General features: G+C 35.8%; 1 protein-coding gene across 1 annotated transcript; it reads right to left on the bottom strand.

Annotated features, from left to right (window-relative positions):
• Positions 1 to 2131: 2131 nt before the first annotated feature.
• LOC131146063 (T-complex protein 1 subunit alpha) lies at positions 2132 to 38416 on the bottom strand. Its single transcript, XM_058095344.1, has 17 exons — positions 38114 to 38416; positions 26713 to 26777; positions 21508 to 21597; positions 21317 to 21403; positions 20698 to 20757; positions 20447 to 20497; positions 18756 to 18851; positions 17870 to 17935; positions 17444 to 17661; positions 16567 to 16663; positions 15995 to 16081; positions 13053 to 13187; positions 12356 to 12460; positions 4710 to 4838; positions 4471 to 4574; positions 2500 to 2590; positions 2132 to 2416 (listed from the first exon to the last, which is right to left on the bottom strand). The coding sequence occupies exons 1-17, from the start codon at positions 38184 to 38186 to the stop codon at positions 2330 to 2332; spliced, it is 1641 nt and encodes a 546-aa protein (XP_057951327.1). The 5' UTR covers positions 38187 to 38416; the 3' UTR covers positions 2132 to 2329.
• Positions 38417 to 61658: the final 23242 nt, after the last annotated feature.

Raw genomic sequence — 61658 nt, 5'->3', positions numbered from 1 at the left:
AAATTGGGTCGTAAATTACCACCTCTTTCGGAGGTTAAATATACTACCTCTTTGGAAGATAAACGTTTCACCTCTTCAGGAGGTCGATTTAAACATCTCTTCGAGAGGTTAAAAATATATCATCTTCGAGAGGTAAATATTTACCATCTCTTCTGAATATTAGATATATAGCATCTTCAAGGGGTCTTATCTCTTCGGGAGATTAAATATGCAGACGAGAAATTTAAATATATTGCCTCTTCAGGATGACTATCTCTTCGGGAGCTCTGAATATATAGATGGGAAATTTAAATATATAGCATCTCTTCTAGAGATTAAGTATATAGCCTCTTCAAGATGACTATTTTACCATCTCTTCTGGAGATTCGTACTTTAAATATATATATGAAATAAAATCAGTCATTAAGGCAGTATAAATATATACAAATATATCAGTCGATTAGAGTCTCATAAATTAAATAAGAATTTATGAAACATGTCAGTTGGTTAGAACCTCATAAATTAAATAAGAATTAAATAAATATATTAGTTGGTTAGAGTCTCACGTTAATAACGTGTTATAAAAGATGCATAAAATAAATAGAGATGAGCAGAAAAATAAATGAAAACAAGACAGAGATTTTACGTGATTCAAATATACCTACTCTACGGGCAGATTGGATCAAAACTTCACTATTTTGGGAGAAATTATAAGATGATTTGGATATAGCCTTATCCAAAATATTAGTCTTTCTCTGTATCTATCCTTTTCTCTAATCCTTTCTATATGTTCCTCAATTCAAGCATGCAATATGTATATATAAGCATGTTATATGTATATAACAAATAAAAGGGAGAGGGTGCCTTTTTATAGGAAAAGAGTGCAAGATGAATTAGTGCATACATATAGGACAAGTTCACAAGGATATTAATTAGTGTATATATATATGTAGGACAAGTTCATAGGGACATGGGAGGAGATCCACCTATATTTAATAACAAAAACTCAATTAAGGCAATAAAGGTGATGTAAGTCCTAAGCAATGGTGAAAAGGCATAATTCCTTGAAATTAAAATTTATGTACATCTTTCCTACTTGAAGACACTTCAATTTTCTTTACAATTCGAAAAACATTAAGGAAAAGAAAGGAAAATATAAAACAATTCACATTTTTATATTTGATTATCATGAAAAGTACAATAGAAAATAATACACACACACACACACACACATACACATATATCTATATATCAAATTTATGAATAAAAGTTTAATTTAATGCATCATCAATATCTAATTTTTCTTAATTTTACTTTCATTTTTCATAATACTTAATAAAGAAGGAAAATATAAGAAAAAATAATTTCCCTTTATTTTCCTTTCATTTCTTTCCTCCAAGCAAAATCGTTGATCCATCCAATATACCTTTAAAGGCACTCAACATTGAATGCCTTGGAACATCTCAAATATAAAATAGGAGAATTCTTAAGCTGATTAAGCTAGTGTTTGGAAGGACAATTTTAAATTTTAAGGTATAAAGATTTAATAAATAAATATAATTTTATATTATATTTTACATACAGTCACACATCCGAACCTAAAGTTCAAGTCAATACTTCGAAATGCAGGATTACATACATTTTCACCTCAGAGCATTCATAAAAACATGCATTAGAAGAAAACAACCCCACCATGAAATTTTTCCCTTTGCTATTAGCAAGAGAATTGCATTGCGTCATACAACAGGAAAAAATAAAAAAAAATCTCAATGAACTCAGAAATCAGAGGCAGTGTTTGACATAGGAGTGTCGATCTTGCCATATGTTGTCTCTTTCAAATGAAGAAAAGAGTCGCTACCCCTGAAGGAAGCCTGCATTGACATAGGCTACTATGTCAGTTAGGGGGAGTTGAATGTCAGAGTGGATTGTGGGAATAGGAAGTCTATTCTTGCCCATCTGTGTTTAGTACTTCCTCGTGAAGTTGGGACGAAATATCAAATTCAGAAAACAAATCCTTGACCATAAGAATGCCAAGGTACGGTAAAGATGTAACAATGCTACAGCAGAAAAGAATCACCAACAATGCACTGGCGAATCAACAACTAACAATGCAGATGCTAGAAATGCTAATGCAATAATGTGGAGATTTCAATGACCAAAAGAATTAAATATAACACAATGCATGTCAATAATACAACAAGAGCCTCAGGAAAAAAATTCTTCCTCAGTTCCTCCCCATTAGCTCAAAAAGGTTTCTAAGTCATGGTGGAAAATTTGTGAAATTGAAAACCACTCTAGTTCATATAAACAGCACAAAACTGCAGCGTCCGCTCGTGAAAAAGAACTAAACCTAGTCCTCTGCATTTTGACCCTCATCTTTGATAAGCCTGATCATGTCATCAATCCGAAGAATAGTTATGGCTGCTTCTGTTGCAAACTGGCCATGGATAAGCAAGTTAGGAAGGCTCTTAATGGAGCTAAATTAGAACTAATAAATGTGGATTGGCATTTTGATGGTACCTGTATTATCTTCACTTTGCTCATTGCTGGTTCGATAACTCCAGCTTCTAAATTGTTACGGACAGTTCCCTTTGAAAGGTCTAGTCCCATCCTGCAACAAAATTTCAAAAATCAGTAAATTTCAAAAATTATTTTAGTAATCAGATGCTTTTTTTTTTTCAAAAAACAAAAAGAAAATTTGGGCAGTGTTGGGATGGAAAATCAGAAGAGAAATTATAATTTTAAGTTATGCAAACCAAGACCATGAATAAAGGGACAACTGGAAGAATATACACATTCCATGCATGTAAAGAAATATATTTGAGATAATTGATACTTTACATTCAAACACCCCAGTGCACTTCATTGGCCTCTTATCCGAGACGATTGTATAAGAAAATGTTACAAAATGCACTTCCTACTAATCAAAACTCATTTAAAAATCACAAAATATAACAAAAAGATGCTACAAATGTTACAACTGTTTACAATGTCAGGCATCCCCACACATCTGTATCCCATATGTTAGGACTTCTCTACTTTAGTCCTTTCTACCCTCTTTTCTATCCTCATGAATTTGAGGACAAACCATGGCAAGTAAAAACACCCTAAGCAACATAGCTAAAAGCAGCTTGTAATTGACAGTAGTTCTTAGCTTTTCATGCAGCTCTGTTGAAATGGAGATACAATTTTGCAACCATGCAGCAGATTAAACAAAGCATTTTTGGCCGGACATGTTGAAACATCTATGTTCAAACTGTACGTAAGTAAATGTAGTTGCAAATTGAATTCATAATATAATAAACCAAAAGAATGTGCTCCAGCTCTGAGTTTGGAATTGTTAGTACGACTTTGTATCGTGCTTTCTACAAATTCATGCACTTCTAAATCCATATTTCTAACTCCATGCTCCCTGTGAACCCCACCCACAGGACCATTAAAAGAGCAATATTTGTAATTATTTGATTTTATTTATTTTTGAATATTACTTAAGAGAAGGGATTTTGAGAAATATGCATGTTAGGAATCTTTTCCTTCATTAAAAACTGATTTTGAAAATTTAGGCTAAAACTATTAGAATTCCTATCAAAGAAAGTAAAGGGAACCTAGAATTGGTCATCACCTCTTAGCTTATTCATGTTGAAAATGGTAGGCTGGCAGCAACATAATTAACCAATGATGTGGAGTATCATCATTTCTTAACAACTCTGACAGACTCATTTCCAGACCCTTACACAACTTCAGCTAATACTCACCCCATATCCCTTTGTTTTCCTAAGCATGCATCCTATGATCATATTTATAGGCAAATAGGTTTCATAGCATAAGGTTTTGCCTAGATCAAGCAGGCTATTTAGGAGTCGATAATTGCCCAAATATCACCAATCATCCAACATTGCAGCAGCATTACCGCCCCCCCCCCCCCTCCTTCTCAAACCCAAAAGAAAAAGAAAAGAAAAGAATTTTATAAGGTCTCATAAATTCCAAAATTGAGTTTCTCAACGTTTTTGGTCTTGAAATTATGCAAATTGAATGTGATATTTACAGTCAAATGAGGTGTGAGCCAAAATGGGTGTCACACTCCCAAACACAACATAAGGGTACTAGATAAATAAAAACAGATTACAGGTGTCAAAATTGACTCATTTCACACAGCAATCCAGATTTAAAGTGGCATGATTTTAGAGGCCAAGGTTTATGGAAATTGAACTTTAAAATGAATATAAACTACACACATTATCTTTTTAAACTTCAAGCTATCAATTAATTCAATTTAACTTCAACCGCAATCATGTATTAAGCGAAATTAAAAAGAACTCCAAATTTGTGCATTTGCAAACTGACCAATATAAATATCATAACAGCTATTCTAAAGCATAGATAAATACAGCAATAATAAGATTATCCCAACCATTACTTCAAAACTGCAAATTTGTACCAAACATGAAAGGTGGGAGTTGGACAGTCACAAGAAGATACACAGCACAGTACCCGGATAGATGCTGCTTATCTGCCTTGGTTTGTGCAGTGTGATGATAAGCCCGAAGTTTTGCAACCAACTCAGTGGCATCCTTTGCAGCATTTACAGCAAGAATCTGCAGATGATACTAATCAATATGAATTCTAAACATTAACTTTGGGAAAGTAAAGAATATTCATATATCTGAATACAACCTTACGTATCAGAGAGAGAGAGAGAGAGAGAGAGAGAGAGAGAGAGAGAGAGAAACCTTAGGTATAATTAAGAGAGATTCAGCAAATTCTGCAATAGCCAACTGTTCTCGGGACCCCAAAGTAGTTGCAAGATACTCCAAATATACAGATAAAGCAGCTTCAACTGCACCACCACCAGCAACAACCTGCATGGCGAATTTTCAGAACTTGCACCCTTGCCATGAATCTCTTCCATAATAATACTTATGAGGTGCACAATACAAGCCCTAGAATGTTCAAACAATGTAGGGACTTAGACCAATGCAGGACTCAAAATGCAAATGGCATACAGAACATTGTTTTCTCATGAAGGCATATCTGCTAGGGGCAGATTCTGTTCACGTCAATTGGTCAGTGTTAATGGTAATTTGTCTTTTGGTATCATTAAGTGTGTTAGTATGTTAATTGCTCATAGTAAGGGTATTATGGTCATTAGAATGTATTTGATTTGTATTATAAATAGAGTGAGAGACCTATCTTTGAGTTAGGTCATTCATTTTAATCAAAATCTCAACATAATATCAGAGTGCGATCCAACCTAAACCCTATCACACTCAGCCGTCACCAGAAAACACTCTCCTGTTACTGTACTTCTCAGAACCACATCAACCCTTCATTATTTCACAAAACCAACAGTACAGCCAAAAACAGAACCCTCTGAAACATAACCCTACAAAATCCCATCGCTAGAAACTTCCCCACACCCCGCCACGCACCAGCTGACTGCTGGAAGTTCGACCCCACACACTGGTTGTGTGAGAGAGATTCTGGCCACCTTTTCTGATTTTTTCCTCCATCATGTTCTGATTCCTACCCTAGACCATATTATCTGTTGGGCATGTTTTTTTCTCAAAGATCCAACCTTTTTTGAACATGCACTTGTGGTAATCCATTAGTTATTGTTCGGTGCTTGAAAAGGCTTTTTGTGAGTTCCTTGGAGCAGTGGCAGAGTTCACGAGTTGATTTGTGACACTGGTAGTGTTATATCAGTTTGTAGGTGGTTACCTCATCCATGGTTGCTTCAGTCCTCCACCTCGTTTGTGGCCATCCCTATTAGTTTTAAGTGTTCTTCTTGTTTGACATTGGTGTGGCTACTGGTTTGTGAGTCTTGGGATGGAGTCTATGAATCCCAAAAACATGTTTCCTTCATCGCTGCCACAGATGAAAACTCAAAAGTTGAATGGAAAGAATTATGTTCAGTGGTCTAAGGCTCTTCGAGTTTATTTAGTAGGATTAGGAAAATCTAAACACTTGCTCTAATTTGATCCTTCAGATGAGAAGAGAAAAGAAGATGCCTTGATTGTTTCCCTCTTGTGAAATTCGAGGCCCCAGATTGCACAAATGTGCATGCATCTAGATCCATGCAAGGTGATCTGGGATTATGCCAAGCTTCTACACTCTAGTAAGACTACACGTATGAATGATTTATACCAGGAGTACTTTCAGTTACAACAGGGAGACAGGAGCATTGCAGATTATTTTGGAGAGACGAAACATATTCTTGAAGAGCTTAACATAGTACAATCTATAACTGCCGACGTTCGTGAGATCCAGAAGCAGAGGGAGCAGATGAAAGTTCTTCGGGTTCTAGCAGGCTTGAAACTCGAGTTTGAGGTACTCCAGTCCCAAATACTTAGTAATGCAAAGTTGACATCATTTGTCGATGTTTATTCTTGTGTCCTCCGTGCTTCCCTTAGCATACATTTTCCTTGTCTTACATCAGGCTTTGAGAGGACAACCTCTGCCACAAATGGTGATTCTAGTTCTCTTCCAAACAACCGCAGAAGTTATCAAGGTGGTTCAAGCGGTCATAGTGGTAGAGATGGATGAAGTAGAGGCACTCTTCGCAAGTGCACTCATTGTGGACAAGGTATTCATAATATTAAGCAGTGTTGGGATCTCCACAGTAGACCTTCACTTGTTACCAATGCAGCCACCACCAACTCCACACCTTTGGCGGCAGCCAATGCAGTCACAACCGACTCCACACCTTTGGAGCCAAGTGGGGGTCAACGTGCTATATCTATGTTAGAGGAAGAATATTCCAAGTTCCAGCAATATCAAGCTTCTCTTCCCTTTGCATCTCTTGCAAACAAGTAATCCCATAGCATGCCTGTCATCTAGTACTTCTCATCCTAGTCTCTGGGTTATAGACTCCACTGCTACTGATCATATCATAAGTATACCTAATTTATTCACCACTCTTCAGTATCATTAAAATTTACCTTGTATTATCTTGCTAATGGATCCACTAGGATCACCACTACCATTAAAGGAATTAGAATTGTAAACCCCACTTCTTCTATTTCTCTTCCTTCGATTTTGTATATTTCCAAGTTTCCTTTAAATCTTATGTCCATTAGCAAGATTACCAAATTCATGAATTGTTCAGTAACATTCTTTCATAATTCTGTGATTTTGCAGGATTTGAAAACAAGGAAGACGATTGACAAAAGATGTGACGATGTTGGACTTTATCACTTTGAGTCGCTATCTCCTTCTACCGCCGGCATTGCTGCTGCCACAACCTTTCAAATCCATTGTCGCTTGGTCATCCTTCATTAGAAAAATTGAAACCTGTAGTCCCTGATTTGGGTTCTATGTCTGGTCTTGATTCAGTTGAGAAAGCATCATCGTGTCCCTCTTGCTTCCCTAGGCAATAAACAGGCTGCAAGCCTTCCACGTTAGTCCACTCTGATGTTTGGGGTCCAAGTAGAGTTGTGTCCAAGTTGGGTTTCCAAGACTTTGTAACCTTTGCGGGTGATTATTCAAGGATGACTTGGCTATATTTAATAAAATATTGTTCTGAGTTATTTCATATATTTTGTGCTTTGCATTCTGAAATAAAGACTCGATTTGGTTTGCTAGTTTGAATACTTCGAAGTGATAATGCTAAAGAGTATTTTAGTACTCAATTCAATGCTTATATGACTTAGTTTGGTATTGTTCATCAATCATCTTGTGCCCATGACCCCACACTCCTCAACAAAATGAGGTTGCAAAGAAGAAAAATAGATATATCCTTGAAATCAATCACACCTCACTTTATCAAATGTATGTACCTAAAGTGTTTTGGAGTGATGTTGTACTTACTACTTGCTATCTAATCAATAGATGCCATCCTCTATTCTTAGTGGTAAAATTCCCTCCTCCATTTTCTTTCCTAATTCACCTCTATTCTCTCTACCTCCTCGTATATTCGGGTGTGTGTCCTTTATTGAAGATAAGTAGGATCCTCATGCTATAAAATGTGTATTTCTAAGCTACTCATATACTCAAAATGGATATTGTTGTTATAGTCCTACGCTGCACCTCTTCTTGTTTCTGTAGATGTGATCTTCTTTGAGTCTACACATTACTACACTCAGTCCCCGAGTACTTCTAATCTCAATGAGTCTCTTCCCCTGCCTAGTTTTCCAGTTTCTAATTTGCTATCCTTGCCCAATCAACCACTTATATCTCCAAGAAGTTTAAGTCCTCATCGTCTCAAATCATCCTAATTTGCAGGTGTATTAATGATGGCAGCTCCAAGGAATAAAGTCCCCTCTAACTTCTCTTACCAGGCTGATGCAGGGGCAGCATCAAGGTTCTACAGCCATGGCAAAATTAGAAGAGAAGAAGGAACGTGAAGGGAGGAGAGAGGAGATACCAAGGGGTAAAACTCACGTTCACTTCAATTCAAATTCATCAACAACTGCCTATATCATGGCTTTCACACACTATTTCTAAGAAAGCCTCTAAACATATGAAATTACACACATTACCCTAAAACTACATTACATTACATACCTCTAGAAACACAATTACTACAAGCCCCCAACATAAATAATCCTAATACAAGCAACTACATGCATATACTTAAAACAACTGATTAATTAGGCACATTTGGGTTTCAAACCCGATAAACCATTCACCCTACTCTTTGACATAGGCCTCCTAATTGGGTCGAAATGATCCATCCAAATAGCTGCTTCTCGTCCTACATCAATTCCCTCCTTCCAGAAAGAACTCGACTCCGACGAGTTAGGGAAAGTACCAAAGAGTCCATCACCATGAATAAAATCATCTCATTTCATAAGAAAGGAACCAGCAACACGCTTCCACTTGGTGAGTGGAAGAATTCATGATGGCATCAACTTACACTTCTTTTTGTCAATGGAGAGAGAATAAGAATTCTCATATCCATCATGCGTCACCTTCCTACCAAATAACCATGGTCAGCCCAAAAGAATGTGACAAATTTTGAGAGGAAGGATATCACATTGCACTATCTCCATCATAGAACCAATATTGAAGGTAAGTAAGCAGCGATCATGAACCTTCAAGTTGATATTATCACCCAAGCAATTTTGTATGGTTCGAAAGGACGCTCAACTTTCATATTTAACTTCTTCACAGCTTCTTCAGAAGCTACATTTGTGCAACTACCAGGATCAATAACCAAAGTACAAAGTTGTTTTTGGCACATCACTTGAGTTTGAAAGATGTTGGTTTGCCTCCAATATTCTGTCTCTTTAACCTTGTGGGAAGAGAGCATATGTAAAGCACAAAACACGTTCTCAAATCGCCATCATCATCTAAGTCACTAGGAATTTCTGTTTAAGCCAACAACTTGAGTATCATCATCATCATCTTCTTCCTCCTTTTCTGCAACAACCATGAAATGGTTAGGACACTGTGCAGCTCGATGTCCAAAACCTTGACATTTAAAGCATTTGAGTGATGGTTGGCTCTTAGAAGTTGTTCCAGAATGCTCAGGAGTCTTCCAAGAGGTATTAGTCTGATCACCTTTTTACCCAATTGCTCAATTGTCTTCTCTCATACCACTCCACTAGTACTCTTCTCAAACCAAAGGACTAATATAGCTCTAGGAGGATTGCGTTGCATGTCCTCCTCAATCTGAGTGGCAACCTCTGTTGCATCCCCAACTGTGATGAGACGACATGCAACAAGTTTAGAGGCAATAGCTGGCTTCAACCCTTTATTGTACAAAGATATCATAACGTCCTCTTTCCATTCTATATCGACACGAGTAGCCAAATGATAGAATCTACTAGCGTACTCCATCACTATCGTTTCTTCTTGCTTCAAATCAAAGAGCTGGAGATGAACATGCTGCTGATAATTGGGAGGAACAAATTGCTCCTGCATGGCTCATTTCATCTCATCCCACGTTGTAATCTCACCAAATATCCTTCTTTTAAAGATTTCCCTTTGTTTAATCCACCAAATTCGAGCATTTCCCTTCAATTTTGATTCAGCAAGGTATAACTTTCTAGCTTCATTCATGTCATGCCATTTAAAATAGTACTCGAAAGAATACATTCAATCATCAAATTCATTAGGGGAACCACCCACCATTAAAAGCTGAGACTTCTAGTTTAATTCCCTTACTCAAATAATTATTTCGGTCTTCACACAACTCAAAAAGGATGAGAGACAATAGCTATTCCACCATCTTGCTTGGTAGGAAATTCCAGGGGCCTTTTACATGAGGCTGCAACTTCGATTGTTAGCCTATTCAAAGCACCAATAATAGTCTCCAAAGCATTTTCCATATTTTGTACTCAACCGAATAACTCCTCCTCCTTTGCAGACAATTCAACATTGGTCACCATAATGCACTTATATGAAGCAAATCACAAACTTCACCTTCTATTATTTAAGAATAATCTTCAAATCACCTTTAATCTTGAGTATCATGCAAAAATGAAACAAATTCACTAAAAAAGCTCACAAATAGCAGCAATAAAATCTGACTTTTGATGCTGGCAGCGACAATTTCTAGGGTTTCGTGCCAAATTATTGCACTTTCTTACACAATTTCAAGTTAGGAACCAAAATATTATGCTGTAAATCAAAATATCATGAGAAAACACCAATTTCTTGTGGCTGGGAACCAACTTCTCGCAATTCTAGCAGCAGGAGGGAAGTCCGGCAGAATCCCACTCACAGTCACCAGCGTGTGGGCCACCGGCGGCGACTTTCCAGGAGTTGTTTTTTTATGAGTGGTAGATCGAAGGGTAGTGAGTCGAATGGTGGTGGCGGTGTGTCAAAAATACTCTGGCTATGGCGGATTTTGACGGGGTCGGCGGCTGGAGAAGTTTGTCCGGCGTGTGGGGGTTCTCCAGTGGTTGGACGGTGATGAAATTTTGTAGGGAAGGGTTTCGTGGGGTTTTGTTTTTGGTGGTATGGGTGGTGTTTCAGGATGGTGGCTGGAAGGTGGTGTTTGAAGAAGTGGGGACAGCTGGAATTTTCTCAGGAGTTCTGAAACAGCAAAACTGCTTTTCAGTTTTTTTTCTTTTTCACTACTGAAATTTCAAAATAGAAACTAAGAGATGTGAGAATAACAGAGAAGGAGGGATTAATGGAGAAATTGGAAGATGAAGAAGAAGAAGAAGAAGAAGATGGAAGAAACAGAGAGATTAATTGCTGGACAGAGACTGCTGCAAGTAGAGGAGACAGCAACAGAATTTAGAAATCAGAGAGTTGAGAGAATTATGGAAGAGAATTATGAGAAGAAAAAGAAGAGAAAAACAGACAAGAAGAAGAGGGCAGAATGCTGCTGGGCAGCAGGGAATTATGGACAGAACAGGAGATCAGAAACAGAGAAGAAAGAAGAAGAAGAAGGAGAAGGAGAAGAAGAAGGAAGAAGTGGAAGAGAAGAGGAGAAGAGTGAGGGAGAATGGGTGGACTGAAATGGAAGAATGGAGATCGAAGTTGGGCTCTGATACCAAATGATGCAGGGGCAGCATCAAGGTTCTGCAGCCATGGAGAAATTAGAAGAAAAGAAGGAATGGGGAGGAGAGAGGACCAGGGGGAAAACTCACATTCACTTCAATTCAAATTTATCAACTGCTGCCTATATCATGGCTTTCACACACTATTTGTAAGCAAGCCTCTAAACATATGAAATTACACACATACCCCTAAAACTACATTACATTATAAACATAACCCTAGAACACACACAATTACTACAAACAAAACCCCAACATAAATAATCCTAATACAAGCAATTACACACATATACTTAAACAACTAAATAATTAAGCACTTTTGGGTTTCGGACCCAATAAACCATTCACCCTAATCTTTGATGTAGGCCTCCTAATTGGGTCGAAATGATCCATCCAAATTGCTACTTCTCGTCCTACATCACATTCCTTTCGTTTCCTAGTCTAATGATCATATTTTCCACGATGTTGATCCTCCCATTAATGTTCGGAAAGATAAACGCACATGTACACAACATCCCATTTCCAACTATGTTTGCTATGACTTCTTATCACCCTCCTATTATTGCTTTGTTACTGCTGTATCATCTGCTGCCCTTCCTAAATCTGGTTCAGAAGCCTTAGCCTGCTCTGGTGGGAGGAATGCCATAGTTGAAGAGATGAATGCTGTATAGAACAATGATACTTGGGACTTGGTATCTCTCCTCCTAACAAGTCTATGGTTGGTTGTCGCTGGTTATACACTGAAAAAGTTTGACCCTAATGATTCCGTGGCTCGTCTGAAGGCACGTTTTGTTGCTAAAGGGTATACTCAGGTGTGTGGTTTGGATTATTCCAACACAGAAAAGTAGAAAACATAAATATGTCCGCGAGTTCAATCTAAACTGACAAGTATATGAATAAGGCTTAAAAAGTAGAAGGCATACCACATTGGACTCAAGGGTTCTCTTGACAATGCACAAAGCATCATGCAAAGCTCTCTCCATCTCATCAAGCATGATGTAATTGGCACCTCTAAGAATTAAGGAAACCTGCATAAAGAACCCAAGAATAATTACCACGTGATTATAATATTGGAGAATATATTACTAGAAATGTTTTTTCCCATCTTGTTATTCCATATAATAGTAGTAGTATTAGTAATGGTAGTAGTACTAAATGCTTAATGCTAACAATGACAATATGGTGTGTTGTGCATGCGAACAACTAGTTTGTTTTTCTTGAAAACTCAAATTGTTCGAGTACCATATGACAATCACAGTGAAGATGTATTATAACCTAACAAACTTCCAAAGTTCTTAAAGTTTATGATGAAATAATATCTATAAGTGCGCTTATGTTCAAAAGGGCAGACTCACACGCATACACACAAAGAAAAAAGAAAAAGGGCCAGGCCATAAGGCTCCCCGCTTCACAAGGGTAAGAGGAGGGTCATCACAGTGTACACAGCCTTACCCCTACTTTTATGCAGAGAGGTTGTTTCCTTGGACTCAAACGCAAGACGAACTGGTCACAAAGGAACAACCTTACCTTTGATCCAAGGCCCACCCTCATACACACACAAAGAAAATGAACAAAAAAGTTAAAAATACATAAAACACACAATCTAGATATGATACTCACGGCACTTGAATTTTTGGTCCCCTTTATCATAATCACATCATCATTTGAAATGCGCTCCTCCACAACTTCATCTGCATAGCCGAGGAAAGATGAATCAAAAGTTTCCTCTCCTTCCATATCAGCAAAAGTTGAAACCTGCAAGCCATCAATATGTAAGCACAAACTGTTTCCAGAAAAAAAAATAAAAAATTTCTTACTCATTAAATTGCTGGTTGAATTCCATAGGCTCTCCCTCACTTCTTATAATAGCCCAAAATTTATTTGGAAACTCCATCATTATTTTGTTCAAGTAAATTTTTCCTTTTGCATATGCGCACGCAGAGAGATAGAGAGAGAGAGAGAGAGAGAGAGACCTATAAATTGATTTATTTAAGAAAGGGGAGCAAATGGACAATAAAGCAAGGACTATTTCTGTTACAGCATATCTAAATGCCTGGTGAAAAGGTTGCTTATGTTCTGCAAAATTGAGACTCTAAATAAAACATGATGCACAAACACAAACACATCAGGGATAGATTGTTAAATGGTATTTTAAATTAACATGATTAGAAACTACGCATCGAACTCCCACTTTATTTATCAATATTTACAATACAAGTCAAAGACTGAGAATTTAAGGCAAGAAAGAACTAAGAGAAAAAAGAATTAACAAAAAAAGGGCAGCCAGGTGCACAAAGCTCCCGCGTATGCGGGGTCCGGGGAAGGGGCAGACCATAATGTGTCTATAACCATCTATTATGAAAAAAAAAAAACTCTTTGAGCAGAACATAGGTATCTCAAAGGTGTAAAAACAAAGAATCCATTGCATGCTGGTCATGTGTTGCCCAGAATTTAAACCAACTATTACAAATTATGGGCATATCTGGAGGGTGCTTGATGCATGTCCATTGTCTTAGAAACAATTTCTATATTTTCAAAATTTTCATGAATTCTTCAAATATATCAAAATTTGAAATATCAATCAAATTTTATGAAAATTTGAATATTGAATAAAATTTCATCAAATTTAGAAATTCTGAGCCTAAAAATTATACACACATCTCAGGATTCTTTGACAAGTGATGCTAAGAGCTCCTGTCAGCATAAAGACACATCCGTAATGGTGTGGAAGAGCCTAAACCACTTAGACACGCAAAGGATGGTTTTAAGGTATTCAGATGAAATGATCAAGGAGACCTTCCATCAGCATTCCACCAGAATTAGTAGGATTGTGAATTGTGATTAAATCCATCCTTTCATATTGTGAGGTTAGTTAAAATAGGTAATATTGAAGCCACTCACTTGCAGTTTCAAAGAAATGTTGCTTGTTTCACTTCAATGGAAGAAAACTCGAGATTACATGAATATGTTCCAAGAGGTGACTATATTTTAAAAAACAAGAGTGAGTTATGCTAAATGTATCTTGATCATCCTTTGCCGCTGATGATGAAACTGCCTCTTTGAGCCTAGCAACTTCTTGTCAACAATTAACATTAATAGTCGAAAGAAAGGCTATCTTGCTGGTTTGACTATAGTAGTCATGACCGCAGGGCAAAATCATGCTCACATAAGCAACCTTAACTAATAAAGCTTCCTTCCACCTGGCTATTAACTCTCTTTAAGATTCAAGAGCTGTTCACATGACATGGAATATACAAAGTTTCTCTGTTTCAGGTTCAGCTTAATCCTACAGATATCACAATTACAACTATTTATTCGGTCCTCTTAATCATATCATGATTCTCATTTAATATTAATGAACCTATTTATTTATCTAAGTTTTATAAGTTTTGAGAAAACAATTTGAGTTTCATTTGGAAACGATGTGCCGGTGTTGAGTAAAGCTAAGGAAGTTCTAGAATATTTTTTTTAATGGTTTTTAGGCTCTTTTGGTAACCCTTATTTTATTTTTAAAAAAAAGCAAAAATTACATATTTATATATATATATATATATATAAATAAAAGGAACAATCTGGAGATAAACAAATTTTATAGATGAATGTAAAAGATCACTCCATGTGTGTGTGCATGTGTTCTTTCCTCTTCTAAAATTCATCTTCGTCTCCTCTCTTATCTTCCTACCATTTTTTTATTCTTATATTTTAGACAAGAATCTACTAGAACCGAAAGTCACAACACCTAACTATGCAACAAGTTGGACCTTCATACCACCCCAATTCATCAGGCACCAAAGATTTAGTAAAGATACTTTGGCGATGATTTAAGAAAATCCTTTTGCCATCCCAGACATTTAAAATATGTCCAAGCGATTGCATGATAAAAATTTCAAGCAATAAAAAAAAAAAAATTTCAAGCAATGCCTTCGCTTGTTCAATACTGCCCGTTTTAGACCTTCACCCTAGCAAAGCAATCAAATAAAACAGCAAAATACATGCAAAAAAAAAAACAAAGCAAAAAAAAAAAAAAACTAAAACTAAAAACTAAAAATAAAAACAAAAACCTGAAGTTTCTAGAACTAGCACCCATAATCATCAGCCTCCCTTACTCCACAGCCCTCACCTGTGACCCTTTACTTGAATGCAATTCAATAAAAGGCAAGCCCCCACTTTTGCGAGCATGCAGCAAGCAGAGACTGGCTGCAAGAAGTCATGAAATACTGAGGCATCGGTTGCTTCCACTTGTGGAATTTTTCCATTAGAGTAATACAGCTATGAATCAATTCCACAAACTCTTAAACAGATTTTCCATATCTCAACTTAACATCACTCTGTCACAAATGGTTACAACAAATTTTGAAAAACCTACACAAACTAATGTAAATTTTCAACATAAAAAACATGACTGATGAAGAATGTAGACATGACAAGTTAAACATGAACTGTCAATTTGACATTTTTTTCCCGAAGGTCAAACCTTGTGTGCACTTCACAGTGTATCAATTCACACCCAATGCAACAGTTAAACATGCAAATAATTTCAAAAGAAGAGTTCAGACATATACCATAGTCGCACCAGTTGCCTTAGCAACATGACGCAAATCTTCTTTCTTAACACGCCTCACAGCAATCGCCCCAGCCTCAACAAAGTACTGAGTTTGACAATTTTGAGAGAAATCCATCAGTAACTGAGGCATCATCTATAATACATATTAAAAGTGTCAGTGGGTGCTTCATGCGCTGACATGTGGTTTCCGCTATTGCATTTTCTGCCGGTTTTGGGCAAACCAGTACACTGACTGTCAGGTACCCAATGAGGACCAGCCACTTTGATGGAATGCACTTTTCCAGTAGTTATTTATAAAATACAAGTGTTATGGAAACAATAAAATTTGATGCGTCCCAAGCCCAACAGTGCAAAAGTTTTCGACATTATATTAAGCAGCATGGGTCCATAACCAGATTAACAGGCCAAAACCAAGACCAACATTCTCCAGCAAGCAGAATATCCAACCAGGAGACCCCTTATGAACATGGTAGGCAGCATTTGTGCCTGACATAATAATAAATGTTCTAGCTAGCCTGATAATGTAGAGGTACCGCTATGGAAATACAGATAAGTCAACTACAAACTTGCCTTCAGCGCCATATCATCAATCGCTTTTGTTGTTAGTACAACATTAGCTCCAGCTTTCAAAAGCTTTTGAATACGCTCCTTTGTCATATCAGCTTCTCTGTAAATATGAAGGGCCATAAGTGCAATATAGCTGCAACCTCATGAAAAACCACCATGCGCCTCATATGTAATTATTGCTTTGAAGGGACCAAGAGTATGGAGGAAATTGTAGTACAATGAACAATTATTGGTGGTAATATAGTGCAACATAGTGTGAATCAACAGGGTCAGCAGGACATTGTAAACCTTAGCAAATCAATTTACAATAAATGAGACTGAGGTACAAACCTAGGAATTCAGGCCCATATCTCAGTTCGTGAATCAAGAGTTTAAGGATCACATCAACAAGCCAACACTGCTCTAGATGTGATGTGATGATTGCTTAAGTAATCCAATAGCTTATTCCAAAGAGTATAGTTTCATAACCGACAATCTACCTTCTCCAAAAGGAGGAGGGGAGCTAGCAAGAGATAATTCAATAAAGTGCAAATGATGAGTATATCACAACCCTATTCATGCAATAATCAGCAAAGAAAATTTCTAATTCAAGATGAGATGGTGCAATAAACTGCAACCAACAAGATGAATTTCCTATTTTCTTATATCTACATATAAATTTAAGAAAGCAATATTAAAATTCTATTGCTTTCAAACAGATAGGCCTCTTTCAAGAATCCGCTAACTCCTTGCAACTCCTATGAGCTACACTGGTGCCTGAGTGAGCCTCAGTGAACTGAAGAGCAAATAGAAAATCTTGAGTTCAACCTTGCCCATACTAAACTAAAAATTGAGCAATGAAACCATAAAAAAAAGATCTCAAAAAAGATTGAGCAACCACCTCTGGCGAATCTTTTCAAGCTCCCTGGGGTCTGCGACTAAGACTTGGACACCCATTTGCATTTTTGTCTTTTGAAGGTTAAAATCAAGACAAGCAATCTTTGCAGGGGCAACTCTTGTGGGCATTCCTTGGGCAGCACACCCTGTATTTAGAGCATAACCATTCAACAAATAGCTGTCTTTTGCACTCTGGCCATGAGCTTTAAGAATATTGATGCCCTATAAGATCAAGGAAGAAAATTGGCCCCAAAAAAATTAAACATAGAGAGAAAATGTCAAAGTCAAGGCTATAAATAAAGGAAAGCAACGATCCAAGAGAAAGAATATGCCAACGTCACAAAGAAAGGACTTTGTCCAAATATTGCAGTCATGCCCAATATGCAAATCAATAGGAAAATAAATATCAAGAAATTCTATAGTTACAAACCTTAATTGGATATCTAATTTCTCCCCTTGCATTTGTTGTCTTCACTGCCTGAACTGCATCCACAACCTGAAATTTAAATAAAAACATGTGAATGGATTCAATTCAAAGGAAAATAAGAGCATTGAAGGAAGGATCAGCACTTCAAACCGCATAGAAAGCACTGGCCTCTACAGCATGCAACCATATAATGAATGAAACAAAACATATGTGGAAAACAAACAAGGCCAATCATAATTCTTCAGAATAAAAAGTAGGAATAAACAATGTGACTGCAATAGCAGGGCAAATTATATGACAAATACATGAGCAAAAAAGCTCGCCTACATGTTTACACACCTGCCCTGGGGAAAAGTAAGCACCAAGTTGAACACCCACTATGTCCTTCTAAATTTTTCCATTTTTTGGTAAGTCATGATTTATCAAGTAGCAGAAATGCAAAAGGCCCATGTATTATCAGCGACACAACTTCTCATATGAAACTTTGGATCTCTTGTACTGCTAAATTTTTTGGCAAGTCGTGATTTAACAAGTAATAGAAATGCAAAATGCTCATTTATTATCAGCCACACAACTTCTCATATTTCTTATATGAAACCTTGGATCTCTCTTTATTAGCATGTGTGACCCTTCCCCATCCATTCCCAACCCCCACCCCCCACAAAAATAAAAAATTTAAAAAAAAAAGAAAAAAAACTCTGTGTTTAGAGATTTCTAATGCTGTCAAGTGTCTATAGATGCTGTGACGGATAAGGACTAAGGTAGCAAGTTTTTGGGCACGACGCAACAGGGTCATCCCCCAGCCTCAACCAAATGCAATCATCTGTATATCCAAAAGCTCAACCATAGAAGTCATAAAAGAAAGCACTTAGTTAATTACACAGCTTACCAAGTTTGCAAAGAAGTCACTGTCACCATCTATCAACTTGGAGGACATACTTGTCTTGGCACAGTTTACAAGGGAATCTTTTCCAAGCTTCTCAACCTGAACAAGTATATTCTTTAAGAAAACTATTTCTACCTACTTAACAAAAATGTACCAATATAACATGCAATCAAATAAATCAAAGGAATTAACTGTCATTTGGTGTTCATGCAGAATACATTGACTTAAATAAAACAGCATTCAATAGGTCCAGCACTCAAGCCCCTAATATTTTAAGCAAAACTCAGCCCATGGTTTTGGATCATAAAACCAACTAACATCTTCCAATCATTAGTCACTACGTACAATTGAAGACCAAACAAGAGAGAAGGGAAATAGGTGATACAATCCAACAAGGTAGTCAAATTGCTTTTTTACTAGGGCTTAGGGTAAGATCTATAAAAATTTGTGGCATCAAATTGTAACATTTTACAAACTACATTAAATAACTTAAAATAAAGATACATATTTTTAGAAGTCAAAAATATTTTTGTAAAACATTATTAAACATAAAATTCAATTAGTGGAGGATGAAAAAAAAGTAAGATACCAATCCTATTAAATAAATAAATGAATGAATAAAAGATTAATATAGGATACATATACGTACATACACACAGATACACGCACATATATAACAGATAACCAACTTTCAGAAGCAACAGAGTGAGATATCAAACCCTTTTAAATGAACATTGATAATGTGATAAAGAGACTGCGATCAAATTAAAGCACTATTCTTTTTTCATTTTTCAGGACATGTAGGAAATTCTATCCAATTTTACCATACAGTATTCAGATATTACGATCCAACCATGATCCTGCCTCTAAGCTATTATCACACGTCATAAGCTTATAGCTTGTTTAGCCCTTCTTGGATCATAAATTCAGAGTCTGACAATCTAGATCGCAATTTTGACAAGAATGCAATCCAAACAGGCTGACCAGCACACAGCCACACAGCCCATCAAATACAACATTCTTTGAAATCCAAGGGCCATAATAGACCATTATTAGACTACAGGATAGTTTGGCCCCCCGTGGCTGATGCAAAGGAGCTGATTCAATTTGCTGCAAAAATTGTTTGTGCTGTAAAAAAGGAATTAGGTGAAAAGAAAAGATTGATCCTGGGTGTTTAACAAAAATACGTTATAAACTAGCTGAAATGTTTGAAAAGACTAAAATAGATATGTCATTTTAGGGGACATAAGTAATGCAGGGATAATTTTGTAATACTTGCAAAAACCAGGGACAGCCATGGAATAGAATAATATTTCAGAAAACAGCCAACTTTTTTTTTATTTTAAAGCTTCAAATCTATACTCTTTAAAGTTCCTCAAAAAAAAAAAAAAGCTAAAGTCAGTTTTTTTAAAATTTCAAAAAGCTATCTACCAAACATGTTACACTTTAACTTTTAATTTCAAAAGCAAGTTCAGTCAAAAAAAGGGAGGCCAAACACACTCTAAGAAACAGGACTGAAAAAAACATCAGAAGCAATCTCACATACCATATGCATGCAACAGTCATTGCAGTTCATACTAAAATACAGAATCATAAAACATACATTTCAAATGCAATCCGTAAAGTTACACCGCAGAAGAGCATTTTTTCCTCCTAGATAGATATTATTATCCCTGCTGATCATAAAAACATACCTTCACAGCCAACTTCTCATCGACATACTTGCATGCTTCCCTCATAGCAAGCTGTCCAAAATAAATTGCAAGCACTTGAAGATGTTAAAACAAAAGAACTATGTTCGAAAGTTTCAAATCCCTTATTCTTCACTGGCTAGCGCCAAAACGGGGGGCAGAGGGGAGATGGCATATCCTATTCTGGATATGCAGAGACTATGGTGCCTTAATAAGAAGAAAAAGTGGGTTTATCTCGGAAGTAAAACACTCACTCTGTATCCACTGATTATAGATGTTGGGTGAATTTTGTTCCTCACTAAATCATTTGCCCTCTGCACAGCATAATAACCAACACAATGATTATTACATCAGCTTTCCATATGAAAAAGAATAAAGAAAAAATTATAAAATATCGCTTGTGCTAATAGGGTTGTAAACAAATTGAATTCAGCATGAATCTTGCAGGGACTGAATTTCAATATGATTATGTGTACAAGAACCTAATTGGCATATCCGAAAGGCTATGCCCAAGTTCAATTTCGATTATATATTTGGACATCTGAATTCAATTTGAATCCAAAAGAAAATTATCTAATTATATTTATATATATATATACATCAACTTATATTACTGATGTTTTCTATTGTGCATGATAATATGACAAAAAATTATTATTTTTAAAAACATGACATTTAAAATTTATTGTATATGATAAGTTTATTTGGATATCCTAATTGAATAAAAAATGACCTGGATTGATTTCAATCCAATTATTATCAAATTCTGTAAATCATATACAAATTCAGACCAACAGATCTAAATTGGCACAAACAAAAACGTCCCGCACACAAATTCAATTGTCACACACCAACGACAAGTTACCTACTTACCTTGAGTAGCTCTGCAGCTACAATGACGACTGAAGTTGTCCCATCCCCAACTTCTTTATCTTGAAGCTCCGCCAGTTCAACCAGCACCTGGACATCGGGGAGTTACAAGAAGGTAGACAAGGCTTTATCAGGAATCCTATTTACAGCCTACAGGTGTACAAAGTGGCAGAAAAGTAGCTACAAGTGCCTACCTTTGCAGCTGGATGCTCTACCTCCAACATTTTGAGTACTGTAGCACCATCATTAGTTATTGTCACATCACCAATATCATCAACTAACATCTTCAAAGGTCAATCCACGAAAAGAATTGTCAGGAGAAAATAATTGTGTATAAAAGAAAAAATTTAAAGTTGATAAATCAGTAATTGTATTTTTAACCTTTGGGATACCAAACATAAAGAAAGCAATGCATTTGTTATGATAGAATATCACACGTTGAGGTGAACTATCAGTTGATATGGAAATAAGTATTCAGCAAATATCTACTCCATACTTATATGTTCTATTTGAATATATTCACCAAGGTATTTAAATGGACCTAATATTGGTAAAACAGGCCCCTGGTGCTCAGTTTCAGACAAAATGCTCCAAACCCAATATGAGTCAGCATCAAAGTCACTGATAATAGTGAGGAGTGACACTAAAGAAGTAAAGATAGGCCAATATAGAAGCTGTCAATAATTGTGAATTCTTAAATGATTTAGCACATAATAAAGTGATTCCACCATGCTTTAAATAATATCTATTAGCATTGCCTGCCTCAAGACCAATATAGATATTGCCAGGAAACAATGCCATGGCAGTTATCCATGCATAAAACTTTTACTCATGTTTCAAAATAAAAGGGAATGTTTTCAGTCATTCATTTTGGCAGATTGTTTGTATCAAATCCTTAAGGATATTGTAGTGTTTTTAGTTCTCAAATCTCATGAAAAAATAAACATATAAAAATGACAGCTGCTGGAGTCTGTTACTCTGTTCACACCAAAATGCTGCTGCTGCTGCTACTAGGTAATTACTCACTAGCTCAAGCCACACATAGTCCATTGGATTACACATGTATGCAAATTGCAGCCATAGAGTTTAACACAAACATCAAAATAATGTTGAACCTACCCAGATATAATTTAAGTTGTAGAATAAATTTCATTGTTACGTCCCAACAAAGACAACTAGTTACCATTCTTAACATCAATACTTCTATAATCTATACTATATATAAAAGTACGTATAGTACAAATCATTTTGCAGACAAAACATCCTTATCTTTTAAAAGTAAGACCAAACATTCCTAAAAGAATTAAATTTCCATACTATTTATAGAAGTATCAATGATGTAAATTATTTTGTGGACAACAATATCAATAGTGTACTTTTGTTTGGGCCTTAAATGAAAAGGTGGTAACCACTGTTAGATCCTTCTACAGGAAGCTCTTCCCTTTGGAGTGAAAACAACTTTAATTTCCCTTGGATTCAGATTCAGAAGACAGCTGCCCCCACAAAAGTTGCCTACCTTGCATGGGAGGCAACCCATGGTAAAATTTTGACTCTGGGTAATTTGCAAAGAAAGGGTCTGTCAGTCACCAACAGATGTTCCCTTTGCATGGCTGACACAGAATCTGTAGAGCACATCCTCTTTCAGTGCACTTGGAACAGGAATCTCTGGAATGTGGCGTTGTCTCTGATTGGACGACGGTGGGTTATCACTAACTCTTTGGGAAGGGGAACTCTGGGCCTGGAAAGGGATTCAGGCAATAAAGGAGAAGAGGAAGGCTATGTCCCTCATTCGCCTTGCAATTTTCTGGCGCGTTTGGAAAGAAAGGAATTGGCGAGTGTTTAAAAATTCAACCTCAGCAATCCAGGTCAGCAAAGAGCACTGGTTTATTGCAGTCAATAGCTGGCAAAGTGGGACTATTGTTAATGACTGATGTGATCTTTGATTTTTGTGACACCCTTCAGGGTGCTTGACTTACTGTACCACAGGCTGCCATCCCCTTGATGCCTTTTCAATAAAGTTTCCTTTACTGATCAAAAACATATATATATCCTCATTTTTTAAAAGCAAAGACAAACCATTCCAAAAAGAAAGTAAATTCAACAAAAGTACTAAATTAGATAAAATTGCATTCAGAATGTCTACAAATTAACGTTTAAACTTCAAAAATATTAACAACGTATATAGAAATAAGTAGCAATATCCCTACATCAAAAGTAAGACAAAACAACCTAAAAGATTAAAAGAAAGTGAATTCAACCAAAAAATTAGAAAAAAAAAATTACATTTATAAAATCTATTTTAGATAAGTTAAATGTTTGGACCCAAATAAAGAAACTTCATTTGGTTAAAAAAACAAAATAAACTAGCTGCATATATTCATAACATATATAAAAGTAAAATGGTGTAAATCATTTTGTAGACAAAAATATCATTATGTTTTAAAAGTAAAGCAAAATATTTTTAAAAAATAAATTCAATAAAAAATAGATAAAATTTACACTTAAAAATTTTTTATTTAAAATAGGTTAGATTTGAACCTTAAAAATCTATAAGAGTAAAAATAAAATAAACTTGCTATTATAAATGCTGAATAAAGTTATGTCCCAAAATAAAAAGGTCCAAAATTACTGTGAAGTGTCTAGCATCATTTAAGTAAATAATAATATAAGTTATAAAAGTAACTTCCAAATAATATACATAAAAGTACCCTCCAAATAGTAAATGTTAATTTATTTGAAATTTTAAAAATTCATTATTGATCATTAACAGTTATGAGATTTTAGGTAGCAAATCATAATTTAGAAATTAAAATAAAGTTATTAACATTTTCACTGGAAGAAGTCATGTGTTGAGATTTTTCCAAAATAAAAAATAATGAGAAATGTGTATGTATTTATTATATTTTTTTTTATCTGTAATGCAATATTGATAAAAATTTTAACATTTAATATTTCAAATAATTTTAATTAGAACAATCCTCTCACATTATATCCTAAATTTATATATTTTTCATGCCCTATATCTTCTGGTGTCATACTAGCATCTCATGTCTATCAATCTACATTTGCATTTTATACTTTAAAACAAAACATAATTTTTTATATAAAAAAAAAATTGAATTTCATACTTCAATATTTGATCATTTTTAAACTAAATTATGAGAATATATCATTAACTGTTTTTAAAATATATATAAACTTAATTAAGAATCATAAAAACATTTTATACGATATTATTTATATGCAATCACATAAAATGCATGTGACACATTTACTAGACAAAAATACATATCATATATAAAAGTACGAAAATGAAAATATTATTATCTTTTAAAAGCAAGTAAAAAATGTAAAGAAACTAAATTCAATAAAAAGTAGATAAAATTGCAATTAGAAAGTTTATTTTAAATAGGTTAAGGTTGAATCTTAAAAAGTTCATTTGATTACCAAATAAATAAACGTAAATGTATTACAAATGCTAAATAAATGTACATTCCGAAATATAAATAAATAAATTTCTCTAACATCTTGTAAAATTATTGTGAAATGTCTAACACCATTTAGGTAAATAATAATCTTAACTAAAAGACAAATTCTAGAAACAAAATTTTAGACCCAGAAATACCATCATTGCAAAATTTAAATTAATTTAAAATCAAAAAAATCACTAATTTATCATTAAATGAACAAAAATTACTAACTATAAAGATCTTAGGTAGCAAATCACACTTAAGAGATTGTAATTATTGATATTTTCATTGCAAGTATATCTTGAGATTTACAAAATTAAAAAGAATGAAAAATGTATATGCATTTATTAGAATTTTTATACATAATGTCATACAGATATTAAATTTTTGTATTTCGCATAATTTTTAATTAGGGCATATAAAATTTAATATTTTGCATAATTAAATAATAAAAATTATTTAATAAATCAGTAAAAAAAATAAATGATAGCTATGATGATTTTCAATACAAATCACAATTTAGATATTGCAATTATTGAAATTTACCCAGGAAGAATATTGAGTTACAAAATACGAAAGAATGGAAAATGTAAATGCATTTATTAGATTTTTATGTATTATGTCATATAAGTATTTCGCGAAATTTTTAATTAGAGCATATAAAATTTAATATTTTGCATAATTAAATATTAAAAAGTATTTAATAAATCACTAAATAAACAGAACATAATATTTACGAAGATTTTTGGTACAAATCACAATTTAGATATTGCAATTATTGATATTTACACTCAAAGAACATATTAAGATTTACAAAATACAAGAAAAAGAAAATGTAAATGCATCTATTAGATTTTTTATACATAATGCCACATAAATATTAAAATTTAATATTTCACATAATTCTAATTAGAGCATTTCAGCCAAATCATATCCTATATTTTTAATATTTATCGTATCCTTGTATCTACATGGTGTCATAATAATATCTCACGTGTATGTTTGTATTTTTTACATTATTAATCAAAATATAAATTTTTATAAGTAATTTTGAATATTAACACTCTAATAATTGAAAATTATGACAATACATTGTTAATTTGTTTTAAAAATGTATCTAAACTTTATCAAGAATTATAAAAAAAATTTACATAAGACTATTCATATAAAATGCGTGCAACGCACCTGACACCTTTACTAGGTTATAAAAATGAATCATGGGCAACAGTTTTAACGAGGTGACAAGGCTTAAATAAACAATCCAGAAACACTAGAAAATGAAAAAAAAAAAAAATATGAAGAAAGTTCAATATTGTGCTGGAATCCAGCCAGGGGCTCCAAAAAGTACATCTATTAATGTAATCAGTGAAACGAATTTGACATGGGCTCACAACATGCGGTATTGTGCTGCCAACAGGACCTAGGATTCCACATATTCTAAATCCTCAAAGTATATAAGTGACCAAGTGAAAAATAAATACAAATTAAAGAAGCGGGCCCTTCATGCATCAGCATAACTTGATATTGGGTGGCCCACCAGCCCACCCCTTGAAATGAGAACTAAAAGGAATAATATAATGGGGACTAACGAGATGAGCTAAAAGTCCAGCATCACTGTAAGAAAATGAGATAATTCAAGTTCCAGCATTTCCCATAAGATTGCTTTTCCTTCTTAAACAGATATAATAAGTGATGAATATTATGTAAACCATTCCAAAATTTACCCAATTATCAAATAGAATAAAACTCATAATTTGGAAACACTTTACTTTGCATATTGGATGGAAAATATGCAGCAATTCCAATTTCATATTATAAATATCAGATCCCATGAAAATATTATAATACATAATAGGAACATCATTAACAAATAAAATTTTAATAAGATTAACTGCAATCTCACATTGGTCAAGAAGCACCATTCATTACCTTATCAAGTCCAACTGGACCAAGCGACGACTTCACAATGTTGGCAACTGCTTGACATGCCACAACTATCCACATCCATATCCAAATAACAACATGCACAACATAAACCATTCTTTGTCAGATTGTGAAATGATTCTTGAGCTAAATACAAGGGGGAAAGAAATTTTAAATAAATAAAAAAAAACTAAATCTCTATTTGCTTCAGAGAAAATGGATGAAAAGAAAAAAAAACCACAAATTCTCTGCTTCAACCATAGACAAGAACCTTTGGTCAACTTACCCTATTGCAAATAGGAGAAAAATGCTAGCAAGTATCACTAGCATCACTCGCTAGCAGACAGTGCCATGCTTGCCTGTGACTAGTGTAAGGTTATTTTTCAAAGATAGTTTTTCCCTAGGCTAAAAATGAGAGTATGACTCCTCAGTCATATTGATGTTTCCTAGTGCCAGGGTGAGAATAGCATAGAAAGCTCTTTAGGGGAGGGTGAGTGTTCATCAACTTGCAAAACTCACTAGCTATTGTTGACATAGGTGTTAATAATGAATAACGTTACTAATATTTACTGCTTAAGTGTCATTGCTTTCATAAGTTGCTTATTGCTTCCGCTTATTTTTGCTTGAATAATAATGAAAGTGTTCTATTGGTGAATTGTGGTAAAAGCTAGGCTAGCTAGTTAAGCAAGAGGGCTTTAGCTAGCGCCACACGGTCCTTTCACAAAGATATGAAATATTCGGTCTGTGACACATGGTATCACAGCTCGGTTTGGTGCTACGTGAATTCATTTGCCTTCTTTGTGGGATTGATAAAACTCTGGTAAATGACCATGCCGACCAATGCCCAGAGAATTAATGTGCTGCAAGCACAAGATGAGACGGAAACCAACAATGTGACTGTAGAGACGGCCAACTAAAGGAACGCGTTGATGAATTGGAGGGATCACAAAAGCATCAACAAAGTTCGATGGTGGAAATGTCAGAGGACTTTCACCACACTATGGAGACCTTGCAAGCTCAGATAGCTTATCTGACTACAAAGATGACTGTTATGGTTCTGGCTATGAGAAACTCTTAACACTCTGGGGTTTAGCAATACCAAGGTACCAAAACCCATGACGTATGGGGGTGTCTGTGATGCCAAGGAGTTGGAGAAGTTCTTGTTTGATATGGAGCAGTACTTTCGCGCTTTGAGGACTGACACAGAACAGGTGAAAGTGGATACTGCGACTATGTACTTGGATGGTGATGCCAAATTATGGTGGCGTACTAAGTACACTGAAATTGAGAATGGACGTTGTGTAGTGGATTGCTGGACAGACTTGAAGAGAGAGCTCAAGGCCCAATTCTTTCCTACGAATGTTGAGTACAATGCTAAGAGGAAGCTAAGAGACCTCAAGCATACTGGGTCAATCAAGGAATACATGAAACAATTTTCTGCTTTTATGTTTTCTATTTTCTTAAGGGGTTGAAATCGTGGGCAAGAACATAACTTCATAGGCAAAGAGTTCGACTTGTCTACTACACAAGCTATCGTGGAACGCTTGACTGACTACGCTAGTGATAATACCGCTTCATCCAAAGAGAGTGGTGTAGGTGGCAACAGTGGAAAGTATTTAAAGAAGGGCAAACCCAAAAGTGGGGGAGCCAATTATAATGCATCAACTTCAAAAGAAGCTTTATCGTCTTGAGGGTTCAACACACCCACTGAAAAGGGTAAAATTTTATGCTACTTATGTCGAGGCCCTCACAGAGTTGCCGAGTACCCTCATAAGTCATCACTTAATGCCTTACAAGCTTCCATCACGTAGGGGGCATTGGAGAGTGATGAGGAAGAGGAGGATACCCTAAGGTTGGGCACGATGCGGCTAGCGAACGCATTGGAAAAGCAGGCGAAAGCACCAAAAGTTACACAAGCAAAAGGATTGATGTTTGTGGACTCAAATCAATGGGAAGAGTACTCGTCCTATGGTGGATACCAAGGCTACCCATAATTTTGTTTCACAGGCTGAAGCAGGGGGACTCAACCTATCCTTGAAGAAGGATTCTGGACGCATGAAAGCGATGAATTTTGTAGCCCAGCCTACTCTAGGAGTAGCCAAGCAAGTGACTATAAAGCTTGGGTAGTGGGCAGGTCATGCAAATTTCCCAACAGTGTCGTTGGATGAATCTAAGTCATTTTGGGAATGGAATTCTTAAGGGAGACTAAGGCAGTGCCAATGCTTTTGCTAGTTCCCTGTGTCTGATGGGAGATCACCCTTGCTTGATGCAAGTCGTTGCAAAGAAAGGAGACGATGAGAAGTTCCTTTCAGTCATACAACTCAAGAGAGGATTAAGAAGGGGTGAGCAGACATATCTAGCTATGGTGGTAGTAGAGGAAGAAGTAGGCCAAGAGCTGGTGCCTACGACCATCCAAGTTGTGTTGGATGAGTATAAGGAGATGCCAAATAAGTTGCCTCACAACTTGCCTCCACGACGAGGTGTGGAGCATGAGATTGAGTTGTTGCCAGGAGTGAAACCACTTGCCAAGGCGCCATATCGGATGGCGCCTCTAGAGGTACCAGAGTTGAGAAAACAACTTGATGATTTGTTAGAAGTGGGATATATTCGCCCTTCCAAAGCACTGTTTGGGGCACCGGTTTTGTTTCTGAGGAAACATGATGGGAGCATGCGGATGTGTGGGAACTACCGTGCACTCAACAAGGTGACAGTGCGCAACGAGTATCCTATTTTGTTGATTGCTGATCTATTTGATCCGCTAAGTCATGCCAAGTACTTCACTAAACTCGAATTGGGGTCGGGCTACTATTAGGTGAGAATCGATCATAAGGATGAGCCAAAGACAACTTGTATGACACAGTATAGGGCATATGAGTTCTTGGTGATGCCATTCGGGTTGACGAATGCACCTGCGACATTTTGTACCTTGATGAACCAGGTATTTCGTGAGTACCTTGACAAGTTTATCATGGCGTACCTAGATGATATTGATGTCCGCAGTTCCACTCTGGAGGAACATAAAGAGCATCTATGGAAGGTGTTCGAAAGGTTGAAGGAGAACAGTCTGTATGTGAAGAAAGAGAAGTGCTCTTTCGCTTAGCGGAGCATCAAATTCCTTGGTCATGTGATTGGGCTAGGTCATATCAAGATGGGTAAAGAGAAGATGAGAGCGATTCAAGAATAGAAAATCCCAACGACAATGAAAGAGCTGCGTTCCTTTCTTGGTCTTACAAACTATTATAGGAAGTTCGTAGAGGGATACTCGAGGAGAACTGCTCCTTTGACAGAACTACTGAAGAAGGGTCAAGGGTGGAATTGGACAGAGAAGTGTCGAGAGCCTTTGATGACTTGAAGGATACTATGATGAGAGATCCAGTACTTGCTCTTCCGGACATCATGAAACCCTTCGAGGTGCAAACAGATGCATCGGACTATGCCCTTGGAGGAGTCTTGTTACAAGAGGGACATCCTATTGCATATGAGAGACGTAAGCTTAGTGAAGCGGAACGGAAGTACACAGCCCAGGAGAAGGAGAAGCTAGCGATGATACATTTGTCTCCGTGTGTGGCGACATTACTTACTTGGGTCAAGGTATGTGGTGAAAACGGATAACTCGGGGGTTAGCCACTTCTTCACACAGTTGAAGTTGACACCCAAACAGGGCCGGTGGCAAGAATTCTTGGCAGAATTTGATTTCTCATTTGAGCACAAGGCGGAGCCCCTGAACCAAATTGCTGATGCACTGAGTAGGAAGGCCAAGCTGGTGGCCTTATAGATGGTAACACACTTGACAATGAGTATCGTTACCACGACGATGCAGAAGCGCATCAAGGATAATTTAGCCAAAGATCCTGTTAGGCAGAACCTCATGAAGTTGACAAAAGAGGGGAAAGTACTTCAGTTCTAGATGGAAGACGGATTGCTAATGACCCATAGTAGCTGGCTCTTTGTACCACGAGCTAGAGATCTGAGGAAGACACTACTGAGAGAGTGTCATGATACCATGTGAGCCAGACATCCAGGATGGCAACGCACTTTGGCATTACTGAAGCAGAGGTATTATTGGCCGCACATGCATGATGATGTGGTTGATTATACCCGGACTTGTCTCACCTGTCAACGAGACAAGGTGGAGCGAAAGAAGATTGTAGGGCTGCTGGAGCCTCTACCAATACCATCCAGATCGTGGGCAAGTATCTCACTGGACTCCATCACCAGCCTGGCCAGAGTGGGAGATACAGGGTCTATACTTGTGGTTATAAACAGGTTGTCAAACTACAGTACGTTTATAATCGCACCGAAGTACTGTTTAGCAAAGACGGCACAACTATTCTTCAAGAATATTGTTAGTATTAGGGTGTTCCCCAAGATATTGTCAATGATCGAGACTCAAAATTCACCGGCAACTTCTGCACAGAACTTTTCAGAATTCTTTATTCGCAACTTGACATCTCTTTGAGCTACCATCCACAAACAAATGGAGAGATTCAAAGGACTACTAGAAGAGTACTTGCACCACTTCGTCAACGCCAACCAAAAGAATTGGGTGCAACTACTAGATATGGCTTGGTTCTATTTCAATGCCCAAAAGAGCTCAACAACCAATAAGAGTCCTTTTAAGCTTGTTACAGGCCTACAGCCGCTGTTACCTCATACAGTGGACGAGTCGTACAGAGGAAAGAGTCTCAGAGCGTACATCTTCACCAAAGAAAGAATATAAAATGCAAAGATTGCCCAAGCCAAACTGGATAAAGCTTCTAAGTTGACGAAGAAGTGAGCAGATCAAAGGAGAAGACTACAGCACTTCAGCGTAGGTGACTTGGTGCTTGTTAAGCTCAATCCTGAACAGATCCGGCCACTACGAGGACGAGATAGGAGACTACTTCGTAAATAGAAAGGACCAGTCCCCATCTTAGCCAAAGTCAAGAAGGCTTCTTACAGAATTGGCCCTTCGGCTTGGATGAAAGTGCATCCTATGTTTCACGTCAACTGCCTCAAATCATTCAATGCCGACACCAAAGATCCAAGTTGAAGCCAGTCAACCAGAGCATAATTGAAGACAGTGCAACCAGACAAATCAAAAGTTGAAAACATCCTTGCAAACAGACAATTCCCATCCTCAAAGAATAAGAGGCAAGAGTTCTTACTAAAGTGGAAAGGCCTTGGGGGCGAAAAAATCAACTGGATTTCTACAAAAGATATGCAATCGTTCATGGAGAAAGTTGAAGTGTACTTAACGTCAAAGTCTATGAGGACTTCGAGCGCATAAGTGGGGGAAGCGTCACAAGCCGAAATTGTTCAGGGCATTATGCTTGCCAGTGTCTACTTGTCTTGTGCGTTTGGGATGAGTTTCCATTATGTAAATACAAGTGTAGGGTTATTTTTCAAAGATAGTTTTTCCCTAAGCTAAAAAGGGTAGTATGACTCCTCAGTCATATTGATGTTTCCTAGTGTCAAAGTGAGAATAGCATAGAAAGCTCTTTAGGGGAGGGTGAGTGTTCATCAACTTGTAAAACTCGCTAGCTATTGTCAACATGTTTAGCCTACTTGCCTCATTCGCTCGACACACATTGTTGACAAAGGTATTAATAATGAATTACGTTACTTCAATAAATACTGCTTAAGTGTCCTTGCTTTCATAAGTTACTTATTGTTTCCGCTTACATTTGCTTGAATGACAATGAAAGTGTTCTATTGGTGAATTGTGGTAAACGTTAGGTTGGCTAGTTAAATAAGAGGGCTTTAGCTAGCGTCGCACGGTCCTTTCACAAAGGTGTGAAATATTCACCAGTGACACCATGGCACACCCTTTTTTCAAATAATAAAACAACTTCACTAAAAAAGGAAATAATTACAAGAAGAAGAGAATAAGATGCCCTCCAATAGAAGTAAAAAAATAAAATAAAATTACAGCAGCACTGCCTTCCAATCCCTTTGAACACCAAACTCACAATCCCCCAAAACACCCAAAGAATGTGCCCAAAAAAAAGCCAAAAAAAAAAAAAAGTAACTCTCCCATAAAGTAAAGGCAGAGAAGCCTTCTGATCTTTGAAGATCCTTGAATTCTTTTCAAGACAAAAAACTGAAAAAACAGCAAACCAGAATGAAAATCTGGAAATCATTTACTCTTCCTACAGGTGTAACAAAACCAAACAAAACTGATGAAACTGACTGAACCACATCAAACCGAAGCAAAACTGATTAGTTTTTTACTTTTTTATGTTGGTTGGTTCAATTCGGTTCAGAAAATTAGTGAACCAAATGCTTTGGTTTAGTTTTCGGTTTTGTGTATTATGAAACCAAAAATAACTTACCAATTTTGAAATTTATAAACATAATCAATAGAATTTTTCTTTTCTTTTTTTAACATCTCCCTAAAATCAAGGGATTTTTTACAAGGCATATCGAATTGCATTTCCAATAAGACTCCATTTGGCAAATTTTCTTATTAAATTAGTATAATTTAACAAGGTCCGCTTTAATTTTTAATTAGAATAATCAAGACTCACTACGAGGCCAAATCGACCAACACAAACCAAAACAAACCGAGAAATAACCAAACAAAATATTTTTGGTTTGGTTTGGTTTGATTTTAGACCATAATTTGGTTTGGCTCGGTTCACAAATTTTAGGAACCAAATAAGTTCATTTAAGTGTGGAATTTTACATAAAATCGAAACCGACCGAAACGAACGGATTACACCCTAAATCTTCCTAAAACCCCAAATTCACCAACTAAAAAAGCATACAAATTAGCTATTCAATCCTCACCATATCAGGAGAACAAAGAGTTCCACAAACACCTTGCCACCTTACAGTGAAGATTGAACAAAAACATGAATATTAATCTCGTTTGCCCCATGGACTAGCATGCAAATATCTGTACTGAGAACTTTATGAGGTCTCCTTTTATGTAGCAAGTCATTCATATTAATCCTATTAAGAAAAAGAGTCTAGATGAAAGCCTTGAAAGGGAGCCTAGGCGCAACGATAAAGTTGTCATTGTGTGACTTGGTCATGGTAAGGTAAGGTTGCATTCTATAAAACAATCGTGACCTGCCCCTTCCTGGGAGGCAGGAGCTTTGTGCAATGAGCTACCTTTTTTTTTTTCATCCAAATGAAAGCCTAGATCTTGAAAGGAACTTTTACTTCCGAACCAGCTTTGTACAAACAAAAAGAGTTGAGACGTGAAGATCTTAAAGATGATTAAGAAAAGACTTTGAAGAGAAAGACCCAAAGAATCCCCAATCCATAGATAGCCTTACATCCCCCTTTAAAGTAGGGTAAAAAAATCCAGCACACCAAATAAAAAGATACGAGGAAAGAAAAGGCAAGCTACCTAGGAAACATACTTACAGGGGCTCCCAGGGGTAACATTGCAAATCCCCTAAATCTCACCCATTTTAGTGCACTCCATACCCTTAATATCCTAATGCCATAAGAAGCTAGACTCTCGGGAACCTAGGGCAACCCTAGGTCACAAGGCTCCTCGCTTGCGAAACTTATCGTTAATCTAAGGCCCGCCCTCAAAAAAAAAAGTTGTCGGGCACCTAGAGGGTGCCCTTCTCTTTAGGGGCAAGAATTACTTTTGTTCAAACTTGTCTTCCTAGCACCCGCTTTATTTTCTGACTGCTTTTAAGATGCTGACAGGGATTGCTAGTAAACTTCAGAAAATAATGAGAGACTTTTTGTGGTCTGGCGTGGGGAGTCATAAGGATCACTTAGATGGGATGATGTTTGTAGGCCTAAAAAGAAGGATTAGGTCTAGGTAAGTTGGCATCTAAAAATGGCGCTCTTTTAGCTAAATGGTATGGTGCTTCCCTCTAGAAGAATCTTCCCTTTGGCATAGAGTTTAAAAGAAAAAAAAAAGGGCAGCCCGGTGCACAAAGCTCCCGCATATGCGGGGTTCGAAGAAGGAGCGAACCACAATGGGTCTATAGTACACAGCCTTACCTATTTTCACGCCTCGAACCTATGACCTCGAGGTCATACGGCAACAACCTTACTATTGCGCCTAAGCTCCCCTTCCCCTTTGGCATAGAGTTACAAGATGAAACTGAGTGGGATATCAACATTATTTAAGATGTTTTTTATCAACATTATTTAAGATGTTTTTTGGGGAGTCCATGGAGGTCCATTTCTTAAATTTATGCTTTATTGCTCACACTAAACTTGTGGTGGGGAGGGGGTCACGTATCTGCTTTTGGAAAGACCCTTGGCTAGCCAATGTAGTTTTGTCCACTTCTTTCCCTCCTCTCTTTCAATTAAGTGTTGAGCAAAATAGATTCATATCTTTTTTGGTTGGGGATTTGAGTAGTCCTTTGGTTTCCTAGAATCTCCATTTTGGAGATCTCTTAAAGATACAGAGATGGAGTCTTTGTTATCTTTATTGAGCAGAAGTAATCTTTCATCAAGGAGGGATGTTCATCCTTGGTCCTTGGATCAATCAAGAGTGTATTCTTGCAAATGTTTTTTCGAACCCTTGATCCACTCTAATTCTTCATTTCCGCGCTTTCCTATTATATGGAAGGCCAAGACTCCCTCAAAAATTAAGTCTTTCACTAGGTTGGTTGTGCCTAATAAAATAAATACTAAAAACTTGCAGCAAGTCAAAAGACTTTTGACGGCTCTTTCTCCAGATGTTTGTGATCTCTATCTCAAGAACTCTAAGACAGTTTCTCATCTCCTTATACACTGATTTTGCTTGGAGGATTTGGAATAAGTTATTTGGTTGTGGTAGAGTCGAGTATGCCCTGCATAGATGGAAGGCTTAATAGCCATATCTTTTACAGGTTTTGGTAAAAGGAAGGATAGGACAGCCTTATGAAGATGAGACTTATTAGCAGTTTTATGGGGGATATTCTCAGGAAAAAAATTAATTTGGGAGCTGGGCTGGGATAAAATCCAGTATTAGCATCACTGTTGTGCATTGAATCTGGGCTTTTCAGAGGAAATAGCTTCCAGGAGATTCAAAGAGATTGGAGGAACATGCTGACTTGTTAATTTTTCTTCTCTTTCTGTAGGTTTTACTTGTTTTCTCTGGTTTCTTCCAGATTTTCTTTGGAAGATGTCTTACTCTCCCTCTTGCAAATTCTTCTCTCATTAATAAAATTTTCTTTTGCTATAAAAAAATAAAATAAAATAATTCATCCAAGGGGGTGCCAACTCAGATTCGAAAAAGAAGAAACTATGGGAAAAAAAAGGAACAAAAGGGAAATTATGAAATCAATGGTAGCTTGGCTACCCACAAAAATGCTGCCCATTGATCCAAAAGTACAACACTTTTTTTAAATAGCAAAAGTTAAGAATAAATAAAAGTACAAATGATGGAGGATAAGACTCTATGGGGAACCTCCATAACCATTTTCCAAGTAAAGAGATGTTCTTAGAAATCATATCGCCAAGCCCCAATGCCCCATCAAATTTAGGCCTCCTAACCAATTCCCAACTAACAAGATAATCCTTCTTATCTTCCCCAAAACCAAATCATGAGAAATCTCTCATAATTCTATCCAAGGCCTCGGCTACTAGTAAGAATTCTAAAAAGGGATCAAAAAATATATTGAAATATTGGAAAGCGTAGCACTAACAAGTTTTTTTGTAAACCCCCACCCCCCCCCCCCCCCCCCAACAAACGACAGGTAAGCCCTCTTCCAACATTCTAATCTCCACCATACACCCTAATCCCCAAAAGCATTCCCCCTAAAGGAAGACCAAGATACTATCAATGCCAAACTAAGGAGTTGCAGCCAGCTAGAGACCTAAAGCTCTCTAACTCCCTATTACTCAAATTAATACATGCTCAACCACTCTAGGACAAATTTATCTTTACCCTTGAAGTCCTCTAAAAAATTCTCAACAAAGTACAAACCCTATGAACCTTCTTGACATTGTTCTCCAAGAAAAAATAGTATCATTTGCAAACTGAACATGAGCCACCTTCCCTCCCTTCCAACCAAAAGACCCTTAATCACAACAGAATTCTAACCACGAAGAACCAATCTCCTCAAACCATCCACCATCAAAGTGAACAAGAAAGGTGATATGAATTCTCGTCTTAAACACTAAGAATCTCTAAAGCTAAGAAACCCTCTAATACAAGAACACCATAGAGTTCCAAAATCCTTCTTACACACCACTCTGTAAAAAAAAGCCTCAATTAAACATTTGTATGCCTTCTCAAAATCCAATTTAAAAAATACAACCCCTCTTCCTCTTCCTCCTCACATCCTCAACTACCTCATTAGCCACCAAAATTGCATTTTTTATAATAAATTAATTTAAAAAAAAAAAAAACTAGCTTAAATAGAAAGAAGCAAAGGTACAACGAAATTGCATCTAAAATTTGTCTATCTTTAACAAAATAAAATTGAGCAATCGACAATGTATTCCCCAATATCTGCACTAGCAATCAAGCCTTACATCTTCCATGAGGTTGAAGATAAAAATTACACAGATATTGGAATTTGACTACGGAAGACCCAAGAAGACTAGACCTCATTCATTTGCACTTTGCACTTTGCACTTAATAACCTCCAAATAGAGGCTAGACTCTCAATAGTCTAAAATTCAATGAACTGGTTTATTTGGTAAATCTCTTAATTGATATTGAATAAATTCTAACCAATCAATAGAACTTCCAATTGCTCATTTGTTAAAAAAGTCAAATGAGAGGCTCTATTGGACATTTTTGCCCCTAAAACTGCAAATCTCACAGTACCCCACATCTTTCATAATAAAACTTTCCTCGTCTCCCAAATCCTATTTTACACATAACAAACATTTAGAGGGTAGCAATCAAATGATTAAAATAATTCAACTTAGAGACTCATCCAGTTATATTCAAAACCCAATTCATAGATTTAGAACAGCATTCATTATTCGCTACATAACACTTATAACCTTTATCAAACGTCCCTTACAGAACAACATTCAGTATTCAACAATTAATACTTAATTTTATCAAAACACCCTCTGAGACTTTACCCAACTAAACCAAATACAGCCATTTGCGACTATTAAAATAATTCATTTGTTATATACCAACACAAAATAAAGCATAACACTCGTGTTTTCATTATTTTTTTTCCCGCATTTTCTGAGCAGCCAAACAAGCAGCCAACAACAAGGGTACAGGGCCTGCTCGGTTGGTTAGAAAACACAATAAAACTAATAACTTAGACACCCAAATCTTAGTTTCCACCATTTGACACTCAAAGAAAAAGCCTCATCAACTGAACCTAACGCAACTCTTTCCTAAGCTGCAGTACGTCTACCATTCACTTCAGAAACCTATGCAACACCTAAACATAAGATTCAAAATCATCCTTTTGCCTCCATCATTTTCATTTCTCTTCCAACATCTTCTCCGACAGCAGACAGAGGGTGAGTGAGCAAAAAAGCATACCATTTTGAGTGCGAACGTCCTGGCCGGACTGGCGATCCCCGAGGATGTCCGGTGTTTGTCCTGCAAACGCCATTTCTAGTGCTCCGAAGTGAGGGAAAGGGCAAAAGCCTAGATCGAGCGGATAGGCAGAAAGAAAGGGCGGCTTCGAAACTGAGAATGGCGAGCGCGGAATGGGGTTTTTGTGTACTCCTTTTTGACGGGACAGAGGACAGAAGATGAGGGCAGTTCTGAACCGGACCCGGTTACCCGGCTTGAATGTAACCGGGTTACATTCAATGATGCCCTACGATGCCCTCAACCCATATGTTACTAGATTTTCTATCCATTATTTAAAATATACTCTATGTATTTTGTTTTGATCATAAGTAAAATAGTATGAAATCTGGTAAGAGCTATAAATATTGAATGAATGAGAAACCAAAATTTATTATTTTTGTTTCAATTTGATATAAATATAAAATTGAATGTTAATTTTCATTTGATAAAAATGTATCCTTTTTTCTTTTTGGAGGTTGAGAACATGAAATGGGCTTAATAAGGGCAGAAGGGGGAGAAAGGTTTTTAAAGGCAAATAAACCATGTTGTAATATGTAATTAAAGGTAAAAAGGAAAAAAAGGTTAAACGCAAATTGTACCATGCTGTCAACATATTAATTAATGTCAAGACAGGGAAAAAAATATTTTAGAAGGTATTATATGTATAAAGGGACGAGAAAAAAAATTCAACCACATCATGTATAGGAAGTTAGCAGTTCCTGAGAGTTGAAGACATAATTGGAAAAAAAAAAAATTAACTTTCGTTTAACATACTGATAAAAGGTAGACATAAGGGGGTATGAGTTTCCATAAATTCAAACTTGAGAGGAGGTTTGTGGATTTTAAAAACCTCATGGTAGGTCTTTGTCTTTTTGGCAAACTTGAGCGATGAGTATTTCTTGTCTTTATAAAAAATAGTAAATTACACACATGTTGTCACGACACTTAGGAGTGCATATAGATTTTCTTTTCAAAACTTAGGGATGATTTGAAAACATTTATAAAAAAAAAAATCTAAAAAGAATTTATTTAAATGTAGTTTGAAATTATTTATTATAAATATATTTTAGATAAGCATTTTTTAGAATATGTTTGTTAAGGAAATACTTATTTTCTTTAAAAAATTAATATCTAAAAAAGTGTTTTTTAATAAATACTTATCCAAGTATAAATCAATTATTATCTATTGACACAAGGACTTGATTTAAATATTTTTCATAATAAGTATTTCATTTTTAAAGCATTTCAAATGGGAGCTTAATATGTTCTTTTTGCTTTTAAAAAATTTAACATAGAAAACTTGCTATTTGAATGGGGATATTGCTTTGTTGATTTTGTCCTCTGGGCATATTGTTTTTAAATAATAACAATGACAATAATAATAATAATAATAATAATAATAATAATAATCATCTATTTTATTATAAGCCCCTTTGTCTTGTTCGAGTTTGGTAAAAAAATTATCTTTATCTTCAAAAGGATCTCTCAATTACACGACAAAATAGCTTGCCTTTTGAGTTTAAAAAATATTGAAAATTGTGTTTATAATATTCTTAAATATGCAATTTAATTTGTTCCATCCCGATTAATGATTTATTGTTTGACTTGAAAATATTTTTTCTTTAGCAATCTAAATTGTCAAACTCATTGTCCATGCCACTTTATGGAAGCCAAACATAAAATCTTAATCCTTATTGTCATTAATTTTTTAGTTCTCAATGGTGAGGTGGTTCTTTCTAAGCAAGAGCAGGGCTTGTCTCTTAATACTTTTCAAACTATACAACATAGAATCATGGGTAGTAGCTATATGAATCATTATGTGCTCCTGTTTGATAATGATTTGGATATATCTTATAAAGTTAAAGACTCTTTATGCTCATCTTTACTACCAAAAAATAAGACAGTGTTTGGCGTTGAATTTGTTTTTATGTGAACCAAGGAAATCTTTAAGGTTATCACTCGTATCTATTAAGGGATGAGCTAAGCTAAAATTGAATCGTGAGAATTTTGGCTAAACCTAATCTAGTGGCAAATTAGGTATATGCTACAAAACATGACTTGCTTGGGGCTTATCTGATCTAATGAACTCAATGATGATTTTACCCCAAATAATTGCACTACTCCCAAGCCTAAGGTGTTGGTGCCTTTGGTGGAAGACTAATTAAAGGTAGTCTTAGTGTTGCTTAGTAATCGTCTTATCGAGTTTATCTCCTCAACTCGGTATTAATTGTTATTCCTTTTTATTTTGAACTTGAGTTATTCACACTTATATAAGCTACTTTGCTTTAGACAATTTTAAAGTGGTCAATTGACTTATTGGTTGATTTGCCAGGCAAATGTTGCTTGTAGATCAATTTGGCTTCATCGACCTCCAAGAGCTCTTAAAGGAGTAAATCTTAGCTTAAGTCAACTTAATTTGACCTATTACTTACTAAAATCATTGTGAGTTATGGTGTATTCCCAAAAGGGAGATGAATTGGATATTTTAAAAATCTAGTTTACTTTTTGCCCTATTTTTAAAAACACAACCAAACTAATTCAAGCATAGGATATCTCAAGCAATCAATATTTCTCAAACAATCTCAAGTGCAACGAATATTTAAAGCATTCACAACAATCACAATACATTAAATGTAAATATACAAGTGCGGGAAAATAAATAGTGCAGGGAGAGAGAATGCAAACACGGAGATTTTTACGAGGTTCGGCCATTCCCGCCTATGTCCTTGCCTCAAGACAACCCGTTTGAGGATTCCACTATTCACTCCTTAAACAAGGCAGAACCACCTTATACACACTCCTTCACTCGGGTGGAGCCCCCTGTTACACCACTCCTTCTAGGTAGAGCAACCTCTCCAAGCGATACCCCACACCTGGCATAGTTCTATACCCAAACCGCAAAATATAAATGAGAATATAAAATTTTTGTGTACAATGAAATGTTTTTCGAACAAGCTAATTTGTACAATGAAAAATCTAATGCACTCTCACAAGATTTGATTTAAGCTCAATAGAGTTTAAGACCACCAAATGATTTCTCCAAAAATGATTTTCAAAAATTGAGTGTAGGAAAAGTTAGGGTTTTGCTCTCAAAAATAATTTTTGTAATGAAGAGTGTAGACACCCCAATTTTAACTAGTCATTTTTGAAAAGACACTGCGTAATAAGAAGTTGACTTTATATCCCAGGAATGGGCAGATCCGATTGAGTCTTGGTTTATTTCAAAATTGAGTCATTTTATTCAAGTCCCGAGTCTTCAAAAATGAGTTCCGACTATTTCAAAATTGAGTCCCAGTTATATTTTAATTGAGTCCTTTTCAAAAATAAGTTCTTTTATTTTTAAAAGGAGTCCAAATATTTTTAAATGGAGTCCTGAGTATTTTAGATTGAGTCTTGGCATTTTTAAATTGAGTCTTGAAATTTTTAAAATAAGTCCCGTTACTTTTGAGTGAGTCCCAAGTTATCTTTAAATTGAGTCCTTTTATTTTTTTTTTAGAGTGAGTCTTTTAAAGTGGGTCTTTTAATTTTAGAATTGAGCTTGTTAATTTTAAAATTCAAAATTGAGGCATTTTAATTAAGTATTTTACCTTTTAAAATTGAGTCCCTCATTCTCGAGCTCCTTTTATTTTTGAGTCGTTTTTATTAAATTGAGTTTGGGTCCATTTATTTTCAGGAACTTAAGGTCATATTTTGTTACCGAGCTGTTCTTGTGTAAAACTGGGCAACATTGATTATATGGGGTTTTCAATCAAAATTGGAATGAGCTAGCATGTGAAGGTTGTGCATGGCCCAATGCAAAAGTTAAAAGCTCGAACATGCATAATGCGGTAATACATTTTATTAAAGAGGCACGGGCCCACATTAAAGTGTACAAAGGAATGCTAAATATAGGGAAATGTCGTACATACAGAGATATTGAAATACAAGGAGAAATTATACAGGCAAAGGAAATACAAGGAAATAGAAAATCAATTCAAAATCTTCAAAGGTCGGGTGCAGCATATTCTCGGGGGTCGTGTTCACCAAATTAGAAATAAAAATAAAAAAAATCAGAGTTGTTAAATGAAAATTCAAAAAAACATGTGCACAATAGAGAGATTACAAATTGTTGAAATATTCCCTCCTCTCTCTTGCTACTCCAATCTCCATTTATTGGAGAATTAACCAAATTGCGGAAATAGGGGGAACGGATTTCTGTTGGAAGAAAAGCAATCAAGTGCTAATTGGACCTTGCCTATACTCCTTATAAACAGGGAGTCTCGCATAGAAGGAGGGAGCATTTTGCAATTAACAGGGGGGAGAATTGTGTAATTAAGGGGGAAGAATTGAGCAATTGACCAAACAATTGGGCAATTGAGAGAAGGAAATACATTTAAGAGACTAAGAGGAAGGGCGCATATCAAGAGCAAGAAGGAAGACACTAGAAGACAAAAGTTCCATAAGAAGTTTGCCAAAGCCACGTCAACCTTGTAGGGCTCCCAAGACTTGGAGCCAACCCCTCGAGAGGCACACCCACTGGTGCCAGACCACTCTATCTAAAGAAGGAAGTCCTCACTGCCTACGTCTAGAACACGAAAGCCCCCTAGAAGGACATCCTAGACAGACACCTATAGACTCACCCACAAGAAAATAAGATCGGAGGAGGAGAAGACTAAAGGTAAACTATGGGCTATTCCTTCCTATTTTTACAATCCATATATCGAACTTTGTTTGAGATTTGGAATGCAAGGACTCTAACCCGAAGTTGGGTTTAGTCCTAAACCTAGATTCCTACCGAACCTGAACCGAGACTTAAACCTGACCCCTTTGAACCAAACACCACCAAACCGATTGAATCCCGAACCAACCCCAGCACAAAAGATGAACCAGGCCCTGAGTCAACTCCTTGAACCTAAACCGAGACCTGGACCAGACTCCTTCGAACCAAACCTGAGCCCATTTTTGAATAAAGCGCAAAGCCCATTTTTTAAAATAACTTGAGCCCATCAACTATTTTAAAACCCAAAGCCCATTTTTTAAAGTAACCCGAGCCCACCAACTATTTTAAACCCAAAGGCCATTCTTTTTAAAAGAAGAAAGCCCACTAGATGATGTCACGTGGACGTCACTCATTGTAGGCCTTAAATGAGGATATATTATATATATTTACCAGTCACGTGTCCTCACCCGGAGACGACATGTGGCCCAGACCAATTGACCCGGTGCGGTTCTATACGAACCAGTTGACCCACTAAACCAATTTTAAATCGGTATTTTCTTATTTATTTTCTTATCATTTTACTTATTTAAAAATCTGGGGAAAATATGGAAAAATCATATAAAATCAAGAAAAATTAGAGAAAAAAATTTGAAAAATATTTTTGAAGTCATAAAATTGTTTTTACCCACTCTTTCTTCAAAAAATAGAAAATAGTTCCCAAAGTTCTCCCAGAAAAATTCAGAAAATATTATTTAACATCTAGAAAAATTCTATAAATTTTTGAAATAAAGTTGATGGTTATTTTTCGTTAAAATATTTTCTTGATTTTTTAGTCCCTATGATTTCAAAAAAGGGCACGGGTTTCTTAAGCCTCATGCATCCTAGTTCTGAGGGATGTTTTATTATACTTTATACTATGTGAATATTTATGTGCTCTATTTATTTGCATGTACATTAATATTTTGTAAATTCACAAAAGGAGTAAAATAAAAAGGCTATTAGATTTAATTTGGGATAATTATCAATTAATTAGATACCGTTCGTAGAACAAATGTGTAGGGGGTGCTATTACCTTTCTCTCACATAACCAAACTACTGATCCCAATCATGGTAACGCAGACTAATTCTACTCTTAATTGGGTGGTAATCATATGTTCTAACCACACTCTAAAAGGTTAGTGGAGACTCCAACACTCATTTTTTTTTTTAAATTCTAAATCATTTTTTTTAATTTGCCCTCCTCGGGGCACCTTTGGGCCTGGGACGTCGCGAAAAAGAGATTAAATGAGCTCTTGAATCTTACAATAGAAATGCTCAAAGATTCACCAGCTACAAATGGTTTTTCCAAAAATATTTTAAAAGAAAGGAGTAGGAGAAACTATGAATGTTTCAAAAATATTTTTGCAATGAAGAGTATGTGAGAGTAAATGCTTCAAAGATTTGAGAAAATGAGAGAATAAATGCCCAATAAATGCAAGAATATGATATGAGATTAGCAAACGATGTTTAAAAGGTATTGGGCTTGATAAATATAGGCAAAAACCCCAAGTAGTCGTTTTATGACCTTTTGAGTATTATAAAAATCATTTACTTTGAAAACTAGCCGTTGACGTCGATTATGTGATACAAATCGTCGACGAGTGACCTACAGTCATCAAAGAAAAACCCCCTTTCGTCAACAAGTCACCTGGGCTGAAAACTTGTCAAGGCTATTGGAAAAATTCATTGACGATTCAAAACCATTTGTCGACAAGTCATACTCATTCGTCGACGATTGACCTAGGTAGAAACTCAATAAGGCAGTTAACTTACATTAGTTGATGAATGCCCCACATTAGTCGATGATTCCCCTATTTTTTTAGCCTAATAAACCTTCTAATGAGTTTAACTTTTTAGTAAAATGTTTTCCATGAAAATTTTGATTACCTAGGGTCAATCTAAGGTCATTATTGAGCTTTCCATCAAATCATGTAAGACATGCATTTACAATTGAAAATAAAATAATACAATTGAAAAATTATGTGTCTTCATCCTTTTACTCTTCAATCTTCCATGAAATGGGCAAAGTGATATATGCTTTAAGTTCCTCCTGACTTCCATATTACGTTAAGTATTTGTGCCTTCTGAAATATACATCTATTCATACACTAAATGTACAAATAAGATTCTTATGATTTGTCATTATCAAAATAAGGATCGGACTCAAAAAGTCAACAATCTCTCCCTTTCTGATGATAACAAATACGAGAGCAAAATAAGATTAGTCTGACAAGGCTTCCCTTTACAATGTGCATAATGTAAAATTTTACAATGTAGATCAAGCATACATAAACAATAAAGACATTTGAATTTTTCAAGTTGAGAAATTATCATCTCAATTCACATTTATTGTTGGCAATAAAGCACAAACATTTCTCCCCCTTTCATCAACAAATTTGAGTTATAAAAACAGGGTAAGATATAAGAGAAGTTTGAATTTTGACTTTGACAATTATTTGCTCACATCTTTCTCTACCTTTTGTCATCAACAAAAAGACTAATCTAATCATAATAGCATTGAAGCATAAAGAAAAGTCCTTATTCGAGAAGTTCCCCCTTTTTGACACAAAGATGAGCTAAGGTAACAGATTTTCAACTGTTTTAAAGGATATAGCAATTTTGTACACAAAACAGTATAACTTGCCATTTAAGTTCAAAATGACATTTTAAGTATTATAAGACCAGAAATAACTACAAACCATTATGGTTTTTGAGTTCAAAACAAAAGGTATAAGGACCCAAAGCCGAGTGGGTTCCTACATGTAAATTTTTCAGTGGACGCAAACAAATCTAAATTATTTTTATTACCAGAGCACTAATTAGCTTTATTACAAATGTATGCCTCAACTATTAAAATGCAAATTTCTAAAATTCTAAAATACACAAACATATTCTAAATTGTATTATACTAATTTTTTTTTATTCTACTATGCTCTTTCTATTCCCGCCCATGCACTTGTCACGCCAGATTTCTGGTACTCTCTTCAAAATGATCTGAAATTTAAAATAATAATTGGGGTGAGACGACGCTCAGTAAGTAAATAAGATTATTATTAGTGTGTGACTAAAATGAGCTTTCATAATTTCGTAAAATATTATTTAATACTATAACTTCAAAAATACTTTTAAAATAAATGTAAATTTAAAAATTTATGCACAAAAACTTTTGCCATCAACTACCACAGTAAAATTTTATAATCATATACTATAACTGTTAAATTAAACTTTTAACTTTAAAAACTGTAACTATAAATTTTAATTATATACATATATATACTTTTCCTTATATGTTTCATTTAGATCATCATTTAGGCACAATAATGGTCATGTTTATATAAACTTATACTTCACCTTCAAATCATCAATAACTATGTACACGTAATTAAATATGTATATACATATACTGTAAAAATTACCCTTACACCTGTTAATCGTAAGTCATGTTTACCCCCATGATTGGGTTATGCGGTCTGAAGACTAGACTTAGCTGGCTGACAGGCCAAACTAAATCAACATACATCATCATTAAGTGAGATTTTCATTATTAAACCCTAGTCCGACCCAGGTGTGCACTCGGGAGAAATTCACTACCATATAAAACCACTCTGTAAACAGTGTTGGTGCACTCTGATCCGTTTAAACTTTAAGATTCGTAATTTTCTGTATCGTCTGTGCCATAAGTGGTTTTGAAAACATCTTATTATAAAATTTATAAAATTACAATAATATCATGAAAATATCATTTTTACTCATATTTTCGTGAAATACGCAACGTAAAAATCAACTCATATAATTTTTACTCATATTTTCATGAAATATGTAATGTAAAAATAAACTCATACCACATAATTTTCGAGTTGAAAATATTTTCTTAAATAAAATTTTTGATGTAAAATACCCGAGGGGTTTAGAATATTTTTTAATTCAAAAATAAATGCAAGTATATTAAAGATAAAACTAGTATAATTAAAAATGCGTAAAAATAAACTCAAGAGAATTTTATGAAACTAACTAACATAATCGAAATTTACTTACAAATAAACTTGGGTATGAATTTTAAATAAAAATCTAACATAATCAAATTTACTTTATCTCTTCATTTACCTTGTGCTACGAACACAAAGAATATCTCTAAAAAATGAGATCGGAAAAAGTGGGCGAGTGAGAATTTAATTATAACAGAAATTCTTACTCCACCACTAATTCTTTCACTCATTAATCCTTCTCTTCCTTTGAATTTTTTTTTTTTTTTTTGTGAAAAATAAAGGTTGAGAACTTCCTATTTATAGGAAAATTTTGGGAAAGAAAATGGAATTTATAAAAGTGTGAGGAGAGGGGTGAAATTATAATTTTTTTTTTTAATTAAAGAATAGTCATGGGATGGGTTAGACATGAGTTAGGTATGGGATAGGGATGAAGGTCATGTGGGAGTGTTTGCCTCCACTTCCATTTAATTAATTAATTAATTAAATTTTTTTTTTTAAATTATTATTATCATTGTTATTATTTTTAAGTTATATTTTAGTATTTCTCTTTTTAAAAAGAATTAAGTTTGAATTTCGAAAACTCATGTGGGCCCCACATGGTCTTATGGGTCCCACACAATTTCGAGATCCAAGTGGGTCTTACGTAACTTCAATAATCCTCACACGATTTTATGAGCCCTACATAGTTTCGGGACTCATGTGGATCTCACACGACTTTGGGACTCATGTGGGCCCCATATAGGATACCTATATTATTATTATTATTATTATTATTATTATTATTATTATTATTATTATTATTATGTTTTAATCGTATATATATATTTGGGTAATCACAAAAGGTCTTATGTTAGCTAAGTGTAGATTTGAGCAATTTGGTTAAATTTTCTCATGATAACACATAATTTGACAAAATTTGGACAGCATGACATTCCTAATCTATTCATTATCCCATCATGCAATATTCCTAAGCAACTACTAGCATGCATTTCACAAGTTCGCATCAGCCATGCAGAGGACATTTAACTCAAATACCAGGAAAGCACACATTCTGCATCAACGATGCAGATGGTATTAATCAATTCAGTATAACCAATAATAGCTCAAGATACCAGATATTAATCATCCATCAGATAAATTTGAACATCATAAAAGCATATAAGTGTATCACAAGATTATTATGTTTATGAAATAAAAATATTGAAATTTCTGTTCCCTTTCACTTTAGCAGCCTAATCATTTGTATATTATGTTCTCCCTCAGATATTTTCAGGCAACTTCCTTAGTGTGTAATAAGCCTAATTCACGTCTAATTTGGATAAATCTATCATCTTGAAGTGGTTTCATGAATATATTGGCTCATTGTTCATCAGTGCACACAAACTCAAGTGCCACATCCCCCTTTTGCACATGATCACGAATAAAATGATGTCTAATTTTAATGTGTTTGGTTTGTGAGTGTGAGATGGGATTATTAGATATGTTATTGCACGAGTGTTTTCACACTTTATGGGAATAGTGTCATAGTATAATTTGTAGTCCATAAGTTGTTATTTCATGTAGAGAGTTTTAGCACAATAACTTCCAACCGCTATATACTCAGCCTCGGCTGTGGACAGTGCAACTGAGTTCTATTTTTTGGAAAACCAAGAAACTAGAGAGTGTCCTAAAAAATGACACGTACCGCTCGTGCTCTTTCAATCAACTTTGCTATAGCAAAATCTGCATCAAAATAGCTGACAATCTCAAATGAGGTATACTTAAGGTACCATAAGCCTAAATCAATGGTCTCGATGAGGTATCTAAGTATCCTCTTAATTGCTAGTAGGTGTGATTCTTTTGGTGCAGTTTGGAACCTAGCACACATACATACACTAAACATAATGTCTGGTTTGCTAGCAGTCAGGTATAGCAGGCTACCAATCATACCTCAGTAAAGCTTAACATCTGTCGGTTTGCTTTACTTATCTTTATCAAATTTGGTGGAAGTGCTCATAGGTCTTCCTAGAATTTTTCCATCTTCCATATTGAATTTCTTGAGCAAGTCTTTTACATATTTTGATTGGCAGATGAATGTTCCATGTTTAGTCTATTTTATCTGAAGTCCTAGAAAGTATGTGAGTTCTCCCATCATTCTCATTTAAATTCATCTTGCATGCATTTGGAGAACTCATTACACATCTCTTCATTTGTTGCTCCAAAGATAATATCATCTATGTATATTTGCACTAGGAGCATGTTTTTATTTTCAAATTTTATGAAGAGAATTGTGTCATTTTTTCCTCTTGTAAATCCATTATCTAGGAGAAAATCACTCAACCTTTCATACCAAGCTCTAGGAGCTTACTTTAGACCATACAAGACTTTTGACAATTTAAATACATGGTTTGGACGTTTGTGGTTTTCAAAACCTAGAGGTTGTTCTACATACACTTCCTCATTTATATAGTCATTTAAAAATGCACTTTTAACGTCCATTTGATATAATTTAAAGTCCTTAAAAGATGTATAGGCTAATAACATGCGAATGGCTTCCATTCTAGCCACGGGAGCATATGTTTCCTCAAAGTCTATTTCTTCTTCCTGGTTATAACCATGAGCTACTAATCTGGATTTATTCCTAATTACAACCCCATTTTCATCCTTCTTGTTTCTATAGACCCATTTGGTTCCAATAATAGTATGATCATGTGGTCTGGGAAAGAAGGTCAGACTTTGTTTCTTTCAAACTTGTTTAGCTCCTCCTGCATGGACATCACCCAAGATTCATCCTCAATTGTCTCATATACATTCTTAGGCTCTTCTTGAGACAAGAATGCCATGTGACTACACATTTTTCTTAGTGATGAACGAGTGGCTACTCCATGTGAAGGCTCTCCTATGATTTGGTCCTTAGGATGATTTCTCACAAATTTACACTCCTTAGGTAATTCTTTAACCTCACTTTCTACTTGATTGTCCCTCAATAGATGTTTTTTTTTTTTTTTATAAAAAAATCAGTTCTCTTTTCAACATTATTTTCAATGGATAAGTTTTCTAACCCCTTTTGTATCTCTAGATCATCTTCATCAGCCTTTTTGGAAAAAGGATTGGACTCGTCAAATACTACATGGATAGATTCTATAACTGTTAAGGTTCTTCTGCTAAATACTCTATAGGCTTTACTATCCAAAGCATATCCTAGGAATATCCCTTCATTAGATTTTATATCAAATTTTCCTAGGTTATCCATATCTCTTAGAACAAAACACTTACACCCAAAGACGTGAAAGTAGGAAATGAGGGGAACAGTGTGATCCCAAAGGGGGAGGGAGTGAATTGGTTTTTAAAAACTTTTATGGATAAAAAGAAAACCGATTCACCACATTATATACCAATTAAAAATAAAGGTGTGTATGCAAAAATAATAGCTATGATAAATGAACAAGCATACACGTGTGGAAATTAAAGTGTGAAAAATATAAACAAGTTAAGAGAGAGAGAGAGAGAGAGAGAGAGAGAGAGAGAGAGAATGACACGCAATTTTTAATGAGGTTCGGCCAATCTTGCTTACGTCCTTGCCTTGGGTAAACCCCCCAAGGATTTCACTAAACCTCCTCACTTAACCGGGTGGAGCAGAAACCGTTTACACTCCTTACAAGGTGGAGTCCCCCTTGCTCCCTTAATCGGGCAGAGCCAAACCGTTACACACTCCTTACAAGGTGGAGGCCCCGTAGCTCCCTTAATTGGGGAGAGCCAAACCTCTCAAAGTGATGTACCCTTACTTGGCCCATGGTTCACAACCCGAATCAGGAAGGGCTGTTTTGAAAACCATTTTTGTACAAAGAAAAAGTTTCTTAACAAGCTGATTTGTACACATTGAAAAACTAAATGCACTCTCATATGGTTTTGAAATGAAGCTCTGTAAAGTATGGTTTTCCTCAAATATTTTTAAAATAAAATAGTGAGAGTATGAAAAATTATTTTCTCTTTAAAAATGACCTTTAAAAAATAATCAACAAGCCTTCCAACCAAATACATATATATTTGAATGTATGCTTAAGGCTTTTCTCAAGAAGCTTTTCAAGCCAATATATTTCAATTAAATATATGCTCAAAGCTATTCTTGAATGACCCATAGATTTTCTCAAAAAAATATTTTATATTTTCAAATAAAAGATTGTGAGAAACTCATTACAAAAAAACTGTCTTTTAGTGACGAAAGTATTAGTGACGATTTCAATTTTGTCACTAAAAGTTTGTATTAGTGACGGTTTTTAAGAACCGTCACTAATAGTGCAAGCGTTAGTGACGGTTTTAGCAGTCATTACTAATACAATACTATTAGTGACAGTTTAAAAATCGTCATTAATACTTTCGTCACTAAAAACTGCGCAATAAACAATTTTCGCGCGAAATTTTTTTTGAGAAAATATTAGTGATGATTCTAGGGTATTAGTGATGGTTTAAATTCGTCACTAAAAGTCACTTATTAGTGACGATTAACAAACCGTTACTACTAAAATTTATTTAAGGGTATTAGGGTATTAGTGATGGTTTTGAAAATTCGTCACTACTAAGGTTGTATTAGTGACGGTTATGTCGCCGTCACTATTGGTCATCTTATTAAAAAAAATAAAAAAATTTATTTTATACTATTAGTGACGGTTTTTATTTTCGTCACTACAACTTCATTATTAGTGACGGTTTTTAGAACCGTCACTAATAGTTTTTTATATTAAGAAAAAAATAATTTCCGAGTACTAGTGACGATTTTGTATTTTCGTCACTAATGGTCCTTATTAGTGACGGTTTTCGGAGCTATCACCAAAAGTTGTTTATTTTTAAAAAACGAAAAAAAAATCAGAGTAGTAGTAACGGTTTTGTATTTTCGTCACTAATGGTTCCTTAGTAGTGACGGTTTTTAGAATCGTCACCAATAGTCTTTTTTATTTAAAAAAATAAACGAAAAAAAATTCAGAGTAGTAGTGACGGTTTTTTATTTTCGTCACTAATGGGTCCTCTTAGTGACGATTTTTGGAACCATCACCAATAGTCTTTTTATTTAAAAAAAAAAAAAACAGGGCAGAGTAGTAGTGATGGTTTTTTATTTTCGTCACTACTATCCCTTTTTTTAGTGACGGTTTTACAAACCGTCACTAATTGTCCTTTTATTTAGCTCAAAAGCTAAAATCCCCAAATTTCATAATCTCGGCCTCCTCCTTCCTGCCCCTCCCTCCTCCTCGCTCCTCCCTCCTCACTCCTACCCCTCCCTTGTCGCTCCTCAAGCCATCGCCCACAGCGGAGAGCATTTCCGCCTTTCGCCGCCGCCCACAGCGTCTCCACCGACAGTGTCTATGCACAACCGCCTCTCCTCTCTTGTCTTCCACGGTAAGCTGCTCCTGCTTCTTCTTCTTCTTCTTAGTTGATTCTATTTGGCCAAAATTAGTACATTCTACATGTCTCCAAGAAGATGTACTGTATTTACTTAGGAATAAATACAGAAGAATTCAAGACATACTCAATAAGCATGACTTAAAATTTGGGTTCCAGACAGCACACAAATAAATATTTAATTTCCTTCCTATTCTTCATTTTCTGGCAATGTTTTGTCTACAATTTGTTTACAGTATGTTGAAGTTAAAATACTAGTGTAGTTTACAAGTGAGAATGAAGGATAATTTTTTTTAAATAGGCGAAATTGTGTAGGTGCATCTTTTTGTGGTTGTTTTTGTTTGTTTATTTGTTTTTTCTATTACAAGCAAAAGGAATAGAACTTTTTGAACATGTGAGCCAGACAAAAGATCAGGACAGCCCACCCTACAAACCAGAAAACCAAATTCCCACTAGAGGGGTATCTGCAGATACAAGGAACAAACAAAAAACTCAGCACCTACATAGAAAACAACATAGAGATTATGGTTTCCCATTAGAGGAAGATACATACCTAGTAAAAAAAAGATTCCCTACCTGCTCTCAAAAGTGCTCTCAGAAAGCTAGACACAACCCAATAATTTAAGGATGATGCATGACTAATAGTTGAGACAAGCTCTGCCAAATCCATTCTTAAAACCCTAAAAAAAATCATTTAAAAAACATCATCAATGAAATTTTGAAATTTATTCATCCTTGCCACAGTAGTTTATTGCATTGAACAAAATAACTACTGCTACATCAATTGATAACTCCATTTAAACCCACTATGGGGTAGGAGTAGTTGATATGGTAGCTTTGGATAAATGGCCTGGCCCCCAGAAAAGACCTGGTCTGGCCAGGTTCTTGCAGTATGAGGAAGGCGGGTATTCATTGAACCATGTTCGAAACATTCTGCTAGTGGCTGCAAGATTGATCTCCCCTGTGACCTTCCAAGCAGGTGTCGGTCCCCTTGGGTGGTGTTTGGAAAAATTATGAGAATGACAGATTGCAGGAAGGGCAATTTATGCTTCTCATAAGAAAGCAATCTATGTTTTCTTGATTTCTAACACGTTGGCCCTTTCAGTATCGATCATAATTAATCCTTTTGTCTCTCACATATCGATTGCCTTTCTATTTTAAATTCTGGTTTGCAATGGCTTCAATGAATGTGATTGTATGAGCAGTTTTGGTATTACACCGGTAGAATGGGTGCATCTTACTTGCACTACAGCTTTTGGTTTGGGTGCTCTACAATTTAAGATGCAAAGTGTCCAAGTAGTGTTATATATGTAGATGCTGGAACTGCAATTCTAGCCTTCCCCATTTCGCTTCTATTCTATGGTTTGGTCAATAATGATGGATTCTTGTGAGTTTTAGGAATCATTTAATTAAGTATATGTTCGCTAGCTTACCAAACTGGTTGATTTACACTGCAGTAGATCTCTTGGCAAGATGGCAGTTTTATAAGCTGTGATCTTGCAAGACGAGAGGCATCGGTTCCTGACCTAGAACTCTTCCCCAACCCCTAAAAAATTTAAGTAAACAAATAACCAGAGAAGAGGGTGAAATAGAAATCATACCATTTCTGCCATGAGCTTAATCTCATTTTAGGACAATATATCACAGTCCGTGGTCACCACACCAATACACTCAACACATGTAGTGCCATCAACTTCCGAATGACCTAAGGAGGGAGGGAGGAGAAGGGAGGGAGAGTATTCCTTGTTATGCCTTCTTCTTTGCTCCAAAGCTCATCAACTTTAGGAATGAATTTGGTGAAATGGAATTCAATTTATCCTTTAAAGTTGATGAGGGGGAAAATTAAGATTGGGAATCCAACGTTGTTGATTGTCAACAAAAGATGTGCTTGAACTTTGACCGGTCAAGTCAACATAAAAAGTAAGGTTGGATGCAAAGAGCTTAGACACATCGAGCTAAAGTAGCAGTTGGCAGGAGGGCTCAACCAAATTGTTGGCTTGTCTATCCTAAACCATGTCAACCATTCTTACAAGAAAATATTAACTTATTTTCAACAACAGAACAATATGATGACCGGTGAAAATTCCAATGATCAGTTTATGAAATTTTTATGATTTGTATGTGTGTATGTATATATATTTCCTATCTTTTAACTTGCATTTCAATTAAACTTTCCATCATTGATTTGAATTGGAATAATCAGTTTTGTTGTTATATAATACATTTTATAAGGTTGTGCAATTTTTTAATTTTTTTAATTTGAAACCATGTCAAATTTTTTTTTAGTGGAAGATCTATAACCACTATTGTACCCATTAAAATCAAGAAATGCAAGTTAAATACGTGTACTTATATTTATTAAATATGCAAGTTAAATAGTTGACATTACAGGCAACATCATACTGTTAAGAAAACTCCACACCCTAGTGATCATTGCATTTATAATTATGTAGTTTTTTCCTTATTTTTAAAGTACATGTAATTTATTTATGTATTTTTATCTAAAAATTAAAATTCTCAAAAGGTTTACACCTTAATGCCATAAGGCTTATGCCTTGCCTACTTATCACAGGCTCCTTATGCAAAATTAATTATTGTCATTTCATGTGTGTATCAAAGTTTAGACCCGTTCAAGAATGGTTACTATACATTCATGCCTCATCGTACATGTGGGACAAATCAATTGTTAAAATTCAATTGATTATTAGTCATATTATGTAGACTAATAATCAATTGAACATGATGATTATTTGTTTCATTTACGATTAGTGATGTTTGTATTTCAACCATTATTAAATTGTCCAATGTGGACAGTTTAGGAAGTTGTATTTACATTCTTGTCATCGTTCACGCTTTCGTCATTGTCATTATATATTTCGATTGCGTCTCTACTTGTGTTCTCTGGGCGTATAGTGGGGTGTGGTGACAATTTATTAGTGATGTAAAACTAGCAAGTGATGTGCACTTCCCCCATCTCGTGTACTTGGAGAGCCATGGGGAGATGCTGCTGAAATTTATAATGACTACGACGAAGGAATTTGAGTGATTGATTGCAGTGTAATTGCAACATTCCTGAATGGGATAGGATCCGTACCCTTTAGACAGAAGGTGGTTGATTATAGGATTCACAATGCACGCGTCATAAATATTCTGACAATGTAATCAACACCATTTACTTGAACATGTTATAAGGAATTAATGAACATGGATAAGAGTTGGATGAACGCTCGGGGTAGGTTTTTGCCAGAATACGTGAAAGGGGTACATGATTTCATAGAGTTCGCGCGTCCTCGTGCTGACGGTACTAGTAGAATAAGGTGTCCTTGCAAGAAATGCCAAAACATAACATTCAAACACATTGATCTGGTCCATTCACATTTATTAGACTTTGGAATGGAGAAAAGGTACACAAGATGGGTGTTTCACGGTGAAGATTACGCAGTTCAGAGCGATGATGATGACGATGAAGATGAGGGGGCAAATATAGTAGGTGGTGATACACGTTCGGAAGGGTTAATCGAAATGTTAGGTGACTTACAAAGGGGGATTGCAGTGGACATGGAAGATGTTAGTGTGTCGCGTACTGGTGATGATCTACTTCAGTAGGTACCATACCCTGCGATCCTAGTACGTTAAATCGATTTGGTAAACTATTTGCTAATCTCGTGAGGGATGCACGGGTTCCTTTATATCCAAATTGTATAAAGTTCTCAAAATTAGAGTTCCTGATAAAGTTGTTTCATGTAAAGACAATACATGGGTTATCTCAGAGTGCATTCAACATGCATTTAAGCCTCATTAAGGCAGCATTACCTGATGGTGAAACACTTCCAAAGTCCTTTTATGAAGCAAAGACATATATGCATGAATTAGGTCTCGGTTACACCACACATGCGTGTATGTATGATTGTGCACTCTTTTATGGTGAACATGAAAATGCGAATGAGTGTCCAAAATGTGGTGAACCGAGGTATACAACTAATCAGAAGAAGGGTAAAAAGATCCCCCAAAAAAGTTTTGCGATATTGTCCATTAATCCCGTGGTTTGCAACGATTGTGTATGTGCAAAAATACTGCTACAGATATGAGATGACATAAAAAGAAACATCTTCAAGATGGAAACACCCTTAGCCATCCAGTGGACTCCGAAGCTTGGGCCGAGTTTGATAAAATGCATCCGTAGTTTGCTAGTGATCCTTGCAACATCAGACTTGGCCTTGCTTTAGATGAGTTCAATCCTTTCGGTAACATGAACAACCTGTATAGCATGTGGCCAGTTATGATGATGCCATACAATATGCCGCCATGGCGATGTATGAAAGAACCCTTCATTTACATGTCTCTGCTTATTCCTGGACCGAGGGTACCTGGTAATGATATTGATGTTTACTTGAGGCCATTAATTGATGAGTTGAAAGAACTATGGGAAAAAGGAGTGGAGACATTTGATGTGGAAACCGGGACAACATTTCGGACGCATGCTATACTTTTGTGGACAATTAATGATTTCTCCGCCTACGACAATCTGTCGGGCTGGAGCACAAAAGGTTACTTAGCATGCTCAGTGTGTAATAAGGATGCTGGGTCCTTATCCTTAAAGCATGGACGCAAGTTATGTTTTATGTGTCATCGTCGTTTTTTACGACCTGGACATCCTTGGAGGACTCATGGTGTCAGAAGCTTTAACGAAAAACCTGAACGAAGGTTGCAACCAAACCGACTAAGTGGGGAAGAGATATTAAACCAACTCAGGTTGATCAAAGATATGAATTTTGAGAAATCACCTAGCAATAGAAAAAGGAAACGTGCCGAGTTGGAGTTAAATTGGACAAAGAGAACCATCTTTTTCGAGTTGTCATACTGGAAAGATCTTCCACTACGCCACAACCTGGATGTCATGCACATTGAGAAGAACATTTGTGAGAATGTCATTTGTACATTGCTGGATATAAATGGGAAGACAAAGGACAATGCAAATGCTCGTCGGGATATAGAAGATATGGGAATACGGCCTGAGTTGCATCTGATTCGTGATGGGGACAAACTTCTCATGTCATCAGCTTGTTACACATTTTCGAAAGATGAGAAGAATAATTTCTTCGAATGGTTGAAATCAGTGAAGTTCCCTGATGGTAATGCATCGAACATATCTCAATGCATAAGCACGAAGGAAAGGAAGATGTTTGGAATGAAAAGTCATGACTGTCACATCCTTTTGCAACGAGTTCTGCCTGTTTTCCTTCGTGGACACTTGACCGAAGATGTTCGCTCGGTGCTAATTGAATTGGGGATCTTCTTTCGACAGTTGTGCTCCAAGAAATTGAGCGTAAACGTACTTGAACGGTTAGCGGAGGACATTGTGATCATACTATGCAAGCTAGAGAAAATATATCCGCCAGCATTCTTCGATGTGATGGTCCACCTAACCGTCCATTTACCAATGGAGGCCATTATTGGAGGACCGGTCCAATATCATTGGATGTATCCTATTGAGAGGTAAATTATAAGGTCCTACAATGTTCTCGTGATTTCCTTGCTTTTTTTTTTTTTTTGTGTGTACAAGTCACTAATGTTGTGTAACATGCACAGGTTTTTATCCACTTTGAAGGGGTATGTGCACAAAAAGGCACGACTGGAAGGTTCAATCATTGAGGCATACATTGACAGTGAATGTCTTGCATTTTGCTCAATGTATCTACATGATATTGAAACAAAGTTCACTCGTGAGAAGCGAAATACAGACGTTCATGCTATTAATGCCGAAGATAAAGAACTGAGGAGCTTTATATTTTGAGGAAATGTTCGGCCATTCGGTGCATGGGTTTACGATTTCATTGATATGGACGACCTATGAAAGGCACATTTTTACGTCCTCAATAATTGTGATGAAATTATTCCATATATCGAGTACGTGGTTCAAAACTCTTTACTTTGCATTGTATTTACATATGCATATATACTTAGTTGACATTAACATGTACTATTGTTGCATATAGCGAACATAACGCTAAACTTTTGGCTCAAAATGAAAGGAATGTTGACGAAAGACATAAGAAGGAATTTGTCAATTGGTTTAGGTGTCGTGTAAGTAACAACTATTGCCTGAGTTCGCTACAATGTACATTTTCAATATTGACAGTTTACTCATCTAAAGTCTTTTGTAATTAATAGATGAAAGTCATGTATTATAATAAAGAACCAACAACAAGTAAAGATTTGTATGCGTTGGCATGTGACCCCGATCAACGAGTTAACCGCTACAGCGATTGCATTGTCAACGACTTATGATTTCATACGAAGTTCCTCGAACTACATAGAAGAACCCAAAATTGTGGAGTTGCGGTGCTAGGCACAGAAGGAGATGAGGAAATTGACTATTTTGGTGTGTTGGATGACATTATAGAGCTTCACTATGGAGTTAACAGACTTGTCCACATCTTCCAGTGTACTTGGTGGGACATTAGTACTAAAAAAGTGGGATAAATACGGATGCCTACTTTACTAGTGTCAATTTCAGTAAAACATGGTATCAAAACGACCCTTTTGTGCTTGCGACGCAGACAGAACAAGTGTTATACCTTAAGAATACAAAATTAAAGGGTGAATGGCATGTGGCCCAAAAAATTCCTCCTCGAAGTTTGTATGATATTACAGAAGTCGTATATGGGGGGAAGAGTGTCAGCAATGGTGCTTTCCAAGAAGATCAGCCATCTGATCCCATAGCAACGCAATCTGCTATCAATGTTGCTGAGGAAGGAGCCGATCTTATACCATTAAATAGGGTTGGTGCCACGACAGAACACGTAGGAACTGCTGACATTAGAATTGAACCCTCTGTACACGTTGACTTCATCGACAGTGATGAAATTGATGGGGAAGATGATACTATGCTTGAGTACTGCAGTGAAGAGGAAGACACCCTAGAAAGTGAGGATGATACTTATATTGAGGACGTATATGGGGTAAGCGTGTTATGTTGTCACTGTGTATTTGACACGTGAAAATAAGTGAAAATATATTTACTATGCATCCATCTAATATCCAATCTTCTTATATTTACTTGTGAATTATTTTGCAGATATGGCACCAGGAGGTCATCATTGCTTACTTCAGTCTAGGCTATCGACGACATCATCTCGCGTGGATGATGGGTCATCCTCGAGAGCGACTGAGCATGTTGTGTGACAACCCGAATAAAAATGGAATTTAAATAATAAAGAGGAAGGGAAATGAAAATAGTAACAGAAGGAGGAAGTCAACTTTGTCGACGAAGACTGAATTTCGTCGACGAAGAAAAACCGAGAGAGGTTAGAGCCGACTGAATTTCGTCGACGAAGGACTGAATTTCGTCGACAAAATTAATGAAGGATTCGTCGATGAATGATGTGGCTCGTTGACTAATCTAGTTCTATATATACAAAAATTCGGATTTTTACTTCATAATTAAGCAACACTCGCTCTCTCTCTCTCTCCCCTTTAGCCCTCTCTCTCTTTCTCATCGATTTTGGGCCAGATTTACGCCGGATTGACAATCCGAAGTCACCACGACACTCCTGGGGAAGTTCTCTCCAAATCTGCCCGAGCAGATCATTGGTGAAAGCAAATTGAAAATCATCCCTAAGTTAAGGTAAGAATTTTTAAGCCAAATTTGATCTTGTGGTAGTTATAAGAAATGATGTACACGTAGAAATACTAAAGTTTAATAATGAGAGTTTTCAGTTTCAGGGTATTAATCAGGAAATCTTACAGGGGGTAGACCAGGATATTTTAGGGGCTTTCTCAGTAACCAGGTAAGGGAATAAACTAAAATAGTTACTTTAAATGCAATTATTATTAATTATGAGTAAATTTATTTTTGGAAAAGCATATGTTATATTTGTATATTATGGATGAAATGTATGTTTGGGAAATACTACTATTATGTTGAAATGTATATGTATGTATGAGATGCCAGAGAATTACAATTTTTAGAATAAGAAGTATTATTTATACAGTGCATGTGTGGCATGAATTATTTTACGTGAAACGTATTATGATATGAAAGATTTTATGAGCAAAGTATGTTTTCAGGTATAATGAAAGATATGTTTTGTTATGATGATTTTGATGAATATATGATAATTGGTTTATTTTTAGAATGTATATATCTGAAATGATTTCGGCGCGAGGCCATGTAATTATGTTATGTTTGGCATGAGGCCGTAATTATGATATGTTCGGCATGAGGCCGTAATTATGTTATGTTCGGTACGAGGCCGTAATTACGATATGTTTGGCATGAGGCCGTAATGATATTATATATGATCATGTATTATATATGTTATCGGAACTTAGATGTTAGTTTAGTTTAGTTTAGTTCAGGGGCTCGGTACCGTAGCTTATAGATCAGATGTTTATGATCAGATTAGTGCGAACCACCCCACGAGGGGGTGGGAGATAGATAGTCGATGTGGCTTTCAGTAGAGTGTGGATGTCCACCTGACAGTCCAGACCAGGGTGTGGCGTGCCCATCGTACTTATAGACATATTTGACTCGGCAGTGGTCGGCCAGCCATTGTCGGGTCCTGCCTTCGGGCTACACAACCCGTCATGGGGGGTAATACATGACACCAACTAGTTATTCATCCTAGGTATATTTTCAATATTACCGTTATAACAGATGTTTTATGTATGTTATGATTTATTAACAAATATGAAAGTATATGATTATCCAGTATGATATAATGAATATTTATAGAGTTATGAAATGTACTGTATATGTATAAGTGCCTTAAATATTCATGTTGCCACACAGCTGTATTTAGTTTATTTTCCCTTATTGAGAAGTGTCTCACCCCCGAACATTAAATGATTTTCAGGAAACCTAGAGAGACCGGTGGGTCAGAGTCGCCGTTGAGCGATTGGAACTTCCCTACTAGAAGGGTAAGTGTTGAACTAGGATCAGAAGATTTTTTTTGTATGATCCTAGTATTATTTTGACTTTTTGGAGGTTGTATATAGAAACAGTATTTTGATGATATAGTAAACTCTGGTATTATGCTTTATGGATGGATGATTTAGATTTTATGCTTGCTGCTGCTTAGGTTTCCGCTGTGTTTGACAGGTATCCTCGTTACCCACGGGTTCGGGTTGACTTTTCCATTTACTATGTTATATTTTATATTAAGAAATTGAGGTTGTTACACGTTGGGGCTGATGCGGCACCATTTGAGCCCTCGGGACCCTAGCCCGACATGGATCCATCAGTTAGGGATCAAGCCCAGGGTGAGTTGCCGTCCATAATGAGCAGTGTTGGTAAGGTTACGAGTATTTGATTTAGAATAATATATTTACTATCATTTCATGTGTATGATTATCTTATTGTTCTTTAACTCTTCTTTTAGCATCGACCTCTATGACGCAGACGAGTTCA

This window comes from Malania oleifera, chromosome 13 (assembly GCF_029873635.1).
Source record: "Malania oleifera isolate guangnan ecotype guangnan chromosome 13, ASM2987363v1, whole genome shotgun sequence".
Taxonomy (NCBI): Eukaryota; Viridiplantae; Streptophyta; class Magnoliopsida; order Santalales; family Ximeniaceae; genus Malania; species Malania oleifera.
This window is presented reverse-complemented; position numbering and strand designations above follow the sequence as displayed.

Bases quoted from the DNA above. Each gene is read 5' to 3' on its own strand.
- LOC131146063 (XM_058095344.1), bottom strand. From the start codon at position 38,186: ATGGCGTTTGCAGGACAAACACCGGACATCCTCGGGGATCGCCAGTCC. The intron at 21,598-26,712 runs GTAATGAATGGT...TGACCTTTGAAG, and splicing joins GTCCAGTTGGACTTGATAAG to ATGTTAGTTGATGATATTGG. The intron at 16,082-16,566 runs GCAAGTTTGTAG...TGTCAAACTCAG, and splicing joins TTGATGATATGGCGCTGAAG to TACTTTGTTGAGGCTGGGGC.